Raw genomic sequence first — 69,294 nt, 5'->3', positions numbered from 1 at the left:
GGCTGTTTAGGGATCTGGGGCAAAAATTGGGGATTGGTCCTGCTTTGAGCAGGGGGTTGGACTAGATGACTTCCTGAGGTCCCTTCCAACCCTGATATTCTGTGATTGTTAATGAAAAATTAAGTGTTGCCATTTTGATTTGCTGAGGGCACTTAGTGTGCAAGCAGCATATTACTCAGATGTTTCCACCCTTCACAGTAGGTGCCTGCTACTGGCAAAAAGAACAAGTTAATGAATCCACTGGTTCATTTGTCCTAAGAGCTGCTTTTCACTGTCCACTTGGAGAGACAGGAAAAGGAGCACTGTATACAAAGAGGCTTGCACCAGGGACAGGGGAAGGGTGGCTTCGCCGTAGCATGGCCTTAGTAACCCTCACCCTGTAATATCTTGTAATGGCCTTATGCTGCTTCCCTTATGAATCAGACCCTGGGGTTCCATAAAGAAGAAACAGAGGAATGAGGAAAGGAAGAATGAAGCATAGGAAACCAGAGCAAGTATGGCCCTACAGATACTTTACTAATGTGCCTCAGCGCTCGAGTCAACCTACAGCAACCTAACCCAAACCAGCATAAGCCCCATTTTGTGCTGGTGTAGTGCATGGAGGGTAGAGGTTAGCACTGATGTAATTGAGTCAGTTTAGTTATGGGGTGCCAGCTTGGAAAAATCTGGAACTGTCTTGTGTCTCCAGCAGGAGGGAGCCCAGCCTCGTAGGGGCATGATCCTGAGGGAAGCAGGGGCTAGGTAGGGTGTTTGATTGCAGAGGAGTGATTGTGGCACAAAAATACCCAGCATCCCTGTCATTCTCTTGGTGAAATACTGCCCCATGTGTGTGCAGAGGTTACAGGGAGAAGGCAGCCAGTCTGGTGCACTGCAACGGTAACCCCGGGCACGTACGTCCCCTTCCCCTTCAGCCCAGCCACCAGGCTAGACAGCAGCTCCTGGGCCTGAATTCAGGCAATGGAGCAAAACCCCCAGGCAAAGCCTGCAGGATCCTTGACCGGTACTGCAGTAACCCTTGATCCCCAGCCACCCCTGCAAGGGTGCCTGGTGTCAGGGTGGGCCCCACACATCCTACCTCAGGGAGGGCAGGGGTAGCTGGAAGCTCGGTGCCCGCTCCCCATGGGGGGCACTGCAGGAAGGGGGTCAGCCCCAGGCTGCCTTCGCGGGGAGCCCTGCGCCTAGGGCCTGCGCTGTCCCTGCTAAGGGGCCCCAGGGGAGGGTCGCCCCTCGCTAAACCGCGCACCCCGCCCTCACCGCCGGCCCCGCGCTAATCCCCCCGCAGCCTTCCCCGCCATGAGGGCCAGCCCCGCGCTACCTTCTCCCGCCAGCCTCTCGCTACCACCCCGCTTCCCGCCATAACGGCCGGCCTCGCGCTACCCCTTCTCCCGCCCGCCTCTCGCCACCACCCCGCTTCCCGCCATAACGGCCGGCCTCGCGCTACCCCTTCTCCCGCCCTCCCCGCCCGCCTCTCGCTACCACCCCGCTTCCCGCCATGAGGGCTGGCCTCGCGCTACCACAGCCCCACCCCACCCCGCCGCCACGGCCGGCCGCACGCTACCCCTTCTCCCGCCCTCCCCGCCGTGACGGCCGGCCCCTCGCTACCCCTTCTCCCGCCGGCCCCTCGCTACCACCCCGCTTCCCGCCATAACGGCCGGCCTCGCGCTACCCCTTCTCCCGCCCTCCCCGCCGCCCGCGCGCTAATTCCCCGCAGCCCTCCCCGCCCGCCTCTCGCCACCACCCCGCTTCCCGCCATGAGGGCCGGCCCCTCGCTACCCCTTCTCCCGCCCGCCTCTCGCTACCACCCCGCTTCCCGCCGTGACGGCCGGCCCCTCGCTACCACAGCCCCACCCCACCCCGCCGTGACGGCCGGCCCCTCGCTACCACAGCCCCACCCCACCCCACCCCGCCGCCACGGCCGGCCCCGCGCTACCCCTTCTCCCGCCCTCCCCGCCGTGACGGCCGGCCCCGCGCTACCCCGGCCCCACGCCCCCTTAACGGCCGGCCCCGCGCTAACTCCCCGCGGTCAGCGCCGCTGACCCCGCCCCCGGCAGCGGCCCCGCCCCACGCGCGCCCCGTGGAGCGCAGCGGGCCGCCATGGCGCTGGACCACCGGCGCGTGCCGGGCCCGGAGGAGTCGCAGGCCCCGCTGCTGTACGCGGCGCCTGGCGAGGCGGGCACGGACGCCCCGGGCCGGGAGGCGGCGGCGCTGCGGCCGCTGCTGGCGCGGGCCGGGCTGCTGAGCCAGGCCGAGGGCTCGGCCTACGTGGAGCTGGCCGGCGGCACCAAGGTGCTGTGCGCCGTGCGCGGGCCGCGCGAGGCGGCCGAGGGCCGCGGCCGGCTGCTCTGCGAGTTCCGCCGCGCGCCCTTCTCCGTCCGCGGCGCGCGCCCGCGGCCCGGCCCGGCCACCGCCGCCCGCGAGCGCGAGCTGGGCCTGGCGCTGCAGGAGGCGCTGGCGCCGGCCGTGCGCCTGGCGCGCTACCCGCGCGCGCGGCTGGAGCTGACGGCGCTCGTGCTGCAGGACGGCGGCTCGGCGCTGGCGGCCGCGCTCTCCGCCGCCGCCCTGGCGCTGGCCGACGCGGGCGTGGAGATGTTCGACCTGGTGGTGGGCTGCGGCCTGTGCCGCGCGCCCGGGCCCGGCGGCGCCTGGCTGCTGCAGCCCAGCGAGGCCGAGGAGCGCGCGGCCGCCGCCCGCCTCACCGTGGCCCTCATGCCCGGCCTCAACCAGGTGGCCGGGCTGCTGGGCAGCGGCCAGGGCGGGCCGCCCGAGAGCTGGGCCCAGGCCGTGCGGCTCGGCCTGGAGGGCTGCCAGCGCCTCTACCCGGTGCTGCGTCGCAGCTTGCTGCGCGCCGCCGAGCGCCGGGCGGCCGAGGGCCCGCGGGCCGTGGGGGCCAGCGCCTGAGCCAAGGCGGGCGGGGCCGGGGGATCAACGGCGGCCCCCGGAACCGGCACCGACCTGGCCCCCAGCTCCCTCAAAGCGGCGCCCACCGCTCCCCCTTCCCGGGGAAACCGATCCAGCGCCCTGTCCTCCAGGATGAACAGGGGATGGGGCAGCCCCCCTCCCAGGGATCGTCTGCGGGGTCCTAGCAGCACAGCCCCCTCTGGCCAGCAAATCTGTGACTTGAGATCCCCCCCCCCCCCCCCCCCCCGCGGCTGGTGAGCAGGGCGGCCCTCCCCAACAAAGCCAGCTGGAGACCTGCCCCACTGCTGGGGGGGGGAGCTGAGCCGCAATCCCATCCTCCTGCTGCTGGACCGCTAATGGGACGGAGTAACTGATCCACGGAGCAGCGGCACCGTCGCCAAAGGGAAAGCCCCACTGGGGATCAACAAGGAGGCGGTGTGGCCACTGCCTGGGGCTGCTCCACTCAGCAAGGAAAAATGAGCCAAATTGAGGGTTGTCTTCCAAGGGGAACACATCATAGACATTTCCACTGGCGATCAAGCAGCCCCCATGCCCTGAGGAAAACTCTGCACCTGCATGATGGGAAAATTGTGGACATTTCAACCGAAATTGGGACTGAAAACAGGAAGCAGAATCTGGAGATGGAACATATGGAGGGATTTTTTTTTCTTTTCTTCTCAACTCCAGTACTGAGTGGGGTGAGCTGGAGATGTCTTGTAGAAGAGACTTAACACTGCAGAAATTACAGAAACTGTGGCAAACCTTAGGGCAAGTTCCCCACACCCAGTGGCACATTGTGCCCATGGCAGCTATCATCCGCCATACAATTGTCTACTCTTAAGTGTTTTTAAAGTGTAATAGAAATGATTTTGTACTTTATGGTTAATACAATTCAGCAGATGCCACTGAGATATTAACTGGGTTTTGCAGGTTGTTGGTTCTATGCAAAAATTTGAAGCAGTCCAATCTTTCCATTGGTAGGATTAGACTTCCTTGATATTTTGGTGTGTATAAATGTATTTGGTGTGTGCTCCAGGAAAAAAAAAACTGTCCCTCCTGCCTTAGATTTTAAAACGTTTCCGTTGACTCCTAACTGATTGCTAGGATATGGCAAGAAATACTGCTGATCACCAGAGATCTGTTTTATTAGATGGTTTGAAATGTTTTTCTATTATTTTTTGTGACATTTGTTGATTATATCTTAACTCTTCTCCTGAAAATCGAGACTGCATTTTTCCTGGTGTTCATTTCTCTTTCCCTAAAAATGGCAGGAACCATGCTAGTGTAGGCTAGTGTGATTATTTTGGTTTGATCTGGCCCTTTCTTACCACCTCTCTGGTTGCAACTCTGCTCAGGAGGGGTTCTTTATTGTCTGTCAATGCTTAATTTGCAGAGGTGCCAATTAACTCACATTCTCCATACAATGGACATGTACTAATGCAGTTTTTTTTTTCTTTCTGTGGGCTTCATGTACACTTGCATTCTTTTCATGTTGCCCGCAAGTGTTAATAATTGACCACAATAGGAAGAATTGGTAATGAGATCCTTTGTGCTGAATCTGCTGTAATAGTGTAACTCACCCAGCCCCTGGATTGTATTGACTGGGAGATGTGTTCGAGACAGAAGTGATGATGAAAGGGTTTGGGTGTCGCCTTTATGCTTTGTGACTAAACTGTGAGCAACAGTCAGAAACCACTTCCCAGTAAAATCCAGTGCATATATAAGACCTATTTGTAATTCACGACCAAAGATAACTGATTGTATGGGAAACATTTTTCTATAATAAATCATCTTACTGTGAAGTTCACTTTTTCTTGGCTTTGATCTGTGTGAGTGTCTCAATTAATCCTCTCCTCTTTAATGGGCCCTTTGATGGTAACATTTTCTAAGTGACATCTGTGTTGGTGAAAAGTGCCAGGTTCCCAGCCCTGCAGACTAAAAATCCCTACTTATCCACACATCAGATACAGTGTAGGTAGCGGCAGTGCTAGCTTTCACCTACTGCCCACTCCAGCTCTGAGCCGTAGGGGTCACCTCTAGCGTGGAGAGGGTAGCTTTGTGCATATCGGCCTCTGCTCATATGGAAAAGGGGAGTTATCTAAAACTTTGCTTTAGAAACTGGATTGACAGCAACAAATTTCACCACGGTTACTGAACAGCACATTGTAACAGCTGGGCTGGTTTGAGTCTTGTCCTAGAGGGGAAGGCATTACAGCTGTTAGTGTTTATGCAGAGGTGATGATGTTATTGGTATCCCTTAAATGGAAAAGAGGCAACTAAGGGGGGGATATGATTGAGGTCTATAAATTAATGATTGGTGTGGAGAAAGTAACTAAGGAAGTGTTATTTACTCCTTCTCATAACACAAGAACTAAAGGTCACCAATGAAATTAATGGGCAGCAGGTTTAAAACAAACACGAGGAAGTATTTTTTCACACAATGCACAGTCAGCCTGTGGAACTCCTTGCCAAAGGCCAAGATTATAACAGGGTTCAAAAAAGAACTAGATAAATTCATGGAGGACAGGTCCATCAATGGCTATTAGCCAGGATGGGCAGGGATGGTGTTCCTAGCCTTTGTTTGCCAGAAGCTGGGAATGGTTGACGGGATGGATAACTTGGTAATTACCTGTTCTGTTCATTCTCTCTGGGGCACCTGGCATTGGGCACTGTCGGAAGACAGGATACTGGGCTAGATGGATCTTGGTCTGACCCAGTATGGGGCTGTTCTTACCTATGGGCCCCCATCAGTAGTATTTGAGCACAGTGTTTAACGTTTTTATCCTCCCAACACCCCCAGGGGATAGGGAAGTGCTCTTATCACCATTGCACAGATGGGAACTGAGGCGTCAAGAGACAAGGCCTGTCTTTGCGGCAAGAAAGGTGTGTTTTTCCATCAAGATAGCTATCTTGGTGTGAAATCCTAATGCAGGCAAGGCACTGTAGCTTTACCTGGATGTAGCTAACCAAGATCAGCTGCATGGTGCAGGGGTATTGGGTTGATCTTGACTAGCTATGCTGAGGTACAAACATAGCTGTGCTTTGTCTCCTAGACTTTTGCAAGGAGGGAGTAGTGATCGCAATGAAAAAACAGTCTGTTTTTGCAGTGAAGACCTAGCCCTAGCCCTAGTGAGTCTAGTGGAGCAGGGAATTGAACCCAGGTGTGGATGACATCATAACCATTACGCCATCCTTCCTCTCTCATCTAGCAACTGTTTCTCACTGGCAGAACAGCACACTTACCCCAGGCAAAGGCTTACAAAGTAGAATGCAGAGGTCACAAGGCAACACTGACTTTTTAACTTTATAAAACCCTTTGTTTGGGCGGAGGAGGGTGACGTCAGTCCGGCTAGAGCTATGTGCTGTCACAGCTGCCTTCCAGGAAGGTTAATTATTGGTAGGACAGGGAGGCAATAGTAGAGTGGGCTTGTGCAAAACTCTTTAAGCTTATTTGCTGATCTTTAGTTATAGCCGCTATTGGTTGTAGCTCTGGGCTGAAGACAAGCCAGAAAGTACCATGGATGAACGTGGGATCAGGAGTGGAAGGAAGATGATTTAAAGTGTCTGAATTTCTCTCCTCTGTGGTGAGTTGTAACTGGTACCAGAAATCAAGCAGAGCTGCAGCAGGCAGGTTGTTTTATATAGCTCTTGATTCATTTGTCAGCTGATAGTTGCTAGGAAATATGGTGGAAGAAGGTAATAACCTGTTCGTTACCTAGCAGCTGATACGCTGATCTGGAAGCACTCTGCATCAAGGCCTCTGTACCGGTGTCAGGGCAAGAGGTGGCATGAAATGAGGAAAGAGGAACCCCTCCCTAAGGTGAGGGCCAATGTCCCTTACCAAAGTAAACTGGAGAAGCTTAGGGTTAAGTGAACTTAAGAGACATAGGCCAGCCTTGTGTGCTAGCACTTCTGACTGTGACTTCTAAAAGTCTGTCTAGACTGGGGTTAGATCCAACTGTCTCTGATCTCCATAAGGCTGGATGTAGGTAGATAGTGCTATGGAGAGTGACCAATCCTTCCCCTCAGGGTGGGGTTGGGTTCTAGGAAGTCCTTGGCCAGTCACTATGATATGGCTTTCTTGAAGCAGAAAGGTCAGTTGATAAGACAAATAATAAATAATTCTTTGCTGTGTAGCACAGTTCATTGGAGGATCTCAAAGCAGTTCACAGGCCTTGGGAAACTAAGCTTCACAACACCTCTGTGAGGGAGGTAAAGGATGTGACTAGCCAAGTTGCATCTGATAGGGATGTTGAAGGTTTGGTACAGGGACACTCTTCCTACCACAGTTCAGCAGTGGAAAGCAGTTAGCTGTGCTGTAGTGAGGGAACAGGAAGAGGACACCAAAATGACACTCTGCTCACCAGGTTTCAGAAAATGTAGCCACAGACTATGGTCTGTTCTGTCCGTAAGCTCTGGCTTCTGCATCTCTACAGTTTGTCCATAAATCTCCATAACAGAGTAGGTCCCAGCTCAATTTCTAGTCACACATGAACAAATCAAAGCGAGCCATTCACAATGTTATAGGTGGACAAGGGAGATAATGAACAGCATCTAATTAGAGTAATAAATAACTTATACACAAACTATTGGCGCACAAAAATTTCCTTCCTTGGGTCAAAAACTGTGTATGTTATTAGCTCAATTAGGTATCGCAGAGGAAGCTAGCTATTGCACTCAATATCATGCTACCCATCTTGTCTATTCTCCAGGCTCAATAAAGCTATACACATTTTTTGCCCATCAGTATATATAGCAGCACACCAGGCTACCAAGCAGCAGCCTCTGGTAGCCATATGTTTACTAGGAAACCACTGGGTGATATCCTGCCTCCACTGAAAGCAGTGGGATTCTTCTTAGAATGCTTGGTTTCAGGGTAACAGCCGTCTTATGTCAATTCCAATCAGGTGTGCGTAGGCTGCATGCATGGCAGCCGGAAAATTTTTCCCCTAGCGGTAGGAGAGAGAGCAGTGCCTCAAGTTAATCCTCATGGAGGCAGCTCTCCATTTCAAGCTGCAGTGGGGGAGGTTTAGATTGGATATTAGGAAAAACTTTTTCACTAAGAGGGTGGTGAAACACTGGAATGCGTTACCTAGGGAGGTGGTAGAATCTCCTTCCTTAGAAGTTTTTAAGGTCAGGCTTGACAAAGCCCTGGCTGGGATGATTTAACTGGGAATTGGTCCTGCTTCGAGCAGGGGGTTGGACTAGATGACCTTCTGGGGTCCCTTCCAACCCTTATATTCTATGATTCTATGATCTGCAATTGGACCCTGGCTCGGCACCTCATCGGTGCGGAGTGCTCCGGCACCGCCAGCGCACGAAGCAGCACCGAGGAAGAACTCAAGTAGAGACTCTCAGCTCCAACAGGACAGGGGCCAGCACCACTTGCATTCGCCGGTGCCTCATAAAAAGAAGAAACCCGAAAGGGGCTGCTCCCCTGCGCCCAGACCAGCTCAAAAGGAGCCAGCTACCATAAGACCTGCGTCGGGCCACGCGGCCTTGGCTTCAGGGGGCACATTGACTTCTGCCCCTACATGGGGCCAGTCGAGTCCAGGCCCCCATCTGTCACTGGTCAGTGAGGGCTGTGACCTACAGATGCCATCCACGCTGGAGGCATTCGAGGTGGTGAGAGATCTTATCACCCTCATGTCGCCGCCCTCCCCTCTGAGACGAGACAGGACACTCATGTCGGTCACAGGGGCACCCGTGAAACCTCCGGTGCTGTCCACGGGCAAACTGATAATGGTTTTGCGTTGGTCACCATCCCCTCGACTCCAGTCTCCGGTGCCACACACAGGGGAGTGCACCAGTCTCCTAGCCCTAGATGCCGCTCTCCGGCACCAAGTGGCACTGCTCCTACCTGGTCCTCCTACACGGAGTCCTTCCTCTCCAGATCGGACAGGCAGAGACCACCTTCAGTTGGCACAGTGGCCGAGACAGTGGCAGCCCCCTGCTCAGTGGCCTTTTTGGACCCCCTGGGTTTTCCAACAGAGCCAGTGGTCTTACTCAGGGTCAACTACCTTTGCTCCTTCGCCATCCCAGTGTGACCACGGTCTGATCGCACTGACCCAACTGGAACCGGCATCGACGCACTCAGCACCGCCGACATGACGCTGACACCAGCATCCACATTGATCACTCCGGCATCAAGGGCCATGGCGGAACAACGAGCACCATGAGATCCCCTCGGCACCAAGAGCAGGGAACAGGACCCGCTGGTAGCTAGGGTCTTGTCCTTGTCTTCGTCTGATGAGGCAGTGGCGGGAATGTCGACAGCCTCTGCCCTGGAGGACAGCAGAGTGCTCCAACAACTTCTTAGGAGGGTGGCACAGAACCTGGCAATCCAGGCTGAGGAGGGGGTGGAGGCATCAGACCCTATAGTTGACCTCCTCACCACTTTGGGCCCCTCCCGTGTTGCTCTGCAACTTCCTAACAAAAATTAGTGACACCACTAAAACTCTCTGGCAGACCCCTGCCTCTTAGCCGCCCACAGCAAAGAGAAATGAGAGGAAGTACTTTGTTCCCTCTAGAGGCTACGAGCACCTCTATACCCACCCCCTGCCGGACTCCCTAGTGGTGGCTGTGGCAAATGAGAGGAAGTGTCAAGGCTTCCAGGAACTGTCCCCAAAAATCGGGAAGTGAAAAATTGGATCTCAGCAGGTATAACTACAACACCTGCAGAGCGATGGCCAAGTTTACGAAGCTGTTAACAGAGAACTCCAGGGTGGAGTTTTTCTCCCTCATGGAGGAAGGGAAACTGGTTGCCCGTGCTTCACTTCAGGCAGCCCTAAATGTGGCTGACTCGGTGTCCCACAATATGGCCTTGGGGATAGTCATGAGAAGGAGCTCCTGGCTGCAGGTCTCTGGGCTCCCTTACAAGGTCCAGCAGACACTACAAAACTCCCCTTTGAGGGTTTGGCCCTGTTTTCTGAGAAAACAGATTCCCGGCTCCACAGCCTGAAGGACTCAAGGGCCACCCTCATGTACCTTGGCTTCCATACTCCGGCTAATTTAAAGGAAACACTTTAAGCTGCAGCCTCCACCTCGTTGTTACCAGCCTCAAAATAGGCAATACTTCTTTCACAGGCAGAATAGAAACAATAGGAAGAGGCCTCACCCTTTGTCAGACCAGGGCTCTGGTCAGACAAAGCAGTCCTCTGGCCAGAAACAAAACTTTTGAAGATGCACCTCGGACGACACACCAGTCCAGAGACCAGATTAATCCTGCCCTCCATCCTCTTCCCCATCCCTCTTCAGGGACCCTTTTTCATGAGCAACTCCTCACGCAGGAGGTACACTCGCTCCTAATGCTGAAGGCAGTGGAAGAGGTTCCTCAGGAGCTGAGGGGAAAAGGCTTCTATTCCCAGTATTTCCTAATACCAAAAGCCAAAGGAAGCCTCAGGCCCGTCTTAGACTTGCAACATCTCAACAGGTTCATGAAGAAACTGAAGTTCTGCATGGTCTCCTTGGCCTTCATTATCCCTTCCTTGGATCCGGGGGACTCGTATGCCAACCTCGACTTGAAGGACGTTACTTTCATATTTCAATCACGCCTCCCACAGAGGTTATCTCACATTTGTGGTGAACCACATTCATTATCAATTCTTAGTCCTCCCGTTCGGCCTCCTTGAGTGTTTACCAAGTGTATGTCAGTCATGGCTGCGTTCCTGCTCAAGCAATAGGTGCAGTTGTTTCCATAACTTGACAACTGGCTAAACAAGGGCCGCTCAAGGGTGTATGTGGAGGCACACGTCAGCTTCATAAGGGCTACTTTTGATGATCTGGGCCGCCTTCTGAATGTACAAAAGTCCATCCTATTCCCCGTGCAGCAGATAGAGTTTATAGGTTTATAGGACTCTACACAGGCCAGGGCGTACCTTCTGGAAATGTCCATGGCACCCCAATCACCTTACCACTCTTCCTGGACTTGATAACTCAAAATCACGGCCATCTTAAGCACCCGAAGCTCAAATCACTGCATCTCACGTGAACACTCCATGGTTGAATCCGATGAGCTCGCCTGTTCGGACCCAGTCAGACAAGTCCTTCTCCGTAATAGAAAACCTTCCATTAGCCCGCTACCTGGCCAAATGGAAGAGATTCTCAGTTTGGTCTTCACAACAGCTTTCGTCTCCAACTTTATGGATCTCCAATCCATACCTATTATTTTGGACTACCTTATCCACCTCAAACAGCAAGGGCTTACCCCGTCTTCTATAAAGGTCCACCTGGCTGCTATTTTGGCCTTCCATCCAGACATGCAAGGTTGGTGAAGACCAGCTGGTGAGCCTAAAGGGACTTGACAGACTTTACCCTCATGTGTAACAGCTGGTCCCGGCCTGGAACCTTAACCTAGTCCTGTCCAGATTGATGAGGCCGCCCTTTGAACCGCTGGTGACATGTTCCTTGCTGTAGCTCTCATACAAGATGGCATTCCTGGTAGCGATAACATCAGCCAGGAGTGTGTCAGAGCTCAAGGCATTAAGTTATGAGCCTCCATACACCATGTTCTATAAGGACATGGTTCAGCTCAGACTTCATCCTGCATTCCTCCCTAAGGTTGTCTCCCAGTTCCATATTAACCAAGACATCTTTCTCCCAGTTTTCTATCTTAAGCTTCACTCAAGCAGCAGAGAACAAAAATTTCACTTGTTGGATGTTCGCCAGGCGTTAACCTTTTACATTGAGCGAACAAAACCATTCCGGAAATCCATTCAGCTATTTGTCGCAGTAGCAGACAGAATGAAGGGTTTTCCAGTCTCCTCCCAAAGGATCTCGTCTTGGATCACATCCTGCATCCGGCCATGCTACGACCAGGTGAATGTACCTGCCCGTTCCCGCTTACAGCACACGCCACGAGGGAGCAGGCATCTTCAGCAGTATTCCTGGCCCATGTTCCAATGCAGGAGATCTGCAGAGCTGCACCATGGTCATCAATACATACCTTTACCTCACATTACGCTATTACCCAGCAGGCCAGAGACGATGCAGCCTTTGGTAGTGCGGTGCTACTGTCAGCGAACCTTTGAGCTCCAAGCCCACCTCCAAAACTTGGGCTTGGTGATCACCTAACTGGAACTGACATGAACAAGCCCTCGAAGAAAAAAACAGTCACCTACCTTCTCATAAATGTTGTTCTTTGAGATGTGTTGTTCATGTTCCTTCTAATACCTACCCTCCCACTTCTCTGGCGCAGCAGCCGGCAAGAAGGAACTGGGGGGACGGCAGGGCCCTATATCCATAAAGGCACAACCCCAGGGGGCGCCTGAGCCGACCCGAAGGATACTGCTAAGGGAAAAACTTTCCAGCAGCACACGGTGTGTGCCCACCTAATTGGAATAGACATGAACAACACATCTCAAAGAACAACAGTTATGAGAAGGTAGGTAACTTTTGGGGGTTTTTTTAGCATTGATATCCATGGGGTCAAGATTTCTCCTTGAAGGTAGAATAGTAGTTTATCAGCTATTGAGGAATCTGTTGATAGACTCCTGCAGTGAGCTCTGCAGTTGTTTGATGTCATGTTTGTCTGTAGGGGAATTTGCACACACCCCTTTCAGATGGGTTACAGACATTGTAGGCAGAGATGTCTTATTTATTTTTCACCTCCCAGTCCAATTCACTACCACAATTAACTAGGCTGGTAATTGAAAGAAACTCAGATACACTCTCTAACCTAAAATGAAGCAATTCTGCCATTTTATTCTTCCCCTTCGAGATCTGTTTCAGGCTCCTCCTGGATTTATTTCCATCTGCTGTATGCTAGCCTTTTGGTGACGTGGCTTCTATGCCCTCCACTCCTCCGCCCCACCTTTCCCTGTTCCAAGTCTTCTACCCTTTCACCCCTTCCTTCTGCTTATGTCACTGGAGCAGCAGTACTGAAACTGATTCAGTCCTCATCAATACCAGTATTCCCCTTTGGCCCCCCAGAAGCCAGAGGTAAACTGCCCAGAGAGTGCTGCTGCCCCTGCAGAAGGTCTGGGTGGAGGAGGGGCAGTGTCCAAGTGGTGTCCTTCCTTCCATGACTGCTGCCAAGAGGAATTTTTAAAATCCTGAGGCCAGCTTCCAGGTGGAGGTAGATTCCCACTCCCAATTTACACCCCTGCTCCCAAACAGCTCCATTCATTGAGATCAGGTCTCCCTTGTACTAGGCCCTATACAAACCCATAAGACAGCCATGATCTGCTTCTAGTGCAGAAAGGAGCAGTCCACGCACCGTGTAATGACCTTCCCAGCATCCCATCAGTCAGCCATTTAAAATGAAACTGCAAAATGCACAAAATACTATAGCACAGGGACAATCCTATGTTAGCAGGAGGTTGGTCTAAATGACCTAGCCTAATAAGTCTTTTCAATCTCTTAGTTGGTGTGATTCTGCCTGTCTACTAGTGCATTCATTTTATTCCCACTGGCTGCCTCTGGGAGGCAAAGATTAAGATTTTAGTTTTAATCAAACATCTGAAATGGGCTGTGTCCAAGTTACCTTTCTCTCTCTAGCCAAACAATCCTGCCTTCCTGAGGCCTTAGGGGATGCAGCCATAGAAGACTGGAGCTTTGTGGCCACAAAATTTCCTCCCTGTAAGAGGCAGCTAGTTCCATGGTCCCCTTTTTACAGCAAGTTTATTCCCAGAGGTCTGTGGCGTGGGGCATGTGGATTTTAATTGCAGCTGGCATTAGTCATTACTCGCATTGTTAGGCATCTAGAACACTTGGCTAGCTGGATGCTATAGAAACCACATCTAGCATCTCCCTGCAGACCAGAACCAGGACATTGTCTCACTGCAGTTTGACAAAGGCTGTTCTCTCTCCGATGTGAAAATCAAATCATCAGACTCCCGAATAACCGGAGAAAAGAAATACAAATTTATTATTTTTCCTTCCAACACAAATACACTCTTTTTCCAGAGCAAATTAGAAATACAGACACAATTTCCTACCAGCGTGAGAGAGACTACCTAGAAATGAGGGACATGGAAATGAGCTACAATTGTTCCAAAACACAGTAGTATGAGGACAGAGGAAGAATGCAGGTTCTTTGGGTGAAGGTGAAACAACCCAAAGCACAGGCATGTCATTGTTCACATAGCAGGAATTAGCCTGCTGGGAAAATAATCACACTCCTTTTTTATTTCTGGTAAAGCTGCTCATGGAATTCCTGGTAAGTGACTATGAACCATATCACATAGCATGGTATACAGAAGCCATGTGAGACTAAAGGAAAAACCTTTTCTGAGCCAGCGGAAAATCACAGCTATCCAGTTTGCAAACAGCTACAGCTTCACAGAGGAGCACTGGCTTGATGGCGGTTTCTCAGCCACACTGCCTGGGCAAGCAGGACCTGGGCTGTTACCAGCATCCACGTGGTAAAGCTGTACCTAGTGCTTGAAGCCCTTTCCATTTGTGGGTCTCAAGGGCTGTGGCTTCACGAGGAATCAAGCTGTATTTTTAACCTGTGTTAAAATCCGAGTGTAGACAAGGCAAGTTGTAGCGGGCCAATGTGAACTGCTGGCTTCCCCCTCATGTTTGCTATGGCCAGCCTCCCTTTCTATCGCATCAAATGGAAGTCTTTGTGTTAACTTGTGGGGCTCTTCACATCCTGTCCCCACCCAATCTACCATCTCTTGTTCACTATTGAGATGCTGGCTCCTGCCTCTGACTAGACCATGAGGCTACTCTCCATCACCCACTTGTTACATCTTCAAACAAGCCCCTTTGTGCTTCCCCAGGCTGCCTCTCCCACTTGGTAGGTGTGCCCCGTAAGCATCCCTGGAGCTGCCTCCTTATCCACCTTCCAAACCTTCCTTAAAACTTTCCTTTACTGCAATGCGGACAAAAATCAATGAGGCTGCTGGAGTGCTGAGCCCTCTGCCTGTCCTGCTGACCAGTGTGGTCTCATGGGTTCCATGTGCCCCCCGTTTGCCTGGCTCCAGCTCGTGGCTGGTGAGCTCTGTGGGGCACGGGTCATCTTTATGTTCTATGTTTGTACAGCACTTCGCACATTGGTGTCCTGGAGCTAGAGCACCTGGCTGCTCTTATAAAACAAATACCCCTCCTAATAAGACAGGTTAAAAACAACTGCCGTGTTTACATTAGGATTGTTACGTAGGTTAATACACCTTTCTCCTGCTGAAGGCCAGGTCCAAATGTTTCATGTACAGGTCAACAGATGAAGTCTCCCAATGAACCTGTGCAGTGGTTTGTATATTGTCCCTCTTTCGCAGATGGGGAAACTGAGGCGGAAGTGACTTGGCCAAGGTTATCTAGCAGGCCAGTGTCAGAGCTGGGAGTAGAGCTCAAACCTGCCTCCCAGTGCTGTCCTCTAACCTTGAGGTTTAGATGTAAAATCTCCAGGCCAGAGAGTCTGTCTCTGCCTGCCTCTAAAAGGCCGGCACATAGAAATGATATTTCTCTCTCTGTGGCTTCCTAGTGACTCCACAGAAGGGGGAACGTCTGTTACTCTAGCAGCCCTGCTGGGAAGGGATCCCCCTTGGTTAACAGCTATGCTTCTGCAGAGTGAGCAGCAATTCTGACAGATGCTGCAGCCTTGGCTGGGGGGCTGAACGCTGGGGATGTGGATGGACCCCAGGGTATGAGCTGTAGCTGACCATCTAATTCTGTCCCATCAGAGCTCTGCATCTGTGAGATTTCCATGAGCACCACAAGGTCGCAGCAAGTCTAGTCCTGGAGCGTTTTGTCTGAAAAGCTCCTCTGCAGGTCAGCACCCTGCAGCCTGTGCTAGGCATTGACTGAGGCAGGAATAAATGCCTGCTGCTTCCCTGCTTGCTCTTCAGTACTGCCAGAAACTGACCATCCCGCTCAAGGCATGGAAATCCTGCTCTGAACGACATGGTGCAGAGAACATGGGGCCTTAAATGTTGACTTGGGCAAGAGTGTCGGCCTGCTGTGCCCGTTAGCGGATGGCATTTTTGGCTCTTTCTAGGCATGCTTCATTGCAAGGTTCACTGAGGGCTCAGGGACGTGGGGCATGCAGAGAGGCGATGGAAAGGGTCCCCAGGAGGTCCCTGTTCGGTGCCGGATGAAGCCAGCATTCAAGCAGAGTGGCCAAAACTGTGGTGTTTTTCCTGTCGCGCCATGCGTCTCTCAACCAATCAAGGCCCAGAAGCAGGGCAAGAATCCACAATGAGGCACACAGGAAAAACGGATGACAGGAGCTCCGTCCTGCACCCATGCTGCACATGGCCTTAGCTAGACAGCTAGTCCTCTCAGTAGGAGAGGGGTACCGTGGGTCTGGGAGCGGGAAGCCTTGCAGTGGGAGACAGCAGTCCTTTGCGTGGTCCATGGCTGCGTACAGCAATGGCATGGCCTGGGAGCCAACAGAACAACAAACCCTCTTGTTCCAACAGTGCAGTTTGCGGACAAAGCGAGGGCTGCCGGGATTTCTACATGGTTCTTAAATACACCACCAGGGTCCAGACAGTCTAGCTCCTCAGGGGCTTTCTACCTGCCCTTCCCCTACATTTTTTTCCTCCACTGCTAAAAGGAACAATCGTAACACAGAGATTTCCCTCAGCAAGGTGGGGGTCTCGTGCTGGTGGAAATGATGAGGCGCTAGTTCAGGTGGCGTGGGACACGGCTTTGTTGCACTAGCGCTGAGACCAGGTACACTCATGTCATGGGTGGCACCAGCTGGCGGCCTTGAAAGAAATACAAACACAGGAAAGGAAATGCTAGCCAACCTGGGGAAGGCTGTGGTGTCCCAGTCCGTTTACTGGCTGCCCTCCGGGTCTGACGTGTGGTTTTTCATCTGCAAAGAGATTTCATTACTACATTACATTACTCATCCTTGTGGGCCACATTTCCAGAACAGGAGGACGTGTGGCACCTTAGAGACTAACCAATTTATTTGAGCATGAGCTTTCGTGAGCTACAGCCCACTTCATCGGATGCATCCAGAACAGCCAGCATCAGCCACATGTACCAAAACACGTGGCCCCGCTCGTGTGTGCCCATGGCTACCTGTGGGTCCCTGTGCACAGTCCCTGCTCATGTGTGCACAAGGCTACCTGTGGGTCAGTGAAGGCAGGGAGATGGCAGGGCTCTGACGTTGCCCTGCTCCACCTGTATGGGACAATGTTAGTCAAAGCGTACCCAGTATCAATCGCTGACAAAGTTGCCCTGATTCATTAAGTTAGTAGTAATTTGTCTTATGAATTAAAGTAGTAAATGAGACGGAGTTGTTTCAAAATCATGATGCTCTGTTACAAGCCTGCTTGTCAGAAAACTGTTTAACAGCCCCTGTGCTGTTCCCTTGAATTGCTTAGTCATGCCATGAGTGTCCTGTGGGGGCTGCCACTTTGACTGGCTCACCTGCATCACTGGAGAGGCTACCAACACACCCAGCTATGATGCAGCCGGGTGAGGCACCTTGGCAGGGTTGTGTGCATCAGGCAGTGCCTGCTCCCTGGGCATCTCCTCGCTCCAGGAGTGTTTACAGTGTCGGTGTCCTGGGCATGCCATTTCTGGCCTGAAGGGGGACTGGCTGGCTAGGGATACAGCCCAGGGGCACTCCTGTCCTGCAAGGAGCCCAAGCCTCTCACAAAACTCCATTCTAGCAGCACTCAGCTCAGATGGCCCCCAGCTCACAAACCAGCGACTAATTCATGGCACTAAACACACACAATCCCATGCCCCCGGCCTCGGTGCCCGTCTCTCCGGACGCCCACACCAGCAGCATTCCACTCCAATGGCTACATGCACTCAGCAGCCCTCCCCCTCCCATAGTGCAGCTCCCGCGAACGGCAGCTGGAGGCGTGCAGGGGAGCCTGGCGTGACGACTGGGTAGTGGGGGGACGCAGGCCGAGTCACATGGGCTGGCAGATGAGCATTCCTGTGGCTCATGGGAACACCCAGTACATTTCCCCACGCAGGCAAGTGAGGACCATTTGGCTAAAGCCCAGAGAAAGCTAGCAGCCAAAAGCTCTCTCCCCTGCCTAGGCGCTGGGCTCCGCCCTCCACCATGCAGGGCCCACAACTAGGGTTGCCTACCCTCCCAGTTTCGCCAGGAATCTCCCGGAATGGGCGCTATCTGCCAGAAGCTACTGAAGCCAAACTGGGAGATTTTAGGCACTAAAAGTCCGGCAGCACAGCAGGGCTAAGGCAGGCTCCCTGCCTACCTAAGGCAGGCCCCCTGTGCCCCCCTGGGGCCGCAGGGATGTGCCGGCCATGGCTAAGAATGGTGCGCAGAGGGGGTGGTGTGTGGAGCCCCCTGGCGCCCTCACTTTGGGCGGCTCCCGGTGAGCTGTGCAGCGGTGCTAAGGCTGGCTCTGCCCCCGTAACTCCGATTGGCAGCAGTTTCCGGGCAATGGGAGCATGCCGAGACCCTTCCCCCCCGAGGAGATGCAGGGACGTGCCCGCCGCTTCTGGGAGTGGTGCGGGGCCAGGGCCTGCCTTAGCCCCACTGCACCGCCGCCCGGGAGCCGCCTGAGGTGAGCGCTGCCCGGCCGGAGCCCACAACCCTCACCCCCTCCTACACCCCAACCCCTTCCCCAGCCCTAAGCCTCCTCCTGCACCCGAACTCCCTCCCAGAGCCCACATCCCTTTCCCCCAGCCCCCTCCAGCCCCCAAACTCCCTCCCAGAGCTTGCACCCCACACTCCTCCCGAACCCCAACCTGCTGCCCCAGCCTAGTGAAAGTGAGAGAGGGAGGGGGAGAGCCAGCGACGGAGAGGGGCGGATGGGGTGAGCAGGGTGGGGCCTCAGCAAAGGGGCGGGATTTGTGTTTGTGTGATTAGACAGTTGGCAATCCTACCCTCGACAGAGCCGCTCTGCTGGGACCTACCGTCTCCTCGGTGTCTGTGCTCTCCTCCTCACTGTCGATGTCCCTCAGGTCGCTCTGCGCGTCAGCAGCTGGGGTCTCCTTCCCTTGTGGCTCCCGCAGTGAGTCCCCCACTGGGTACGAGGGCTCTTCGCTTGCTTGAGCCTTCTTCTTCTTCTCACCCTCCTTGGAGCCTGCAAGATCAGAGCAGCCCCTAGACAGCAGAGGCCTTCGGCAGCTCCAGGACTCTGGCTGCTCTCTGCTCTGCCTGGGAGGGATGTGCTCACAAGTCACTAGGGAAATGCCCCAGCCCAAAGGACTGTTAGTCTGTGACGGCCAAACCAGGACCATGCGGCAGCCAGCCAGGAGCCCGATAGTCACCCCCTAATCCTTCCACGAAGCAGGCTGCAGTGTCCTGCTAGCGAGCACAGCGGGGGAGGTTCCTAGGAGGCAACAGACCAGCCGGCTTAGCCGGGGGAGCATGGCACCTATCCTCTCTGCACAGTGCACCTTGTGCCACACTGCAGCCCCCCGGCCAGCTCTGGAAAACCAGTTCAGGGCAGCCCTGCCGACAGTCTCATGGGCGGGGGGGTGTTCCTGCCCAGCTGCTGGGCCCTCACATCTGTGTGGTGTGTGTGTGGGTAACAGCCTCCCCCACCCATCCCTCCTCCTCTTACCTCTCTCCCCAGGCAGCCGCTCCCGCCGCTGGTCCATCCGATCCAGACTCTCCAGCAAACTGTCCACCTGGGCTTTGATCTGGCTCAGCTCTCCCTTGATGGAATGCAGCTCTTCAGCACGCACTGCACAAGGGAGGAGGAGAGGCCATTAGGCTCCATGGACACGTACCTAGCCTGGAAGCAATGGGGAGGGTGATCCCGGCGGGGTTGGCAGCCTGGCTGGGCGGCCCACCTCAGAGCCATTCTGCACACTCTGGCTCTTGGTGGTTAAGCATCAGTTAAGTGCTGGGTGCTGCTGTCTGAACCTCCAAGCTGCGGGCAGGTCTCTGTCTCCCTTTGCACCTGCTGTGTATTTCCTCTTCTAAATGCACAGCAATTGGGCCAAGCTTTTCCCCCCTGGAGGCACCTGGAAGGGGCCTGGATTTTGGAACATCAGGCCCCTTTAAGGGCCCCTCCACAAGGCTCCCTAAATCCCTTGGCACGTTGGAAGGTCCCAGTTTCAGGGGCACCTATGTTTGAAAACGCTGTGCCTGTCAAACTCACACGTGGGGGCATGCGCCAGGCAGCTGCACGGGCACAGGCCAGTTAGCAGTTTTTGGGAGTCCCCTTGGAGACAGCAGCCTGTAAAATCTATTTAAAGGCCGAGTTCTTTCATTGCTCGGGCTGGGAGCTCTCAGCAGCAGGCTCCTTCCTATGGAGAACATGCTTCCCGCAAGCAGTGCGGAGTAGCCCCCGCCCTGAGTAGCCACCTGAGCCACACTCTGCCCAAGCCACGCTGTCCTTGTGCCTCACCCTCCCCGGGACACTCTCCACGACCTAGAGCAGTGACCCGCTCAGTGCCCCTAGCATCCCCTCCAGTCACCGCCCGCCCCCCCGCGATCTGTGACGCTTACGCTTAGTCCGACCCAGTGCTGCGTTGCCGCTGCCTCTTGGCCCCGGGTGGGGGATCAGGCTGCTCTTGCCACCTGCCCCCACGTGGGCTCGTCTGGTCTTGACTGGAATGCGATTGATAAGGGGCGGGATCTTCTGGTACTCGTACACCCTGCAAGGGGGAGACAGAGCCGTGTGAGGAGCGGGGCGGGGGCCCTAGCAGGATCCCCTGCGCCAAGTGTCACCAGCACTGCACTGTCCTCGGGGGAAGAAGGGGTCTCCAGGATGAGCAGGGAGAATGGAGAGGGGGGCCGAGCCCCACTCATGCCAGCAGGGAGCAGGAGTTGGGGACAGGGAGCTGGGGGGGGCTGCTATCCCTGGAAATCATAAGGCCTGAATGCCCAAGAACTGGATGCAGCATGCTACAGAGGGGAGCAGGGGCCAGTGGTCTGGCACAAGCCCTCCAGCCTCAGGGCAGCGCATGCTCTCAGGTGCAGTTGGGACACCCTGCTCAATTCCTCCCTCCCCATGGCGTTCAGTGAGGGGGTGGCCTAGAGGCACATGGCTCCAAACATGCTGAGCCCCGAATGAAGGAAGCAGAGCTGGAGCTGTGCACGAATGCACGGGGCAGCCCCAGCCCCAGCATGCCTCCTGCACAGCACCCACTGGGCTCCAGACGGCGTACGGCCTGCTGGGACATGAAGCCCTGCTCTATTACTGATAGTGCTGCTGCCTCACGGGGGTCCTGGCAAGCTGCCCTTGTGGCTCTGCGATGGGTGAAATGTGGTGCCCACAGGCTAGTGTCCAAAACGCCTGGCACCACATATCTCACCAGGGGATTTCAGCTCCTTTGAACGGGCAACCGCTTCCTCTTTAACCTCCTTGAGAGTTACCAGGAGTCGTGCAGCTGAGACGGACAGGTGCCTCAAACCATCCCCTCCCAGCCCCCAGTGCACTTCGCTGCCTACTGACTGTCAGCGCAGAGGGATGGGGCCCCATCGCCGATGCAGCAAAACCTGTTTGATACTGACGGAAGAAACAATCTGGTTTCGTGGATATTAATCGCCAGGGACTCTCTCTCTGCTAATCAGCTGCTATTAAATAAAGGCATAATGATGAGATCTGAGCCAGATCCTCAGCCGGTGCAAATCAGCACAGCGCGGATTGACTTCAAAGGAGCTGCCTCACCCGACACCAGCTGTTCCAGAACAGAGCCTGACTGCAAAGGCTCCTGGGATAGTGGGTACCAGTAGCAGATCTTCTACTCCACGTTTGCACAGCTGAACCCCAGGGCCCTCCTGCAGCTCCCAGGCACTGGCTGACAGTTCGTGTCTAGGGTATCTCTATCCTAACAAGTGAAGGTGTCATGGCAGCAGACAGGCAAGCTCAGGCTAGTTCGATCTAGCTAGCAGGGGTAGCAATAATAGTGACCATGCGGCAGCCTGGGCATCAGTGTGGGCTAGCAACCCCAGGGCGCAGCCAGGCTCCCCCGCAGGTTTGTGCTCAGGTTATTAGCCTGTGCTGCCATGTCTACACTATCCACGCTAGCTAGCTTAAAGCTGGCATGGGTATGCCTAGCCCATGCTACAACCAGCTCTTCCTCTGCAGTGGGGACATACCCTTAGGTAAATGAAACTTGGCCCCCTCTGTTCTGGGGCACTCAGAGCTGGGATACAGGGCGGGAAAGGAATTCGAACAGTGCTTCTTCAGTCCTCCTCCTCTAAACACCAAAGGGGGAAGAGCTGGCAGGTGCCCAGGGACCAGACATCGCTCACCTGTACGGGAAATCGTCCCTGTAGAGCTCATAGTCCAGGTCACAGTTACTGCTGCAGAAGGAGAGAGAAGGTAGCAAAGGAGGTGAGAGTGAGTCACTCACAGTGATGAGCATGATGGTAGCCATGCCTCCCCTGTGCCCCTGTCCCAGCACTGCCACTCAGCCACGGAGCCTGGGAACTCCCAGGAGGATGCAGCCATGCTTACTTTGTGAGATTTCTCTGCTTGCACAGTGTGGGGATCACCATGAGGTGTAGGGGGCACATCTGCATCACAGGGAGGGATCAGCAGTGAGCAGCATCTGCAAGGTCACTGTGACATTTGTAATTGTGGGTGCCTCTGGATTAGCTCAGAGGAACAGTACAGAGGGGCTGGCTGGGTTATAAGGCCCTTTGTTGTGTGTGTGTGTGGGGTTGTTTTATTTAAAATTTCCTGGGAATCTATTAATTTTTATAATATAAATTACAAAGAATGGGGGATAATTGGTGCAAGAAATGAATGTTGCCATTTTCTGGATAAATATCAGGGTAAGGATCACTGTCTTCTGCTGCTTTTGGTTTTGTAAGCTGTCAGAAAAACCCTTATGTTTGGAAACAGTCAGCTACAGTTTTTCATTTTCAACCCACTTCAGTATGAAAAGCAGTTGCCCAACTTTTATTTGTTTTGAATGTTGACAACTCTTGTAAGAGGGCATAACCGGGCCCTTTTTGGGCCTGCCTCTGCTCCAAAACCACTCCCAGACCTTCAGGTTCAGCAATCACCGGTGCAGATTAATTAAAAGGTGCAATCCCACCACCATCTCACTATATACAGAATGGAGGTTTCGGGCTGAAGGACTTCCCAGCCTCTGCCACCTGGAGAGAGAAGCTCCCACTCTCCAGCTTCCCCTCTTCGGACTGGCTTTTATGTAGCCCCAGGCTAATCAGGCTGGCACCTGTTTCCCCTTTGCCAATCAGGCACAGGTCACTCTAGGCAGCTCCAATTTACCTCCCTTAATGGGAGCTGGAGTGACAGAGGGCTGGCTCAGCAGTTCGTGCCCAGCACCCTGTCACACACCTCCCCCCGTTACCTAACCGCCAGATTCATCCTTCCCCGTCCTCTCTTCCCTCTACTGGATTGGGCACTACAGGGGAGTTCTCCTTCCACCTTCGGGTGACCCCCAGGTCCTCCTTGTGGGATTCATTTACCCCCCACCCACAGAAATTACACTGTGTGGGGGGTGGATAGCCCCATAGGTCCACTGCAACATATACGCCTGGGTGTGTTCCCTGTCCTTTTCCCCCATTCCCTTCCGGCAGGAGTTCGGGATTGGTCCCTACTTCCCCCTGGACACCCAGGGCCTCAGGTTTCTCAAACCCACCGAGCAGGGCCTGGGCCTCTTTTCCTGGGGGTCACCCTTGTAGGGAGCGCCGGTGGGCCTTTCTCCTCTGCTCAGGGCCTTGGGCAGGATGTCTCCCCATCTTCCTTCCTGACAGGCTTTTCATTGCAATTTCCTAAGGGGATTGGTCTCCCTCTCTACTGGGGCTTTGTGATTTAGGTGGTTCTACCTCCGTCATTGGGAGGCCTCCCCTTTTCCCCATGGTGGCTTCCTCCCACTGCCTCCTTTCCCTCCTGGGAAGGGGTCCCAGTCCATGCCCAACACCACCGGAAAAGGCAGCCCCTCTGCTACCCCAACCCATTTCCACTGGAATCTGCCCTGGACCTTGAGGGGCCCCTGGGCTATAGGCCACTGTCTCTTATCCCCAAGGACACATTCGAGGTTCATTTTGGCTCCGGGAATCGTCCAGTGCGGCTTTACCAGCCACCTCTGGATAAGAAACCAGGCTGAGGCTGTATCTATTAGGACCCTCTGTGGTTTCCTCCCCACCATCACCAGAACGGTGGACAGTCTCTGCCCCTTCCCTCCAGCATTAGTCCAGCCACAAAACTCGGCAAATCCACACTCCATGTACGAGCAGTCCCCCTTTTTATGTCCCGGTCGCCCGCACTGTCAGCGAATGATCAGTTGGGCCCCAGGTGGAGCTCCCCGGGTGTCTTCCCTTTTCCTCTCTGGGCCCTTTCTGGGTGGGGGTTCTTGGGCTTTCTCCCAGACTCCAAGTCTTTGTATGGTCGTCCCTTTTTCCTGGGGAAATTGGCCTCCGCATACTCCTTGGTCAGTTTCACGGCCCCTGCCACCATACTCGGTTGATGCCGCCTAACCCACACTCATATGTTGTCGGAGAGGTCCTGTAGGAGCTGTTCTAGGACCAATGTGTCCATAATCCCCTCACTGTCTGGGTGCTGGGTCTCAGCCAGTGGGTGGCCCAGTCCACCAAGCTTTGGGCAAACGCCTGGGGCTGTAACCCCCCCCCCCCCAACTCCCTTGTTGACCGTAACTTCTGGCAGTATTTCTCAGAGGACAGCCACCTTTACTGCCTCGTACCTCCTGGCCTGCTCCTCACTCAGGAGCATTTAGGCCGCTTGGGCTTTGCCTGCTAGATAGGGTGCGAGCCACAGGGCCCAGATTGCTCTATCCCATCCAGTCCCCGTGGCTAGCTGCTCGAAAGTGGGGAGGAATGCAACTGGGTCACTTGCCGGGCCCATATCACATCGTCCTGTGCCCGGATGCCATCCCCCACCATGGGACTCGCCATCCTCTGCAGGAGCTGCTGTACGCTGGCCTGCTCCTGCAGGCTTTTCTGCAGCTCGGCCTGCCAGGTAAGCAAACCCTGCCTCTTCACCTGGGGGGATTGCTGCAAGCTTTGCATAGCCTTCTGCGTGTCCTCCTGCTGCCTTACCAGCCACTGCAGCATCTCTTTCAACTCTGGGCCACCAAACTTGGCACTGGCTCAGGATCCCGGACAGGCCCCCATGTGTAACAGAGCATAACAGGGCTCCCCTGGGTCCTGCCCCTGCTCTGCTCTCTCCAAAAACCACTCACAGACCCTCAAGTTCAGCAACCACCACTGCAGTTTATTTACAGGGTGCAATCTCACCACCGTGTCACCATATACAGTATGGGGGTTTCAGTCTGAAGGACTTCCCAGCCTCTACAGGCAGGACAGAAGAGTTGCCACACTCCTTCCAGTCTCTGGCTTCCCCTCTTGTGTCTGCCGCCCCTTATCGTCCCCTGAGGCTTTTATGAAGCCCCAGGCTAATCAGGCTGGCACCTGTTTCCCCTTTGCCCATCAGACGCAGGTTTCTCTAGCCAGGTCCAATTTATCTCCCTGAATAGGAGCTGGTGTGACAGAGGGCTGGCTCAGCAGTTTATGCCCAGCACCCTGTCACAACTCTCCATGCTGTCTGTAAAGCTGGTACTTGTATGTGGCAGACGTGAAACTGATGACATGACGATTACCAGCACTCGAGTGCTTCCGGTATTTCTGACCCAGCTCCCCACTCAGGAAGGGGAGATGATGGCTAGGTCACCTGGGACACCCAGCTCTCCTTCCGGAGCAGGGAGCTGGATCTAGCGTGTTCCAGCACTTCCAAAATTAGGGGGGAAATCAGTAAAAATGGAATTATGGCTTTTGTAAAACCCAAGAATGTTTCAGTAAAAATTGAAAAGGAAAGGCCTTATGGGGGAGACCGGCATCGAGGGTCACTCTGGATTCTCAGGGTATTCCGATGCTCCCTCCAGGAAGTTTATTACTGAGCATGTCTGTGTCTCAGCAGGGAGTTTAGACAGAGATGAGCCCCCTTTCGAGCAGTCTAAGCAGGACCTGTTATCTGGGAATCGGCAGTTATAGGTTTCTGATGTTAAATTTCATGGTTTCTGGTTTCGTGCTCACACTATCTGGTCTTTCAGCTCCAAATTAAGAAGCAATCTGTTAGGGAGAGCATCTCCAAGGCAAGAAGCCAGCATGCCTGTAATAAATCATGCACAGTGAACCAGAAGTTTGGGGTCTGTGTGAAGGATGTAATAAAATATTCTGTAAAAGCTCATTCTGCTGCTTGAGCTCTTGCAGAGTCAGTAGCTGCTAGATTAACACTAATATGAAGCTTTACTTTGAAGTGTCACCACTCTGTGAGGGTGCCAGGGGTGGGGGAAGAATGCAAAAGTCCATGACAAGTTTCCCTTGGGTCCAGTGTTTCTATTACATCAGCAGAAACATCTGAGACGAAGGAAGGGCTTGTGATTAAGACATATGGCTGGGAATCAGGAGATTTGAATTCAGTTCTCCTATAGCTCCGCTTTATGATTTTAGAGGAGTCAGTTCCCATCTCATTGCCTCAGTTTCCCTCTCTGTATAACAGGGATAATGATCCTTACCTCACCCAGAAAAATGGTTTTGAGTTTTAGTTCATTCCTGTTTGGAAAGTGCTTTGGAGACCCTTGGCTGGAAGGGGCTGGTGAAGGGCAAAGGATGAGAGGTGATACCATGGTTTAAAAGTTTGGGGGACCAGAAGTGAGAATGCAGGAGGCTTCCGGCTGGGCACAGATGTTACCTGTTAGCTCTGTGTTCTTGGGGAACCAGGGTGCAGTACCCAGCCTGTCTGGCTCACGAAAGACCATCCCTTCCCCCAGCCTTTGCTTGAACCAAAGTCGATCAGAAGAAAGACTTACAAAAAGCAATGAAAAGGCAGTGGGAGACACACCTAAACCCCTCCAGACAAGGGTGACAGGATTAAGGAAACTCCCCTAGCCTCATTTGCATCAAAGATGGGACAGGGAGGCATCTCTATTAGCATACAGAATGGACAACAGAGATTCCAAGGCAAGAACCGCATGGACCTCTGGGACCAGAAAAGCAGGGAAGCACTGCATGATGGGGGGGCTCTGCTCCAGCTGTTAATGAACCTACGCCTGCACATACCCAGCTCAGTAGTTATCAGCCCAATACTAGTAATAAATCCTTTATTGGTATGCAAAATACTGAAGCTGCCTAATTGCATTGTGAGCTCCCTCGAAGGAACACCGCCCATAGCCAGGGACGATCAGTTCCTATTGTCCCGCCTGAACAAAACAACTCTGGTATACTCCCTTGAGCCATCAGTTTACCCATAAACAAATCTAGTGTTCTCCCTTGAACATTGTTCTTTCCCTACAAAAACCCCTACCCACGTGCAAGTGTTCTGATGCCAGCATCCAAAATCTGAATCAGTTCTATTGGGACTTCATCGTCTCCTGACTGATTGTGCTGGGGGCTGTGCCTGTCCCAGCACTCCGGACCCTCAGCTAACACCACCACCTGGGACCCCTGATCGATTCCAGCTTCACAGAGTGGTAAGAACCCAGCTCTCTCTCGGTACAGCCGCCTGACCCCGACTTGTGTGATCAGTTTTAGTTTTCTAAACCTGACCTTTATAATAAAATTTAAGTTAGATTTAATATTATAACTGTTTTGTTTGTTTGGCTCCCCTATGGTTATTACCTGGCAATAAATAATTTTCATGGTTAAGCTGGTTGCTTCTCTCCTCCCCCAACCCCGTGGATGTTTTTTGGCTTCCTCATTTGCTCTGCAGCAACGCTCCTCGAACCTAAGCTAAAGATCCCTGCAGCACCCAAAAATCCTGTGGGGTTTGCTCATTAACTGGGTTACTACCAGAACAATTGTAACATGAAAATGGGGATAGGGACGTGCTGAACCTGGGGCATATGAGGCTGGCAGCTTGGAAATGCTGCTTGACCCAGACTACTGTGTCCAGGGACATATAAGGGGTCAGCTTGGGAGTGCTGATTAACCCGGTCCTCTCAAATGTGCTCTGTTAATGTGTGTGTTCGACTGATTCTCGGGCTGGAAGAACCCAGCCCTGGAACCTCGGTCCTGCAGGACAGCTCCATTGGGAGGGGACTTGCAGAAGTAGAGCTCCGTGTGAGAACATAAGTGACACAAGCAGTACATTGATAGAATTACAGAACATGCCCCCCACCCCCCCACACACACAGAAGAGTAACCCTAATAAATAAGCGAACCCCAAAGTAACGGGCAAATCTGGTGACATAGGGGACACATCCTCGAGAGTTGGGAGAGAACATGTTCCACTCCTGCACCAACCACCACCCAACAGCTGGCTGCAACCAGGCAAAGCATTCACAGGAGTGCATATTTTTGTTGACTCATTATTCAGTTCAATAACCACAGAACCAAATCTGAGCTGATCTTTTCAGAATGCATTTCCCCCATTAGCAAGAGGAAGTTACTCACCTTGAGCAGTAATGAGGGTTCTTCGAGATGTGTCCCCATTATGGGTGCTCCACTGTCAGAGTGCGTGTGCCCCACGCTGCTGATTGGAGAATTTCAATAGCAGCCTGTCCCGCATGTGCATTGCCTCACTCACCACAAGGCTTGCCAGCGTGCACGGGCATTTCCCTCCTCAGTTCTTCTCTACCACAGAGTCAACCAGAGGGAACCCTGAAGTAGAGGGAAGGAGGGTGGGTCGTGGAGCATCCATATGGTCACACATCTCCAAGAACCATCGTTAGGATACAAGGGGAGTATCTTCTTCTTTGAGTAGTGTCCCTATGGGTGCTCCAAAGTAGGTGACTCCTGAGCAGTATCCACCACGGGAGGCTGGGACTTCGGAGTCAAGTATGATATAGAGAACAGTCCTGTGGCACCTAATTGGGCATTTGTAGCCAAATCCCCCATACTGCTATGCAAATGTATGCACAGATATCCAGCTAGCTGCTCTGCAGATCTCTGATATGGGGACCTTGGAGAAGGTGATTGAAGAGGAGACTGACCTCATGGAATATGTGCATATTGAAGATGGGGGTGTTACCCCACACAGCTGGTAGCAGAGTTTAATACAGCCAGAGACTCACTTGGAGAGTGGCTGAGCTGAGATCAATCCACCTTTCGATTTATCCGCAACGGAGAGAAAGACTTTCAGAGATTTTCTAAAGGTTTTTGTTCTGTCCAAATAAAAGGCCAAGGCTCTTTTCACATCAAGCATATGGAGGATGGCTTCCCTGTTGTCCTCAGGATGTTTGGGATAAAATGTTGGAAGCTGCAGAAGTCACTTTAGGGGTGAACTTTGAATGGGGTCTGAGTGTAACTTTGCCAGGGAAGAACACAGTACAAGGGGATGCGCCATCCAAGCTCGTATTTCCCCTATCCTGGCCGAAATGATGGCAATGAGGAACACCTTCTGAGTCAGTGAACAACAGGCCATGGTCTCAAATGGCCGTCGAGCCAGTCATTTTCACATTAGGTTGAGGTTCTGTTGGGGAATGGGGGCCTGGGTTGTGGGAAGAGGTTTGCTTTGCCTTTAAGAAACATCTTAGTAGTTGGATGGGAGAGGACTGAGTAGTCTTCTGCCTAGTGGAAGGTTGCTACTGATACTAAATGAACCTTCAGCGAGCTAACAGAGACCCGATTTCTTTAAGGTTAATAGGTGGTCTAGGACCACCGGTAGGGTGGCTGAATTTGGGGTGACCACCTTGGGCTGGCACCTCTTCCATTTCTGAAGGTACGTATGACAAGCGGTGCCCTTTCTACTGTGTAATAGCACCTCCTGTTCCTCCTCAGAGCAAGATGTTTCTATGTGCTGGAACCATGAAGGAGCCAGGCTTTGAGTCGCAGGATCTGCAGATTGGGGTGGAGGCTGTGACCCTCGTTCTGCGACAGGTGGTAGAGTCATCGGCAGACATAATGCCAGCTGTGACAGGTAAGGGTACTGTGTCTGCCTGGACCAGGTGGGGACGATCAGAATGATGTTTGCTTTTTCCCTTTTTATCTTCAACAGGACTTTCAGTAATACAGGGAATAGGGGAAAGGCATAAAGAAGGCCTTTGTTCCAAGGAAGGAGAGCATTTACCATGGAGTGTCGTCCAATCCCCCCCAGAGCAGTACTGTTGACATTTCTTGTTTTGGTGAGCAGCAAACAAGTTTATTACCAGCATCCCCTATTGTTGGAATATGTCATGTAGAATCGCTGACTCTATCTCCCATTCACAGTCACACAGGAATTTGCGGTTGAGATTGTTGGCCCTCATGTTGTGTATTCCCGATAGGTAGGTGTGACAAAGTGGGGATTTCCCCTGGTTATGTTGTATGTGAGCCTATGTGAGTCTTACTGTTTTGCATGAATGCTGTGTGTGCCTCAGTTTCCCTGTGTATTGCACCAATGACTAGGTAGTAGGATTAAGGGGGTGTGAGTTTTGTGGGGGCTACTCCAGCTGCCTGCATGGATGCTATGGCTGCCCCTTCGTAACCTGAGACCCAGGAGGGGGATGTGACCAGGTGACTCTTGGCGCTGGAAGCGAGACACAGGCCGGAGGAGAAGCAACGGTCAGGGCAGGGGGCAGCAGGTGGAAACGGGTCAGTCTCAGATGGCTTGGGGCGCAGGGCGAGGGCCGGAGCCCTGGCTCTGGGCTCCCCTCCTCCCAAGATGCACTTGGCTGAAAATCAGTGATTTCTGTGATAGCAAACTCTGTTCTACGTTGTGTTCCTGTCGACTTCTGTTTTACCAGCTGGCTGAGAGTGACGTCTGACTGCGGAGTTGGGGTGCAGGGCCCTCTGGCTTCCCCAGGAGCCCCGCCCAGGTGGACTTGCTGTGGGAAGCACATGGTGTGGAAGGGGATGCTGAATGCTCCGAGGTCAGACCTAGGAAGGTGGAAGCTGTGGAAGCTTCTTGCCCTGGCAACAGTCTGCTCAGAGAGAGGAGGCTCCCCCAGAGTCCTGCCTGGCTTCGTAGTGAGCAGTTCCAGAGCAGCGCCCCGGTGACTGTGACAGTAGGTCACTGACGTTAGGGTGTTATGCGAGATGCACTGGTTCCCAGCTTCAGTGCTTCTACACACAGGAAATGAGACCTGGTGCCTCCCTACCAGTTTATCTGCCAGGTTGTCTGTCATGACCTTCGTGTGCGTTTCCCTGATCAGCAGGAGGAAGTGAGCGCACACATTTCTGATTGCTCTGAGCTCGAGCAGGTTGATATGGAGGCCTGTCTCCGCTACAGACCATTTGCCCTGTATTGTGCGACCATTGAGATGCACTCCCCATCCTATGAAGGATGCGTGGGTGGTCAGGGGAAGGGATCTGGAAGACTGAGAAAACAGGATTCCCGTACACACATTTATCAGGTCCTTCCACCAGTCTAAGGATTGCTTGACCCTGGTGGGCAGTGATAGAAGCTTGCCTATGTTGCCTTTGTTCAGCTTGTAAACTGAACCAAACCAAGCTTGAAGGCATCTCATGTGTAGTCTGGCATGAGCACTAACTGATGTGCCCACGGCCATGTGGCCCAGAAGCTGAAGGCAGTGCCTGGCCAAGATTTGGGGGCTGGATTGCACTGTCTCTATCAACGAGGAGAGACTGAGAAATCTGTGATGTGGGAGGAGCGCCCACGCCTGAGTGGAGTCAAGGTCAGCTCCTATGAATTCTAGCCTCTGTACCGGTGTAAAGGTTGATTTTTGTTCGTTGATTTGTAGGCCAAGATTCAGAAACAGGTCCCGTGTGGTCTGAGTGACTCATTGGGCCTCTGTGCAGGACTGTGCCCTGAGAAGGCAATCATCCAGGTAGGGATAAATCATTACTTCCTGAGAGCATAAGTGGGCCGCTACTACCAAGAGGACCTTGGAGAACACCTTGGGGGTCAATGAGAGGCCAAAAGGGAGTACTCTGTACTGGTAGTGGTCTTAGCCCAGCATGAATCTAAGGTAACACCTGTGACGTGGTATGATAGAAATGTATGCATCTTGAAGGTCAAGGGCCGAGAGCCAATCTCCTTCCTCAAATGCTGAATGATCACAGATGGGTGACCATCCTGAATTTCTGCACTTTGACGTATCTGTTGAGTGCTCTGAGGTCCAGTATGGGTCTCCAGCCTCCCTTTTATTTTGGTATCAGGAAGCAGCAAGAGTAGAAACCTTTGGCTCTGAGGTGCATGGTCACAGGTTCTATAGCTCCTACTCTGAGGAGATGGTTTACCTCTTAACGTAGCAAACTCTTGTGAGAAGGGTCCTTGAAGCAGGATGGGGAAAGGAGAAGTGGATGGCATATCTATTCTGAATGATCTCCAGCACCCACTTGTCAGAAGTTACCCGTTCCCAGATGCTGCAGAATGGGGTAAGGTGGTCTCCAAAAGGAGGAGTGGGGTTTCCCATCGTAAGGTGGTGAGAAGAGTGTTCTACAAGTGCCTCGACCAACCCATCAAAACTGCCAATTGGAGGTTGCAGGGTGAGAGGATGACAGCTGTGGCCCCGATTGTTTTCACTTGGGGAACCTTGATTTCTTTCTCTGTGGCTCACAAGATCCCTGTGACAAGCACTGAGGCACGTACTGTGATGACCGGGACTTAAAACAGCGGCTGAGGGCTGTATTTTCTCTTGTAGGCCGGCGTGTATCCCTAGGGAACAAAGGGTCGCCCAAGAATCCTTCAGCATGTGAAAGGACACATCTGTCTTTTCAGTGAACAGCTTCAATCCCTCAAAGGGAAGGCCCTCCACCGTGGTTTGGACCTTTTTAGGGAAGCAGACAACTGCAGCCACGAGGCTCTTCTCATAATCATGGGCGTGGAACTTGAACATGCCGCCATGTGTGCCGCATCTAATGCAGACTGGAGAGACATTTTCGCCACCAGCTGGCCCTTGTTAATTATGGCCATAAATTGGTCTTTGTGGGAGTCCAGGAGCTGATCAATAAAAGAACCTAGTTTCACATAATTCTAGTAGTCATATTTGGCCAACAAGACCTGGTAATTAGCCACCAGGCATTGAAGAGTGGCTGATGAATACGTCTCTCTGCCAAACAGATCCAAGCATTTCCCGTCTTGGCCATAAGGGGTGGATTTAAACTGGTACTGGCAGCTCCTAGAATTAACTGCATCCACAATGACGGAATTGGGAGGCAGGTGGGAGAACAGAAATTCCGTGCCCTTTGCCAGCACATAATACTTTTTGTCTGCTTGCTTGCATGTCAATGGGATGGACACAGAGGTCTGCCACATAACTCTGGCAGGACCCAGGAGCACCTCTTAACTGGGAGGGCCACTCTGGCAGAAGTGGAAGAGTGTAGAATGTCCACCAGTTTGTGGTGAGGCTCAGTCACTTGGTGTAGCTGTACTTGCAGGCTTGTACTTCTTGTACTTCTGCCACGCCCTGAGCTAAGTCCTGGAATGATTTAAAATCATCCATCATGGATGGCGGAGGGGGCATCACTGCCTCGTCAGGTGAGGACCATGAGAGACGAGCTTGAAGGGTATCTTCCCTTTCTGCCTCAGCTGCAACTTCCTCCCCTAGGTGCTCAGGAGGTTCTGAACCCTTTGAGTTGGTTCTTGCCCGCTGGTATACCACACTAGGGGCATGGGAGGCTTGTTGCCTCGGGGCCTGCCAGGGGTCCCAGTACGGCCCTTGAGGGTAAGGGGCTAGTGGCTGGTACCATGCCTGCCCAAACCATGGAGGCTGAGCGTCGGGCGGGTGGTACACTTGGTGTCCCTGATGAAATTGGGACTCCTATGGCGGGTAGGATGAGCAGTGGGAACCCAAGTGCTCTTGCTCACTATCTGACTCTGATGTGGAGAAAGGTGGTGCATAGCATGGAGCTGTCATTTAGTCCAGTGCTCTGGGAGAACTCGGCAGCGGAGCCCTGGTACTGAGGAGGAGCCCTGGTGCTGTGCCAGACACTGAGAGATCCATGGCGCAACAGAAATCCGCCAGCGTGGATGGCATCGGTACCGATAGTTGTCAGTGCCAAGAGGTTTGTACCGACGGAATTGGAGACACGGACCTAATCGTACGGTCCATCAGTGCCACGTTCACCAGGACTGGTGCCAGTGTCAATGACCACATCGACATAGCCTTCCCCAGGGTGGATCTTCCATGCTTTCACGTCCCCGCGGTACCAGCACTTCTTTGTCCGTGCCCATCGGGCCTTTGTGCAGCCCAACTTGCTCTGTCGGCTCGGTACCGCACAGGCCCTGGCCACCAGCTCTACACAGCTTCGGTGCTGTTAGTAGCGATGCTACTGACAGAGCTCGCGGTCATTTGCTGCTCGATTGCGGCTTGCTATGGGGACTCATAGATCTTTTCTTAGCAGTCTTGAGTGAGTGGCGCATCTCCTTGGGATCGCCTGCCTGCAGCGTAGAAGGTTGAAGTGATAGCTCTCGCCAGGACTCCAGTGGTTGAAGGGCTGACTCCACGAGCAGGAGTTTGAGATTTTGTCTATATTGGAACTTTGCCGGCAAAACTTTTGTCATTCAGGGGTATTAACCCCCCCCCCCCATGACAAAAAAGTTTTACCGACGTAAAGCGTGGATATGAACAGCGCTCTCCTGCTGACAAAGCCACTGGCACTGGTGGGGGGTGGAAGTTTTTTGCCATTAGGAGAGCTCTCTCCTGCCGACAAACAGCAGCTACACTGCGCAGCTTTTAGCAGCACAGCTGTCGCTAAAAGCGAGGTAGTGTAGACAAAGCCTAAGCCTGAACTCTCTGCCCTTCCTGGACATGGGTTTTAGCTGCTGGCACCAAGCACACTTGTGTGGATTGTGCTGTTCCCCCAGGCAGTGAACACACTGTGAGGCCTGGTTTACACTACAGGTTTGTTGGATTTAGCAGCGTTACATCGAATTAACCCTGCACCCATCCACACAACGAAGCCATTTTTTTCAACATAAAGGGCTCTTAAAACTGATTTCTGTACTCCTCCCCAACGAGGGGATTAGCGTTGAAATCGACATCGCCGTTTCAAATTAGGGTTAGTGTGGACGCAATTCGAAGGTATTGGCCTCCGGGAGCTACCCCACAGTGCACCATTGTGACTGCTCTGGACAGCACTCTGAACTCAGATGCACTGGCCAGGTGCACAGGAAAAGCCCCGGGAACTTTTGAATCTCATTTCCTGTTTGGCCAAGCAAGCTCATCAGCACAGGTGACCATGCAGTCCCAGAATCGACAAAGAGCTCCAGCATGGACCGAACGGGAGGTACTGGATCTGATCGCTGTATGGGGAGAGGAATCCGTGCTATCAGAACTACGTTCCAAAAGACAAAATGTCAAAACATTTCAAAAAATCTCCGAGGCCATGAGGAACAGAGGCTATAGCAGGGACGCAACACAGTGCCGCGTAAAACTTAAGGAGCTCAGACAAGCGTACCAGAAAACCAAAGAATCAAACAGATGCTCCGAGACAGAGCCCTAGACATGCCGCTTCTACGCTGAGCTGCATGCAATTCTAGGGGGGGCCGCCACCACTACCCAACCCCTGTCTGTGGACTCTGATGATAAGGTACTCTCCGCCATGCCTGATGGTTTTGTGGATGGGGAAGATGATGAGGAGGAGGATGAGCTTGAGGAGAGCACACAGCACACCATTCTCCCCGACAGCCAGGATCTTTTTATCACCCTGACTGAAATACCCTACCAACCCAACGAAGCTGGAGAAGGGACCTCTGGTGAGCGTACCTTTTTAAATATAATACACATTATACAAGCAAGCGTTTTTTTAATGATTAAGTAGCCCTGAGGACTTGGGATGCATTCGTGGCCAGTACAGCTACTGGAAAAGTCTGTTAATGTGTCTGGGGATGGAGCGGAAATCCTCCAGGGAAATCTCCATGAAGCTCTCCTGGAGGTACTCTAAAAGCCTTTGCAGGTTTCTGGGGAGAGCAGCCTTATTCCGTCCTCCATGGTAGGACACTTTACCATGCCATGCTAGTAGCAAGTTTCAGAGTAACAACCGTGTTAGTCTGTATTCGCAAAAAGAAAAGGAGTACTTGTGGCACCTTAGAGACTAACCAATTTATTTGAGCATGAGCTTTTGTGAGCTACAGCTCACTTCATCGGATGCATACTGTGGAAACTGCAGAAGACATTATATATACACAGAGACCATGAAACAATACCTCCTTCCACCCCACTCTCCTGCTGGTAATAGCTTATCTAAAGTGATCATCAAGTTGGGCCATTTCCAGCACAAATCCAGGTTTTCTCACCCTCCGCCCCCCCCCCCCCCCCGCACACAAACTCACTCTCCTGTGGGGGGGGGGGTGGAGGGTGAGAAAACCTGGATTTGTGCTGGAAATGGCCCAACTTGATGATCACTTTAGATAAGCTATTACCAGCAGGAGAGTGGGTTTGTGTGTGTGTGGGGGGGGGGGTCAGAAAACCTGGATTTGTGCTGGAAATGGCCCAACTTGATTATCGTACACATTGTAAGGAGAGTGATCACTTTAGATAAGCTATTACCAGCAGGACAGTGGGGTGGGAGGAGGTATTTTTTCATGCTTTGTGTGTATATACAAAGATCTTCTACACTTTCCACAGTATGCATCCGATGAAGTGAGCTGTAGCTCACAAAAGCTTATGCTCAAATAAATTGGTTAGTCTCTAAGGTGCCACAAGTACTTTCTTTTTGCGAATACAGACTAACACGGCTGTTACTCTGAAACCTATCTCTCTGTGTTATCCTCAGGAGAGTGATATTGTTCATGGTAACCTGGTTGAAATAGGGGAATTTAATTAAGGGGACATTCAGAGGTGGCCGTTCCTACTGGGCTGTTTGCCTGTGGCTGAAAAGAAATCCTCACCACAGTCAGCCATGCGGTGGGGGCAGGGGGAGGCGCATTGGCGCTAAGCTGTTCGCATTTGGCTAGCAGGGATCTTCCCTGATACCAGCCAGATGGTGGGGGGGAGGGGAAAAGCGACCATCCCAGAGAATTGGATTGGGGAGGGGGGGGTTAGTTTGGTTTCTGCTGCTGCACGTTAACAGGAAAACGGCAGCACTAAATGGCCAATGCAACGTGCTTTGCTTGGTATGGGAGAGGAGGGCGCTGCTGTTATGAAGGCTGCAGAAGCCGAAAGACTATGGATTACCGTGGCCGCCTGCAAGCCGAATTCTGTTGCCTGGCACTGCGTGTGTGATCTCTAACACCAAAGCCGCAGGCACTCAATATAAGATGCAAAAATGCGACCTTGTACCAAAATCACATGTGCTATGTAATGTGAATAGTGTTGTTCACCGTGAAAGAGTATAGCCATTGTTCTGTAAAATGTATCTTTTAAAATACTTCACTCTCTTTTTTTCCTCCAGCAGCTGCAAATGTTTCAAGCCTCCCTCCTCCGTCCCAAAGGCTATCTCAGATAAGGCAGCAAAAAAAAACGCACGCTTGATGACATGTTCTCTGAGCTCATGCAGTCGTCCGGCACTGACAGAGCTCAGCAGAATGCATGGAGGGACACAATAGCAGAGTACAGGAAAGTGGCTGAGGAACGTGAAGAGAGGTGGCGGCAGGAAGATCAGAGGAGGCAGGATGCAATGCTGGGGCTACTGCAGGATCAAACGGACATGCTCTGGCATCTGGTGGAGGTTCATGAATGGCAGCAGGATCACAGACTACCACTGCAGCCCCTGTTTAACCGCCCTCCCTCCTCCCCAGGTTCCATTGCCTCCTCACCCAGACGCCCAAGAACGCTGGGGGGGAGGCTCCGGGCACCCAGCCACTCCACCCCAGGGGACAGCCCAAACAACAGAAGGCTGGCATTCAACAAGTTTTGAAGTGGCCTTTTCCTTCCCTCCTACCACACTCCACCCGGGCTACCTTGTGAGTTATCTCCCAATTTTTTATAATCAATTAATAAAGAATACATGGTTTTTAAAACGATAGTGACTTTATTGCCTTTGCAAGCAAGCTGTGATCAAAGGGGGGAGGGCGGGTGGCTTACAGGGAATTTAGAGGCAACCAAGGGGGTGGGTTTTCATCAAGGAGAAACAAACAGAAGTGTCACACGGCACCCTGGCCAGTCATGAAACTGGTTTTCAAAGCTTCTCTGATGCGCAGCGCTTCCTGCTGTGCTATTCTAACCGCCCTGGTGTCTGGCTGCGTGTATTCAGCGGCCAGGCGATTTGCATCAACCTCCCACCCCGCCATAAACGTCTCCCCCTTACTCTCACAGAGATTGTGAAGCACACAGCAAGCAGCAATAACAATGGGAATATTGCTTTTGCTGAGGTCTGAGCGAGTCAGTAAACTGCGCCAGCGACCCTTTTAAACGTCCAGATGCACACTCTACCACCATTCTGCACTTGCTCAGCCTATAGTTGAACAGCTCCTGACTACTGTCCAGGGTGCCTGTGTATGGCTTCATGAGCCATGGCATTAAGGGGTAGGCTTGGTCCCCAAAGATAACTATAGGCATTTCAACATCCCCAACAGTTATTTTCTGGTCTGGGAAGTAAATCCCTTCCTGCAGCTGTTTAAACAGACCAGAGTTCCTGAAGACGCGAGCGTCATGAACCTTTCCCAGCCATTCCATGTCGATGTTGGTGAAACGTCCCTTGTGATCCACCAGCGCTTGCAGCACCATTGAAAAGTACACCTTGCGGTTTATGTACTGGCTGGCCTGGTGGTCCGGTCCCAAGATAGGGATATGTGTTCCGTCTATAGCCCCACGACAGTTAGGGAATCCCATTGCAGCAAAGCCATCTAGTATGACCTGCACATTTCCCAGAGTCACTACCTTTGATAGCAGCAGCTCAATGATTGCGTTGGCTACTTGCATCACAGCAATCCCCACAGTAGATTTACCCACTCCAAATTGATTACCGACTGACCGGTAGCTGTCTGGCGTTGCAAGCTTGCACAGGGCTATTGCCACTCACTTCTCAACTGTGAGGGCTGCTCTCATCTTGGTATTCTTGCGCTTCAGGGCAGGGGAAAGCAAGTCACAAAGTTCCATAAAAGTACCCTTACGCATGTGAAAGTTTCGGAGCCACTGGGAATCATCCCAAACCTGCAACACTATGCGGTCCCACCACTCTGTGCTTTTTTCTTGGGCCCAAAATTGGCGTTCCAAAGCATGATCCTGCCCCAGTAACACCATGATCTCCAAATTGCTGGGGACCGCGCTTTTAAAGAAATCTGTGTTCATGTCCTCATGAACTGCCATCGCCTCCTCACCTGGCTTCTCAGGTGTTGGTTCTGCATAAACTGCATGATAATGCGCTAGGTGTTTACAATGGTCATAACTGCTGCGGTGAGCTGAAAGGGCTCCATGCTTGCCGGGCTATGGTGTCTGCTCGGGCAATCCAGGGGAAAAGGGCATGAAACGATTGTCTGCCGTTGCTCTGACAGAGGGAGGGGCGACTGACAACATGGCTTACAAGGTTGGCTAACAGGGAATTAAAATCAACAAAGGGGGTGGCTTTGAATCCAGGAGAAACAGAATGGACAGAATTCAAAACCCTGGGTTTAGCAGGCCGTTGATTTCACAGAGGGAGGGCGGAGAAAATGAATACAAAACAAATCTGGTCTATTTCTTGTTTTGATCCACTTCATCTATCTCTATACATCTTGCTGACAGCAGACTGCTAGCCATTGTCATCTCCTGGATGCTCGGCAGAAGATGGTGCAGTATGACTCCTAGTCATCGTCATCTCCTGGCTGCTCATTAAAAGACGGTGCAGTATGACTGAATTGCCATGAGACGAAACTTAAAAGGGAAATGACCTGGCTGAGTCACTCCCATGTTTGCCCAGGCGCCCCTGACCTCACCTAGGTCGGTTAAAAGAGCACCCTGGCGTATGTCGACGATGGCTACCAGTCATACTGCACTGTCTGCTGCCAAAAGGCAATGAGCGGCTGCCGTGTAGCAATGCAGTACCACGTCTGCCAGCACCCAGGAGACATACGGTGACGGTGAGCTGAGCAGGCTCCATGCTTGCCATGGTATGGCGTCTGCACGGGTAACCCAGGAAAAAAGGCGCGAAACAATTGTCTGCCATTGCTTTCACGGAGGGAGGGTGGGAAGGGGGGGGGCCTGACGATATGTACCAGAACCACCCACGACAATGTTTTTGCCCCATCAGGCATTGGGATTTCTACCCAGAAATCAAATGGGTGGCAGAGACTGCGGGAACTGTGGGATAGCTACCCACAGTGCACCGCTCCGGAAGTTGACAGTTGCCTCTGTACGGTTGCCTCGGTGGACGCACTCCGCCAACTAAATGCACTTAGAGCATTTGTGTGGGGGGACACACAATCGACTGTATAAAAACGCTTTCTACAAAACCGAATTCTAGAAATTTGACCTAATTTCATAATGTAGACATGGCCTGAGTGTCCCTCAGTCACTGGGATGGATTCTTTGCAGCTAAAGCACGTTTTGAAGCCTGGAGAGACAGGCATACTTTTGTCCTAGGGTTCCCCACACACGGTGGGTTGTCTTGGGCAGGAGAATGTGCTTCTAGATTGAAAGGCCACCCACTCCTCCGCTGCCCCTACTGTGTATCTCTGCCATCCTGGGGAGCCGTGAGTAACGCTGCGTATCTGTCACGGAGATCACAGATTCCCTGACTTTCCGTGACTTCTGCAGCGGCCAGTGCTGGCTCAGGGGCTGCCCAAGAGCCGGACAGCCCCTCGGCCAGCAGTAGCGTAGGTGTGTGGGAGGGGGCTTAGGGCTGGGGAGGCGCTTACCTTGTGCGGGGCTCCTAGGCGGAGGAGTCCGGGGGCTCCGTGTGCTGCCCGCGCCCACAGGCTCCACCCCCGCAGCTCCCATTGGTTGTGGTTCCCGGCCAACGGGAGCTCTGGAGCCAACGCTTATGGAGGGAGTAGCATGCAGAGCCCCCCTGGGTTGCCCCTCCCCCTATGAGCTGCAGGGCCATGCCAGTCAGAGCCAGGCAGGGAGCCTGCCAACCCCGCCAACTCCCCCCCACCCAGCACCAGCAGAGGTCCTGGGTCGCGCGCCACCACCCGGCCTCCCTCCCCCAGCACCAGTGGGGATCCCAGGCCAGACACTGCTGCTTGACCCCCCTCCTCCAGCAGCATCAGGGGTCCCAGGCCACGCGCCGCTGCCCAACCCTCCTCCCCCAGCACAAGTGGGGGTCCCAGGCCACCGCCCGCCACCCCTTCAGCACCCACGGCGAGCACAAAGTTTTAGTCAGAGGTATATAATAAAAGTCAAGGACAGGTTATGGGCTGTGAATTTTTTGTTTACTACCCGTGACCTGTCCATGACTTTACTAAAAATACGCGGGACTAAAACATAGCCTTAGCCGTGAGTTACCACCATCAGAACACACATGCTGCAGGGAAGGACACAGGGACCCGAGTGCTACTCCACCCTTCTGCCAGAATTAGCCTTGTGGGCCCCTGGAACTCAGGAGAGTGGGTTCAACTCCTGTCTGTGCCACAGAATCCCTGTGTGACCTTGGGCGAGTCACTTAACGGCACCGTGGCTAGTTCCGAATCTGTAAAATGGGGGACGTTATCCTCCTGTTGTCTATTTAGATTATTTCCTTTCTATCACAGCATCACACCATATAAACACAGTGCAAGAGCCAAAGAGCTGACAAACTAGACAAGACAGAAAGGAGGGGAAAACAAAGGCACAGAGAGAGGAAGTAACCCACCAGGTCGGGGAAGACTGGGATTGAGCCCCACCTCTTTCTCCCTATCTACTAGGCCCGAGGTGGGCAAACTATGGCCCATGGACCACATCAGGCCCACGGGCCTGTCCTGCCCAGTCCCTGAGGCTTGCCCCCGGCCCCTCACCCGCTGTTCCCCCTCCCCTGCAGCCTCAGCCCGCTGCACCGCCAGCGCTCTGGCCCACTGCTCCTGCCGGGCAGTGCAGCTGGCTCCGGACGGGCAGCAGGGCTGCAAGCTCCTAATGCTCTGAGCAGCATGGTAAGGGGGAGGGAGCGGGGGAGTTGGATAAGGGGCAGGGGGTCCCAGGGGCAGTCAGAGGACAGGGAATGGTTGGATGGGGGCAGAGGTTGGGGGGGGGGTGCGGTCAGGGTATGGGGAGCAAGGGGGATTAGATAGGCGTGGGAGTCCCTGAGGCACTGTCGGGGGGCAGGGATGTGGATAGGGGTCGGGGCAGTCAGGGGACAGGGAGCAGGAGGAGGCTGGATGGGGCGGAGGTTCTGTGCGGGGGGGATCGGGGGGGTTGGATAGGCATGGGAGTCCTGGGGGGCCTGTCTGGGGGCGGGGGGTGCAGTTAGGGGTCAGGGCAGTCAGGGGACGGGTTTGATAGGGGGTGGGGTCCTGGGGTCAGTTGGGGCGAGGGTCCCAGGAGGGGGCAGTGAGCAGGGCGGGTTGGATGGGTCAGGGGTTCTGAGGGGGGCAGTCAGAGGGTGCAAAGTGGGAGGGGGGGGGGATAGGGGGCAGGGGCCAGGCTGTTTGTGGAGGCACAGCCTTCCCTACCCAGCCCTCCATACAGTTTTGCAACACCGATGTTGCCCTCAGGCCAAAATGTTTGCACGCCCCTGTACTAGGCCATGAGAGGCAGGAAGGTTAGTCCTACGTCTGCCACGGACGCAATAGGTGATCTTGGAAAAGTCACTGTGCCTCAGTTTCCCCACCTTTAAAACAGGCATTAGCCGCAGCCAGGAGGCACCGGTGACTTAAGAGAATTTTTCCATCTCTAATTTCTCTGAGTCTATTAGAAGTCAAAGGGCCTGCAAGCCGGTTTTAGGAGCTGTAAACAAGGAACTATTTTTATGGCTGAAATCCCAACTGGATATCCGGGATCCCTGATCCTTCATGGGCCGTGTCACCCACTGACGGCTTCCAGTGACAGACTGTCACAGAGTCCCTGGGGCGATGCTCTGGAACTACTCCATACGAAGCCAGTCAGGACTCTGGGGGAGCCTCCTCTCTGTGAGCAGACTGTTGCCATGGCAGAAGCTTCCACAGCTTCCACCTTCCTGGGTCTGACCTTGGAGCCTTCAGCATCCCCTGCCCCACCATGCACTTCCCGCAGTGAGTCCACCTGGGCTGGGCTCCTGGGGGAGCCAGAGAGCCCTGCACCCCAACTCCACAGTCAGCAGTGACTCTCAGCCAGAATGCAGAACAGACGGGTTTATTAGTTGACAGGAACACAGCATAGAACAGAGCTTGTTAGAACAGAAATCAGTGACTTTCAGCCAAGTCCATCTTGGAGAATCCTGGGCCAGACACTCTGCACTCTCCCTCTTCTAGTGCCCCACAGCAGACTGTCCACTTCCAGTGACCCGACCTATGACACCCCGCCCCACCCTTCTGCCCCGTTGCTCCTCCTCCTGGTCTTTGTCTCACTTCCCAGGTAAAGAGTCACCTGGTCGTCACCTGGTTGCATCCCCCTCCTGGGTCTCAGGTTACGAAGGGCACTGGTCATAGCATACATGCAGGCAGCTGAAGCAGCCTCACCTGCCCCAGAGATCTCAGCTGAAGTCACACATCCTTATTCCCACCACTGATGTATTGATGCAGCACAGGGGGAAACTGAGGCACACACAGTATTCATGTGAAACAGTAAAACTCACATAGGCTCACATACAACGTAACAAGGGAAAATCCTCACTTGGTCACACAGGCACTGGCCCCGTAGGGCAGGAGAGGCAGCCTCTGCACTACAGTGCTGCTGAAGCGCTCGCACCCAACCACAATGCATTAGGGGAAGCTTGAGAAGCCAGGACACGGTGTTCCAAGTTCAGAGCAGGACAGTGCCAGGGGCTTCTCTCTCCTTCTCCTAGACGTTATGCCTCCAACTGCCTCCAACGGCTATTTCAGGGTGCGGGAAGGACTCTAATCCACATGCTACAGGAAGCCAATGAGAGCTGGAATTCCCCAGCCAGCAAGGAATCTTGGAACATGTGAGCGCACACACAGCAAAACAAGACACCTGCCATTTCATTTCCAGTACACCCCCGAGTGTAGCTGGGAATTCAAGCAATGGCGACAAAACACAGCCAGGAATCCGAGGAGGCTTCCTCTTTAGTTTCTGCAAACCATGTGCCTCAGGCCTATGGGTCAAGGGCATTCTGTGCCTGGTCTCCATTAGACTGAGCTGTTCTCTCCTCATGCCTATGGGCCAGGATGTTCTGTCTCTGGGCCCGATTAGACTGAGCTGTTCTCACCTCAGGCCCTGTGGCCCCTTCTTGAGAATTTAATTCCAAATCACATTTCAAAACACTTCCAGCAGGGGGAGGGGAAACGCCCTCCCAGGCCCCACCCCTGCAATCTGTGTACGTCGGGAGGGAAACATTTGAACCAGGATGGGGTCAGAGCCAGATTACGCTGCACCCAGCGGAAGAGTGATTCTAGATCCAAACTCCCCACAGACCAAGCCCAAGCGCCCAAGGTGAACAACCCCAAATTCTGGGATGTTCAGCTCAGGATCTTGAATTCTAGCATTCAGGATGTGGCTCTGTAGCTCATTCATTCTTCACATACCTTTGTAAGAGACAGATCCCCTCCCCACACTGACCCGTCCCCTCTCCCCACCCCTGCTCTGCTGCTTGGCTCTCCAGTGGCTCTCCTGGCCACAGGCGCTGCAAAGGCATCCTCTCCCCAGCATCCAAAAATATCGCTTGAAACAAGCACCTTGGGCTGCTGATGAAAATCAAGGTGAAGGAGTTGGGGCGAGCCCTATGAGCTGCACAGCCATATTTCAGCAGGAAAATTTGACATTTGACCCCCCCAAGGATCCCGCTGTAGTGGCATCCAGTTGGGAAAGGAGAGTCCATCAAGGCCACAGAGAGAGTTGTGAGATTCCACTACAAAGCGACAGGTTTCAGAGTGGTAGCTGTATTAGTCTGTATCAGCAAAAACAACAAGGAGTCCTTGTGGCACTTTAGAGACTAACAGATTTATTTGGGCATAAGCTTCTGTGGGCTAAAACCCACTTCATCAGATGCATGGAGTTGAAAATACAGTAGGGAGGTATAAATACGCAGCACATGAAAAGATGAGAGTTGCCTTACCAAGTGGGGGGTCAGTACTAACAAGCCAATTCAGTTAAGGTGGAAGTGCGCTATTTTCAACAGTTGACAAGAAGGGGTGAATACCAAGGGAGGAAAAAAATCACTTTTGTAGTGCTAAAGAGGCCAGTGTAAACAAGGTGGCTCATTTCAAACAGTTAACAAGAAGGTGAGTATCAGCAGGGGGAAATTAGTTTTTGTAGTGACCCATCCACTCCGTCTTTATTCAGTCCTAATTTGATGGTGTCCAGTTTCCAAATTAATTCCAGTTCTGCAGTTTCTCGTTGAAGTCCGTTTTTGAAGTTTTTTGGTTGAAGAATGGCTACTTTTAAGTCTGTTACTGAGTGTCCAGGGCGACTGAAGTGTTCTCCTACTGGTTTTTGAATGTTATAATACTTGATGTCTGATTTGTGTCCATTTATTCTTTTGCGTAGAGACTGTTCGGTTTGGCCAATGTACTTGGCAGACTGGCCATAGAGGAGTGTGCTCTGAAGTGGCATCCAACCCATGGGACCCTTTCTTCACTACCTTGCTGAGCTGCAGCCCCATCAGACAAAATGGGGATTGAGGTCCAGGTTGTGCATAGGGTTCATGGCATGAAAAGAGGTAGGAGTCTGGGGCCAGATCTTCGCCTGATACCATGAACAGATGCAATGAGATGGGTGAGCACTGAGAGAGGGAGAACAGACAAAATCTTAGGAGTGACAGATACAGCTCGGTGCCAGGTGCCGTGATCCCTGCAGGGTGGGATGTGAAGATGAGAACATTCTACTGACGCTGCCAAGGTGGCAGAATTGTCTGGTCCAGGGATGGGAACCCTGAAGAGAGCCACAAACTCCACTCACACCTTTGGTGGGCTGTCGCGGTCGAGGAGGAAGCAGGCTGTGCTGTCCCAGGGCAATGCGCCAGAGCAGCAAGTCCCGCAGCCACATCACATACACTAGCCAGCCTGTGTTCAGCTCCCTGATTTTGGGAAGGGAGACGAATCCATGCCCCTGACCTGCCCCTGTTCGGTAGCCCCTGGGCACTGTCCACCCGGGGCATCCCGGAGGGAGCCTGCTGGGACCTGCCTCACTCTCTTGCTCCAGCAGGTACAGGCTCAGGGCAGTGGGAAAAGTCACTTCTTGTCTCCTTTCACTGTCTTCCGCTTGGTGCTGGCAGAGCCTCTCACCCCTTCCCTCCCTCCAGGCAGATATGGTAGTGCTGCCTCCTCTCTTAGCTAGTGGGCCAAACAACATGTCTAGGGGCCAACTGCAGCCCTTTGGCCACCCGTTGCCCATTCCTGGTCTCATGGTTAAATGACAGAACTAGGCAGCCAGGGGGCTGGGTTCTGCTCTTTGCTTTGTCCCAGACTTGCTGTGTGACCTGGGCAGGCGCGTCCTGGCCTCACTCTGTGCCTCAGTTTCCCCACTTGTAAAATGAGGAATAATGATATTCCTCCTTGTCAAACGCTTTGAGACGTTGGGTGACAACAGCAATGTAAGTGCCAGGTGTTATTACCTTGGCATTTGACCTGGACCCTGAGACTTCTAGGAAAAGTGTCAAGGGGACCTCTGATCACCACAAGCGGGGACGACCTTGCCCAGAAGACAGTGTCTCCAACAGTCATAGAATCATAGAATATCAGGGTTGGAAGGGACCTCAGGAGGTCATCTAGTCCAACCCCCTGCTCAAAGCAGGACCAATCCCCATTTAAATCATCCCAGCCAGGGCTTTCTCAAGCCTGACCTTAAAAACTTCTAAGGAAGGAGATTCTACCACCTCCCTAGGGAACGCATTCCAGTGTTTCACCACCCTCCTAGTGAAAAAGTTTTTCTTAATATCCAACCTAAACCTCCCCCACTGCAACTTGAGACCATTACTCCTTGTCCTGTCCTCTTCTACCACTGAGAATAGTCTAGAACCATCCTTTCTGGAACCACCTCTCAGGTATTTGAAAGAAGCTATCAAATCCCCTCTCATTCTTCTCTTCTGAAGACTAAACAATCCCAGTTCCCTCAGCCTCTCCTCATAAGTCATGTGTTCCAGACCCCTAATCATTTTTGTTGCCCTTCGCTGGACTCTCTTCAATTTATCCACATCCTTCTTGTAGTGTGGGGCCCAAAACTGGACACAGTACTGCAGACGAGGCCTCACCAATGCTGAATAGAGGGGCAAGATCACATCCCTCGATCTGCTGGCTATGCCCGTACTTATACATCCCAAAATGCCATTGGCCTTCTTGGCAACAAGGGCACACTGCTGACTCATATCCAGCTTCTCGTCCACTGTCACCCCTAGGTCCTTTTCCGCAGAACTGCTGCCTAGCCATTCGGTCCCTAGTCTGTAGCTGTGCATTGGGTTCTTCCGTCCTAAGTGCAGGACCCTGCACTTATCCTTATTGAACCTCATCAGATTTCTTTTGGCCCAATCCTCCAATTTGTCTAGGTCCCTCTGTATCCTATCCCTGCCCTCCAGCGTATCTACCACTCCTCCCAGTTTAGTATCATCCGCAAATTTGCTGAGAGTGCAATCCACACCATCCTCCAGATCATTTATGAAGATATTGAACAAAACCGGCCCCAGGACCGACCCCTGGGGCACTCCACTTGATACCGGCTGCCAACTAGACATGGAGCCATTGATCACTACCCGTTGAGCCCGACAATCTAGCCAGCTTTCTACCCACCTTATAGTGCATTCATCCAGCCCATACTTCCTTAACTTGCTGACAAGAATACTGTGGGAGACCGTGTCAAAAGCTTTGCTAAAGTCAAGAAACAATACATCCACTGCTTTCCCTTCATCCACAGAACCAGTAATCTCATCATAGAAGGCGATTAGATTAGTCAGGCATGACCTTCCCTTGGTGAATCCATGCTGACTTTCCTGATCACTTTCCTCTCATGTAAGTGCTTCAGGATTGATTCTTTGAGGACCTGCTCCACGATTTTTCTGGGATCTGAGGTGAGGCTGACTGGCCTGTAGTTCCCAGGATCCTCCTTCTTCCCTTTTTTAAAGATTGGCACTACATTAGCCTTTTTCCAGTCATCCGGGACTTCCCCCATTCGCCACGAGTTTTCAAAGATAATGGCCAATGGCTCTGCAATCACAGCCACCAATTCCTTTAGCACTCTCGGATGCAACTCATCCGGCCCCATGGGCTTGTGCACGTCCAGCTTTTCTAAATAGTCCCTAACCACCTCTTTCTCCACAAAGGGCTGGCCATCTACTCCCCATGCTGTGATGCCCAGCGCAGCAGTCTGGGAGCTGACCTCGTTAGTGAAGACAGAGGCAAAAAAAGCATTGAGTACATTAGCTTTTTCCACATCCTCTGTCACTAGGTTGCCTCCCTCATTCAGTAAGGGGCCCACACTTTCCTTGGCTTTCTTCTTGTTGCCAACATACCTGAAGAAACCCTTCTTGTTACTCTTGACATCTCTTGCTGGCTGCAGCTCCAGGTGCGATTTGGCCCCCCGATTTCATTCCTATATGCCCGAGCAATATTTTTATACTCTTCCCTGGTTCTCAGTCCCTAGCGACCTGGGGTGGGGGCAGCGGGTTTGGCTCTGACTCCAAAGGGAGAATCATCAACCCCACTCCCTGAGAACCGTCACCCAAAGCCCTAGAGCCCAGCCTGGAGTACGTACAGCAGCCCTGGAGAACTGATCAGCTTGCTCTGTAGCTGAAGAGCACTGTGCATCGACCAAATGCACCCTGTGGTGGAGGGAGCGGTTGGCTACCCTTCCTGCCTTGCTCAGAGGACGTGGTTGGTTCTGGATTTCAGGTCGCAGGAGGCTGTGGTATTTTAGAGGGTTTCAGGAATGGTTCATGCTGGTCCAACAGACAACAATAGCAACAGCCCTCCTTTTAAAGGCACAGTGCAGCAACTCTTTGGCAGCAGAGGGGAGAGCAGCTGCCAGGAATGCAGGAAACACTGCCACTGCTGCTATTGTTTGCACCTGGAGTTATTTCAGGACTCTTTGTTCAGGCCCTTTTGTTTTCCAAGTTTCCATCAGGGGGATCTGCTGCTCCCTTCTCTCTCTGGCCTGTTCTTATAGGGATAGTTAGTCCTTCAGATCCACGCCTACAGCATCCAGTTCTACCAAAAAGTCATGTCCCACCTCCCGGCAATGTTCTCCCAACAGGCTGAAGGAAAGGGAAAGCGTGCGCATGGTCAGGGAGCAGCCTGGGATTTAGAATTCTGGCCACAGTTTATTGCACTTTATTTGGAAGCTAGAGTCACACAGGAGGGGACCGAGAAGCCAGGAGCTCCCATGCACTCCCTCTGGCTACTCCGTTCTCTACAGCACCTCATGCTAGCACTTAGGCAACAGGCTCCATTAGTTTGATCTGCTATAACATCTCCTACTTTGCCTCGGGCTGAGTGACTGTAGAGCCAGACCCACATCAGCATTCTCTCCAGCGGCTGCTGCTGAGAGAGGCTGGGACTGAAGTGGCTGGATTCCCTCCCAGCCAGCACTCTGAAACCACTCTCTGCAGAGCCTCCTGTTGGAGCAGCCCAGAAGCAAAGCAGTTGCTCGAGGGCTCCATCCATGTGCATGTGCTTAAACCCTCTGCAGGATCGGGGCCCGACCACTAGGCGCTTTGTAGGATAGAGCCCAGAAAGCCCATCTGTAGCTACACAGTGCAACCAACATGTTACAGTGAACAAACACTGCTAAAGGGAAGTGGGAACCATTGTCTCTCCCAGCTCTGCAATGGAGTTTGGCAATGGGTTGGCTTACGCAGCAGCCAGAGTGATTTCACTCCCAGCTGGAAGGGTGGCCAGTGAGGAGACACTGCTGATAGCTGGGCCGCTCTGTCCTAATGCCAGCAATCTAAGGCACCGACTACTGCAGACTATGTGGCTCTGGGAAGAAGGATCAGAGAGTTTGGGGTGCCAGTGGGGTTCTCATCCATCCTCCCCATTGAAGGAAAAGGCCTGGGCAGGGCCCATCGAATCGTGGAGGTAAGAGCGTGGCTATACAGGTGATGTCAGGGCTTTGAGTTCTTTGACAACGAGCTGATGTTCCCGGAAAGAGGATTTCTGTACTGGGATGGGCTCCATCTGTCAAATGCTGGGAAGAGCATCTTTGGACATTGTCTGGCTAACCTAATAAGGAGAGCTTTTAACGTGGCCCTGTGGGGGATGGTGACAAAACCCCGGCAATGAGCATCCAGGCTCAAGTAATGACGACGAGGGGAAGGAGCTAATTTCTGGAGAAAGAACTAGATATAATAACTGCATTAAAAAAGCAAAAAGAAAAGCAACAGGGAATATCTGCAGAACATCTTCGATATCTGCACACAAATGTGAGGCATAAGGGAAACAAGCAGAATGAACTGGAAGTCATGGTATATGAAGAAAATTATGACTTAATCGGCACTGCAGAGACTTGGCGGGACAACTCCCATGATTGGAGTACCAACATTGAGGGACATTGCTTGCTCCAAAAGGATAGGTATGGGGGGGAAAGGAGGAGGTGTTGCGCTGTACATCAAGAATGTATCCACTTACTCCAAGGTCCAAGGGAAAGTGAGCAACACACCTACTGAGAGTCTCTGGGTGAGGATAACAAGGGAAAAGAACAGTAGTGATGTGGTGGGCGGGGGGGTCTATTATAGACCACCCAGTCAGGAAAAGGAAGTGGATGAGTCATTCTACAAACAGGTGACAAGATTAACTAACACACAATGAGCTAGCAACAATGGAGGATTTTAACTTCCTGGATATCTGTTGGAAGACTATTACAGAAAAACATAGTATGTCTTGCAAGTTCTTAGCCTGTGCAGGAGACAGCTTTCTGACTCAGAAAGTTGAGGAAACAACTACAGGGTCCATCCATTTTGGATCTAGTTTTGACCTACAGGGATGAATTAGTTGTGAAGGTGGTCAGGAACTTGGGAGGAAGTGATCATGCTCTGATAGAATTCAAGATCCTATGGAAAGGAAGACATGAGACCAGCAAAACAAGGACACTGGATTTCAGAAAGGTGCATTTCAACCAACTCAGAGAAATAGTAGGCAAGGGCCCATGGAAAGACCAATTAGGAAGAAAAAGAGTCAAAGGGGGCTGGCAATTCTTAAAAGATGTAATACTAGAGGCTCACCATCAAGCAATTCCGACGCAGAGGAAAGATAAGAAAAGCCACAGGAGGCCAATGTGGCTGCACAAGAAGCTTTTTAGCGATCTAAAAACCAAAAGGGACACATACAGGAAATGGAAGGAGGGGCATGTCACCAAGGAAGTATACATGGGAATAGCACAAGCGAGAAGGGACAAAATCAGGAAAGCCAAGGTGAGGAATGAATTACAGCTAGCAAGGAATGTTAGAGACAACAAGGGGTTCTTCAAATATGTCAGACAAAAAAGATCAGGGACGGTGTGGGTCCGCTGCTCAGTGGAGAAGGTGACCTGGTAAGGGAAGATGATAAGATGCAGATCAACAACATATGAACATAAGAAAGTCCATACTGGGTCAGACCAAAGGTCCATCTAGCCCAGTATCATGTCTTCTGACAGTGGCCAATGCCTGGTGCCCCAGAGGGAACGAACAGAACAGGTAATCATCAAGAGATCCCTCACCAAGTGATAAGTAAAGAACACATCAGACATCTTCTGACCAATTTGAATGAATTCAAGTCAGCAGGGCCTGATGCTATTCTCCCGAGGGTACTGAAAGAATTAGCTAAAGAAATCTCGGAGCCACTGGCAAAAATATTTGCAAATTCTTGGATGACAGGAGAGGTCCCGGAAGACTGGAGAAGGGCTAACATGGTGCCCAACTTTAAAAAGGGGCAAAAGGAGGAGCTAGGGAACTATAGACCAGTCAGTCTGACCTCGATACCTATGAAGCTATTAGAGCAATGTATAAAACATTCCATTTGCCAATAGCGGAGGGACGAAGGGGTGATCACTAGCAGCCAGCACAGATTTACCAAGAACAAATCATGCCAAACCAGCATGGATTTCCTTCTTTGACAGGGTAACTGGTTTGGTGGATAGGAGGAATGCGGTGGACATAATATACCTGGACTTCAGCAAGGCTTTTGACACAGTCCCACATGACATTCTGATAAGTTAGCTGGAGAAATGCGGGTTTAGCAGAACTCACATTAAGTGGATACATAATTGGTTAAACAACTGCAAACAAAGAGTAACTATTAATGGAATGATGTCAGGTGGAGGGAGGTCTCAAGTGGGGTTCCACAGGGATCTGTTCTGGGTTCGGTGTTGTTTAACATCTGTATTAAATGACCAGGATGTGGGAATAGAGAGCATACTGATCAAACGTGCAGATGACACAGAGCTGTGGGTGGAACTGCCAACACTTTGGAGGATAAAACAAAATTCAGAGAGATCTTGATAAACTGGAGAACTGGGCTATAGACAACAACATGAAATTCAACAAATACAAATGTAAGGTGCTACACTTAGGGAAGAAAAACCAAATGCACAAATACAGAAAGGGAGAATAATTGGCTTGGCAACAGCACTGCTGAGAAACATCTGGAAGTTGTGGTGGATCACAACCTCAACATGAGTCAGCAATGTGATGCTGTGGCAAAAAAAGCAAATGCAATTTTAGGTTGCATTAACAGAGGCATAGCATGGGAGATGATAGTACCACACTATTCAGCACTGGTTAGGCCTCAGCTGGAGTGCTGTGTTTAGTTTTGGTCACCAATGTATAGAAAGGATGTGGAGAAACTGAAAAGGATCCAGAGGTAAGCGACAAAGATGTTCAAAGAGAAGGAATGCAAGTCCTATGAGCAAAGACTGAAGGAACAGGGTATGTTTAGTTTGGAAAAGAGGAGATTGAGAGGGGACATGATAGTAGTCTTCAAATACTTGAAAGGCTGCCATAAAAAGATGGAGAAACATTGTACTCTCTTGCCCCAGAGGGCAGGACTAGAGTCAATGGGTTCAAACTACAGCACAGCAGATTTAGATTGAATCTCAGGAAAAAATTTGTATCTGTAAGAGCAGTAGGACAATGGAACAGATGCCTAAGGAGGTTGTGGAAGCTCCTTCACTGGAGGTTTTCAAAAGGATGGTTTGGACACAACAAATCCTGCATCTTGACAGAGGGTTAGATTACATGATCCTTGGGGTCCCTTCTAACCCTGTGGTTCTATGATTCTACCACACTGGCCAGGAAAGCTGGGCAGGCCCCTTACAGCACCATGCTGAAACACAAGTCTGGCAGCAAAGATAACAATGTAGCTTCCCATGCCAGAGCCTGGCAGCAATTCCATTTGCTGCGTGATTAGATCACAGCTGGCTGGAGATAGCACAAGCTTGAAGTGTACAGAAAACCCACCCTGTTGCCCCTGCTTAGTCCTCCCAGACCAGCCACCCAGTAAAGCAACAGCAGCCAAATCATTTTTGTAAATAAATAAATAAATAAATTAAGAACTCCACCCCCTCTAATCTGCTCCCCAGAAAATGGAGCTCTTTGTAATCCCAATGCTGCTTTGTCAAACGGCAGTAAAACAGGGCAGAACCCGCAAGTAACTGCCTCTCCTCAGGCACCCCTCCAGGCCATTTCTTACAGGGCTCACTGTACCATGAGCCACTTCCCAAGCAGCCTGTGTCCTTGAGAATGAACAAGCACAAGCAAAACAGGATACTTTAAATGGAATGATACGTTTTCTCCCTCCCCGCACAAAGAACCCAGCTCCTAGCCCTGCTGCTGGAATGGCAGCATCACTGCAGCTGAGCTGGACAAAAATTGTGGACACACAAATCCTCACGGCTAAGCCCTGGGGTTGCGGTCAGCCCGCTCCGGCAGTGATAGAATTCTCACCTGCCCTGCAGAAGGCCTGGGTTTGACTCCCAGCCAAGGCCTGCGCTGATTTTTTTCCACCCTATTTTAATTTTTTAAAAGTGCAGGAACAAAAGGTGGCTGCATTTTGTGACAGCATCTAAAGAGGATTTCAGCTGGATAACGGGTTTGTAAATCTGTAATTCTGACAGACACAACAAGGCCTGTCAAAAGGGAGAAGTGGGCAAGGAACCCGAAGAAAGAAAGAGAAAATGTGAGACTCAGGGCAGAGGGTGAGGTTGTGGGTGATTATTCCTTTAGCTCAGGGCTTCTCAAACCCCTCAAGTGGGTCGTGAGCTGTCAACCCCAAACCCAGCTTTGCCTCTAGCATTTATAAAGGTGTTAAATATATTAAAAAGTGTTTTTAATTTATAAGGGGGGGTCAAATTAGAGGCCTGCTATGTGAAAGGGTCACCAGGACAAAAGTTTGAGAACCACTGCTTTAGCTCATAAAAACAGCAACCAGAAACATGGGGCATTTTGCAGGGAGTACTGGGGATTTGGTAGTGCATTCCTTGCCTGACACATAAGGGAGTGATGTATGGAGTGGTGATTACCACTGCAATTTGGAATAGCTCTGCATGCTAAAATTCCCCATCACTTTGTGGATGTCATTTCAGTGGCACTGGACTGATTGCAGTCACTCACACTCCTGAAATGGAGGGGGCAGGGGAGAGACACTCTCAAACCAGGAGCATGCTAGAGCTGTATTACTCCAGTCTCACTGGCTCAGCACCTCTTCTGGCCATCCTTTCTCCCCCATCTGCTCCAACACCCCCACTCCCTCTGCTACTGAAACGGACACCCACATGGTAGTGGACTGACGTGAAAAGCTGCAAACAGACTGGTACTACACAAGAGAAAGAATGGCTGGGCGAGGTGGGAGCAGTGGGAGCTTCTCAGCATTGTTGGCTCAGCAGTAGAAGTCTGCCGTGTGGGAGGCCTGGGTTCGATTCCTGGTTAATGCAACAGTGATTCCCCCTGCGCAGAGTATTTTGCTTCATTCAGCTTCATGCTGTCAACAGCATTAACCCCCAGAGGGAAGTAAGACAATCACATGCTTCACAACATGCACAACGGGCAAACTATACTGTCTGCCTGACTTAGCTAGGGAGCCCCAGGGGCAGGCCTGTGTCTCCTTGTAGGTACGGTGGCAAGCATCCTTGGCAACTCTCGATACATAATAATGAATCAGTGAGAGGCCTGGAAGTGTAGGCAGTGTGCGTAGGCCCCTAAAAGGCCGGATGTTTCTGCAGGCTCCCTAAGAGCTGCAGAGAGGTAACATGCACAGGCTAGTGGCTATGTCAGGAGAGCTGCAAGGTTTGGAGTGTCCTTCCATACAAACTGGGGTGCTCTGTGCATTACTGTAGCCAGCGATAGGATTCACGTACTGAATAATAATGGCATCTAGAGGCCCTGTGCCAGATTGGGGCCCCATCACGCTAGGTACTGTACAAACTCAATGAGAGAGAGGCCTGGCTCCAAAGAGCTTGCCATCTGCAGAGACGAGCTCTGCATAGGTGGGAGAGGAAACAGAGGCAATTACTCAGCCACAGTTACACAGCAGCAGAGCCAGCACCTAGACCTGGGTCCCAAACACTCAACCACACAACTTGCCCCACTGAAATGCAGCATATGGAGCCAGTATGAGCCACTGGATGGGGCATGAGCCTGGGTACCTGGATTCTACCCTTGGCTCTGCCACTGACTTGACTTGTGCTCTTGGCCAAGTCCCTTGGCCCCTCTCTGACTCAGTTTCCTCATCTGTACAAGGCACTGCTGAGCGTTACCTGCCACTGTATTGCACTATATGAGCAATGTTGTGAGCAGGATGTTGTGAGCCATGTTGTGAGCTCCTCAAAGTGGGGTGACCCAGATGCAGCCTGCTGAGCAATAAGCTGCGGATGGGGGGCAAGCAGCAGCAATGGATCTCATGTGGCCAGGGAGGTCCCCCTCCTTGCCTTCATCCCAGCAGGCTGCGGCACCATCCCCATGGCAACTGACAGAACAATTAGCAAGACAGAGCTCTGGCCAGCTGGCAATGTCCCTCCCGCTCCACACGCTACATTCCCTGGATCCCAGCTCTGCTCCTTAGGGAGAGTGCTGACTTGTTGCAATTTAATCGGCAAGGTCAGTGGCTGCCCAACTTGCCTGTCTCCTTGCAGGGGAGTCGAGCCAGGCTCTTGGTGTCGGGCCCTCTGCTCTCCCATGAGGGAGTAATTGTTACAGTCAATTTGGTGCTGCAGTAGGAGTTACCCCTTCAGCAAAAGGCCTAACGACATGGGAGGGAAAGGTAGATGCTTTGCTATGATTTCCACCATATGGTGCTGGCCACCTTGGGAGGCAGGGTATTGAACTAGATGGCAGGTGCGAAAGCTGCAGATCTCTCGAGATATCTAGACAGACTTATGTATAGTGCTGGGGAAGAGCCAGTGGTCGTGGTACATGTAGATATCAATGACATAGGGAAGGACAGGAGAGAGGTCCTGGAGGCCAACTTTAGGCTGCAAGGTAATATAAATATAAAATCAAGACTAGTGTGGAGAAAGTAAATAAGGAAGTGTTATTTACTCCTTCTTATAACACAAGAACTAGGGGGTCACCAAATGACATTAATAGGCAGCAGATTTAAAACAAACAAAAGGAAGTATTTTTTTCACACAACACACAGTCAACCTGTGGAACTTTTTGCCCTAGGATGTTGTGAAGGCCAAGACTATTACAGGGTTTAAAAAAAAAAAAAAATCTAGGTAAGTTCATGGAGGACAGGTCCATTGATGGCTATTAGCCAGGATGGGCAGGGATGGTGTCCCTAGCCTCTGTTTGCCAGAAGCTGGGAATGGGCGATGAGAGATGGATCACTTGATGATGACCTGTTCTGTTCATTCCCTCTGGGGCACCTGGCATTGGCCACTGTCAGAAGACAGGATACTGGGCTAGATGGACCTTTGATCTGACCCAGTATGGCCATTCTTATGACTCTGGGTCTGAGCAAGTCTGGCAACACCTGTGTTCCTCAGTTCAATTCCCTGCAGTTTCCTCAGAGGGACCAATGTCTCCAGAAAATCATTTGCAAGGCTGGGATGGTGAATTTCAGCGTAATATTTCTAAAGCAGATTAACCTTTAGAGCTTCTAATTTCCATTGAGACACAGCCTTCTGACAGCCATGGAGAGGGGCGTGAGGAAACCGCCCCTGCCCCACCCCCCGGGAAAGCGGCGCAAGGAATCTGCCCCCTGACCGCCCCCAGGGAGAGCGGCGCAAGGAATCTGCCCCAACTGGGACATGAAGGTGCCCAAAGCACCAGCTCCCCTGTGAGCTCACAGAGAGTCTCTGTCACTCAGCTCCCCGGCCACTAGAGAGCAAGGCTGATACTGTGGGTGTAGTAGAGGATCATGGGTAATTAGGACACTTTATCTGAGGTGTGAAAACATGAGTCTGAGTGACTGTGACAGCAGGCCTCCTGCCATCATGGCATTTCAGCAGGTCAGCAGATCTCCCCATCTCAGCTGGTACACCTGCCACCCCACCCCTTCCAGCCCCCCAGTGGGACGCAATGCATTCTGGGAGTCACCTGTGGTGCGACTAGAGACGTCATCCAGAGCCCAGCAGACAGACAGAGTTGAATGCCCTGCCAGGGGGCCTTCTGGGCTATGGAAGGAGAACCTGGAGCTCAAGGGAGGGAGCAGGGTCTGGCTGAGTGAAGAGCAGAAGAAGATGGGATATGGGGAGGAGTGCTGGCGGGAGAAGAGAGACCATCGGGGCAGAGGTCTTGTCCCACGAGAGACACTCCGACGCTCTCCCAACACTACTGAGGATAATCCCCAGGCCCAAAAGCAAGCACCATTTAGCACAACACCCCCACGCCCACCAGAACACAATGTGCCACGCAGACTCACTGGTACAGGGTGCCGCCATGCTGCCGCTTCTGTCCAGGCCTGGCTCGGCTCGGCTTGGGTTCTCTGGCCATGTCCAAATCTAGGGGAAGAGACAGCAGGGGAGTGAGACAGGGCTAGGAGAGGGGATGAAACAGTCAACAGAAAGGAAGGGGAATATGAGAAGAAACAGCTGCATATTTCCGTAGGGTGGGGTTTCCAAAAACACCTCAGGGAGCTGGCAGCCAACACCCATTGGCTCTCAGGAATCACCTAGGCGCCTAACTTCCACTGATTTCAATGGGACTCGGGTGCCTTCAAGGCCCCCCACCCCACTCCTTTCTGAATGTGAACCACAAGCAGCAAGAGCCAGAGGAGTGATTATAGGGACCGAATGAATGACCTCCAGGGCGGCTCTCACACGTCACACTTCCAAGAACTTCACAGTGACTCCCTCATCCCCCCGCAGCAGGTCAGTCAGTGTCATGATCCCTATTTTACTGACGGGATCCAAGGCACAGAGATATTAGAGGCCACATTTTGAAAAACAGCTTCTGACTAGGGAAGGGAAGAGTTTTTGGTGCCTGACTTGAGATCAGGTGGGCCAACTGTCAGAGATGCCGGGGACGCTCAGTACCCATGACTTCAACTGGAGCTCGGGGTGCCTGAACTGTCAGAAAACCACGCTCATATTAAGCACCCAAAATCAGAGGCCACTTTTGAACACATTAGCCTAAAAGGAAACTAGCATCAGAGCCATGAGTTGAATGCAGGAGTCCTAACTCCTAGTCATCGGTTGCAACCATTATGCAACACTCCACACACAATACTTCCACATGCTGAAGGTACAAAGGCACCATAACCACCATTAACCTACACCACCTAAGCAACCTCCTTTCCAGATTCTCCAACGACTGCCACAACCTCCTAGGACGCCTGATGACATTCTGAATGAGCAGGGCTTTAACCCAGTGACAAAACATGGCTGATGGACTATGTACAGACAGGGCCTCTTGGTCAGGCCTGGGGTACTGTAAGGGGACAGGTTCCTGGACAGAGATGCAAATGGCCTGGGAGAGACCCTAGGAGAGCACAACAGCACTATTATTAGAGGTAGTCTGTATATTATGGTAGTAACTAGGAACCCCAGTCCAGGAACTGGACCCCGTGGTGCTAGGTGCTGTATAACTACACAAGCAGTAAAGACATGATGTGAAGAGGAAACTGACAGCCAATTGCAACGACAGGGGGCTGGAGGAGGCAGAATGAGATTATCCACAGTAGAGTTTGGCCAGAGTAATATCACTCACATCCCAGCGGCAGGAGATATTTGATGACCACAAGTGGTCAGGACCTTGCTTTTGGGTCTCATCAAAAAGCTAGTCACAGCGCCCCCTGTCAAGGGTGATCATATTTCCCAAAGGGAAAAAGGGACACTGTGGGTCTAGCACAAGCCTTCCACACACACACCCCCCGCAAGTACAGGGCTAGCCTGAGCCACTCGGGTGAGCCCCCCATGCAGGGCTGGCATCGCTGTTTGGGCAAGGCTGGGGGTGGCATCACTACTGGCCCGAGCCCTGCCTTCCCCCTGCCCAAGACCAGCATGCCTTCACCCGAGCCCTGCCTTCCCCCCGTGCAGGGCTGGCATCGCTGCTTACCCCAGCACATTCCTCCGCACCCCAACTTTTTTTAAAAAGTGGGCATTTGTTCGGTTTGCTCTGGCCAACTGATCAAGCTGACGAGAGCAAACAGGACAAATGCCCACTTTTGCCAAAAAAGTCAGGACCGCTGGGACAGGGCTTAAAAAAGGGACTGTCCCGGCCAAAATGGGACGTATGGTTACCCTACCTGTCACCAAGCTGTCACCTGAGTCCTACTCACTGACAAACCAGCACTTCTTCATGCAGGGTGCTGGGCTTCTTTGAAGGTCTCTTGACCAAAGAGGCAGCCCAGTTTCCCCCTGGGCTTAAGGGTAGGAACCTGGGTCTTATAAAGAGGGCAACAGCAGCAGGGGAAGGCTAGTTACCCATTGATCTCTCTCACCCAATAGAGTCAGGGAGCTGCTGGGGAAGTAAGGGCAGGAGGTCCTGAAGGAGACTAACCAACAGTGGTCAGGAGAGCAGCAGAGGGGCTTTGCCTGTTGACCACTGTAGGCCAAAGAGAGGGAGAATTGAAGCAGGCGGAGTTCTGGCCGGGGTGGCTGCTTGGTGCAGAGCAGATTGGGACAAAAGAAGAGCTCCAAGCCTGGCTGAAGATGTCAGAGCAGAAGCTTTGTGTTGTGTTGATGGACTCTATTCTGGGACTTTGAGGACTGTTTGTTATTAAGCCATCTCCAGGCCGGGGTGCTGTTACCCACACGAAAGCCCTGCTACGATGGTAAAGTATTTACCCTCTAAGGAGCTGCCCGCTCCTTCACCTCTGCTTCAGAGCAGGGGGTGCAGCTAGGGCAAGCTGTGACTGGTCTGCAGTCTGGCTGAGCCAGTGCCCCCTGCTGGTGTTGTCTCTGTAACCTCCCAGGGTAGAGGCACCAGCATGTACAGCATGGTCACTGACACAGCTAGGGGGAGAGAGAGTTAGCAGGTTGCTAAACTTTAGCACACTGGGCTTCCAGCTGCTGTGTTTCTGGAGTCTCCAAAGGATTTATAAAAAGCCTGGTGGGTGAACAGCAAAACACAAGGCAATCTGACCATCAGAAATGTTGCCCCTGGGGAATCAATTACTCACGTCTCAATCTCAGTGTACTCGAGGGCCATATGTTCCCATTGGCACAAATGCACTTTCTTTGCACTTACTCTGTTTGAGAGCTTCATTTCAATCCTTTCTTCTTACCCCAGGAGGTACCCTGGCTGCTGCCAGACATGGCCCAGACTGGTGGCCTGCTTTAGAAGGGCTTTCAACAGACTGGGGCACCTTAGGAGACTCCTGTGTGAGGCAGCCTCTCTGCAGACACTATCAGCAGATGGTGATTCCCAGCTTCCAATGGCAGAAGTTACATAGTCCCAGCACCACAGTTCAGGTTCCTCTATTGCTGCAGGCAAACAGCCATGTGAGGGGCTGAGCTTGGCCTTGTAGCCCACTGACATCCAGTTCTGGTTCTTCTCACAGCAGGAGCTGTATCCAAAGTCCATTCCAGGTGGGCACAGGAATCCTGCCCAGGCTCTTCTCTTTGCTCCTAGTGAACGAACATAGGGGAGGCGCCCATCCCTAGCTGCTCCTCTAGAAGCAGTGCTGCTGGGCCCACTGCCAGGGCAGCAAATGATTTCCTGCGACTGATGCCATCCTTGCTTGGTGGCTTCACTGGGTGAGCATGAAACTCAATCTCAGGGTCATGGATTCAACCCTCATATTTATTAGTAACAGCATGTATCAGTAGATAAGGCATTAGTGTGAGACTTAGGAGGCCTCCACCACTGACCTACTGTGTGACCTTCAGCAAGCTGCTTCCCCTCCTCCGTCTATTTAGCCTGTAAGCTCTTTGGGGCAGGGACAGTCTCTTTGTTCGTATATGTACAAAGGCCAGCACAATGGGGACCAGATCTCGGCTGGAGATTCTAGATGCTGCTGCAGTACCAATAATAATGTGGCCCCAACCTCACAGAGCTTGAGCCCAGGTTCAGTGAAGTTGGGCTGGATCAGGACAGAGAATGTTTTGACCTGGCTTAAGAACTGCACGGGTCAATCCAGGTGGAGAACACGGTGCACTAACCCTGTCTACATCCAGTGTCGCTGCCTGGTGTGCCTACAGCTGAGTGTGAACTGTGCTGACTGGGTCCAGAAGACTGTCTGGAAACAAGATTTGCAGAAGAATACAAGGCCAAGCCAGTCTGGCAAGATGTCACTCAGCTAGATGTCACAGATGGCTGATACCTAGTGCCTTTCAGTGTGGGACACTAATGTCTTCCAGCCCAGTAGAAGGAAAGCCTCTCTAGTGATGGTCCTGCCAAAGGAGGCACTAGGGTCCTATGCAGCTTGGGGAGGATACAACAACCTTTCAAGCAAGACCATTACCCACTGATCCCACCATCACAGTCAAAGCTGCCATTGACCATCACTGTCCACCTACCCCATGTGCCAGCCCCAGTCAGTGCTGGGGAGTCTCAGAGCTCAGTATCAGGGGTGCAGAGGCTTAGAGCTGGCAGGAAATAGCATGGAAGTGAAATCTCCTCTGCCTTCCCACGATGGAGAAAATGAGTGACAGAGCCTCCCCATGGGCACGCTTTGTGCATACAGACCTACGGGGGTTACATGCAGTAGGAGCAAAAGCCCAGACTAAGAGCTCACCATTCCCATCAGCGCAGCTTCTGCTTTCCATCCACATTTGCACATCCCAGCACCCTGACTGGAAATCTATCTTGGTACCGACTGCACTCATCACCTGAGTATCTTTGCTGCTGCATCCAAAGAGTAGTGACAGTACACCATGCAACTGCAGATCATGCTGGCTCCACCATTACTCTGTCCCCCTGCAGAGTCCATGTGTAATGCCTTGCAGAGATCCAGAGCAAGATTCAGGAACAGCTAAGATGGGCCCACACAACACCCAGTATGTGCTGAGATAGGACATAGAGAGCTGTGGAATTCCAGGCAGGGCCCCAGCCAAGCAGATGTGCTTCCTGTAGTTGCCAGTTCTTTATCTCGACAGGGAGTCTTTAGTAACCTTTAGGACTCCACTAGTATGCTAGCTGCCAGTGCCTCGGAGGGGTCTGGGCTGCTCCGACAGTCCCTACTCTCTCCATGGCCCCCCATTTGCACCTGTTACACGTCTGCACATCATCACCTGTGCAATGAACACTGTCTCCTCTTGTTTGCAGTAATCCCTGGAGCCCCATCTTCTGGAACGCTTCTCCCGGAGCCCAAGTACCAGCTGAATTAGTATTCATGAAATGCTGATAGGTGTTCCCAGGCAAACAACAGATCCCTCAGCCACAACAGACTCAGCAGAGAGGGCCTGCCACGGCTAAGAAGGAACGGGGTGGGGGAAGGAAACCATGCAAAGATACCCCCACTCATGTGCTTGCGTACTTGGGAGACCTTTCACATTGCCACTGCCTTGCAGTGCTGCTGCTCCCAGACTCTCACTCCAGCAAGGTCATGCTGGCAGGCAGTGTGGTCTAATGGGTAGAGCACTGGATTGGGATCAGGAGAATTAGGTTCTATTCTCTGATCTTTGTCACCTTTGGCAAGTCATGGCCCCTCTACCTTGTCTATTTAGAATAATAAGAAACATGGATGGCCCAAAATACGAGATTCACAGCCAAAGTTTCATGCCCTAGGCTCAGCACATGAGAGAGGAAGGGCCAGATGTGAAAACAGGGATCTGGATCCAAGGTTTGGAGTGTTTGGTTCAGGCCATTTCCTGGGTCATCTAGCTCCTTTCCCTGCCACGGCAGGATTGTCCCCTAGAGTCTATCTTCCAGGGCTTTGTCCCATCTAATTTGAATTGTCCCCCAAGCAACAGGTTCCTTCCAGCACTATGAAAGCTGCACTACACCGTTATCACTCCAACCCACTGCTCCTAACTACGCCGCTCTGTACCAGCCAATAATTCTTCCTCCTTCTTGGTGTTTACAGGCTCCATATTTGCAGGCTGTTGTCATGTCCCCACCTTAGCCATGCTATATATTCAGCTCTTTTACGACCAGTCTGTCTCATCATTCTGCTGCTCTTCTCTGAATCCCTTCCAGTTTCACTCTCTCTTCTGGGAACGAGGTGTCCAGAACTAAACACACTATTCCAGGTGCGTCACGCAGATCGGGACTATTCATTCCTTGTCCGTGATGTGATGCCTCTGTCCAAAAGAACATTGTTGCCACATCACACTTCACATTCGTGTCTAATTTGCCCTCTACTGTCATCTGTCAGTCTCTTTCAGCATCTCGGCCCTCCAGGTTTCAGTCTTCCCTTGAAAATCTGTAAATCGGATGATATTGTCCCCAAACCACTGTGCATTTTATTCCAAGAGGAATCTCATTTTATTTTCTGCCCATATTTCCAGTTTCTTTCAATTCACCAGTATTATTTCTATCCTCTCTGCTGTAGGCAACTATCCCAATTTAGTGTCATCTGCAAATTTAAGGCCAGATTCAACCACTCTTTATGTTGAATAGCAACTCACTCTATCCCATTGACTGGCAGACTCTGGCACATTTAACTAACATGAGGTTTACCTTCTTCCAACCCCTATCCACTTGGATCCCCACCTCTCCACCTGCAATTTCAACTCCTCCTTTTCAGTGCCCTTTGGTTAGGGTTTAATAATCAATTTTTAGCCCATGTAATGTCCATATCAAAGCCAATCTGAATCTATTTTAAGGGTATGATTTTCATGAGTCACTGTGGTAAATACTTTACTAACCTCTAAATATATCTAATTTTGTCAAAAAGCATGAGCAAGATTTTTTTGGCTAGAACTTGTCTTTTTAAACCTGTTCTCATTATTGCTCATAGTGCCTTTATCCTCCAAAGAATTAGTGCTTTCTTTTTGCTTTTAATATTTGTTCCATTATTTTACTAAGGTTAAAAATTAGACTTCCAGGGCAGGAATTGCAAGGATCAGTCCCGCTTCCTTTTTTAAAGGATAGTACAGCTTTTACAATATATACCCTGTCAACCAGATAATGCTCTAGTTGTATAGGACTTCCAAAAACTGTCGTTGCCTATTTGAACTGCAGCACAGCTTGGTGGAGACCAAACCGCTGATGCTACTCACTGCATCTCGTTCACAGTGGGGAAGTGTCCATATCACACACACACAAATAAAAATCTCACCAACATAACAGTCGACTAGTGGAGAAACCAAGTACTCTTTGGTGTGACTTCTGCTGGCACTGGGGTGGACAATGGGGAGTGATTTGGGATTTCAGAGTAACGCTTCCATGAAGGCACATTAGTAACACTAAGGCCCTGTCTACACTAGACTTTTGTCAACGAAAGTCAGATTTCATCAACAAAACCGCACACACTACAATGCTCATTCTGCCGACAGCGTCTGACAGTGGCCAGCATCACATGCTTCAGAAGGATGTGCAAGAAACCCCCTAGCGGACAATAATGGAATAACCTGTCCCAACAGGAAGGGTCTTCCCAAAATCCTTTCATACTTGGCTTGTGCCCTGAAGGAGTGTCCACATTCCATCTAAAAATATTGGTGTTAATATCCTTTCTGAAGAAGCTGTAGATGTCCTCATTATCAATATAAATGTCCATTCTGTCTTAGGACCCTTGGCTTCATCAATATATTGTGGCAGTGAGTTCCACAGCCAAATTATGCTTTGTATAATGAATTTCCTTTTTACAGTTTTACATTTGCAGTCTTCCAATTTGACCATCCCTTTGTTCTAGTAATCTGAGAGAAGGTGAACAGGAGTTCCCAATCTCCCTTCTCTAGACCACTCATTATTTTGTATTCTTCTATGTTTTGTATACTTCCTCACAGCCCCTCCCTAAACTAAACAGACCCCATCTCTTCAATCTTGCCACACACAGACGTCTTCCCTCACCAATTATTTTTGTCACCCATCTTTGAAATCCATCAATTATTGCTATATCCTTCTGGCGATGAAGTGGCCAGAACTGAATACTGTATTGCCGTTGAAGCCAGACCACTGATTTATAAATTGGCATTATAATATTTTTATTATTACCAACTCAGTTCTTTAAGCACCCTAACATTTTGGTTTTTTGACTTTTGTTGCCAACTTTCACTGAGTGACATCCAGGACCTTTTTCTTGAGTCGTTACAGTTAATTTAGAACAAAATAAGGTATAAGAGTAGTTCAAATTATTTCTTCCTGTGTGCATTGCCTTGCACTTCTCAACATGGAATATCACCTCCCACCATGCTGCCCATTCACCTAGCTTAACTGGGTTCCTCTGAAGTTCCTCATGGTCTTCTCTAGTCTTAACTAACCTAAATGGTCCTGTGTCACCTGCAAAATTTTGCTACCTCACCTCCTTTTCCATTGATAAATATATTAAAAACAGTGGTCATAGTACACAACCTTGTTAACCTTTTGCCAGGTTAAAAATATTCCTGTTCATCATTTTTCTGTCACTTAGCCAGTTTTTGATCCATGCCAATTCTTTATTTCAGACTCCAGTTTCCTTAGTAGCCTGTCACGAAGGACTTTGTCAAAAGCTTTTTGAAACTCCAAATAAACCATGTCAGCTGTTCTCCTTTTTGTTGAATAGGTTGCAGAGGCACGCTATTCCTTTGCGGAAGCCATGCAGATTTATCCCTATCAGAGCATGTTAATTTAGGTGCTTTACCATTCTATTTTAATTATTATTTCAACCAGTTACAGAAGTGAGGCTCACTGCTTTGCAATTCCCAAAATCGCCCCACCTTTTACTTCCAGGTACATTTTCTTCCCGTCAGTCCTCCAGTCCAGTAACTGGTATTCATAAGAGATGGCACATTTTATCAGCAGTTCAGCCACTTTATTCCTCCAGAACTCTTGGGGATACCACCCCGTCCTGGGGACTCGTTGCTCCTTAACTTCCCAGTTCCTTCCAGCACCTCCTTTCTTGGTGTCTCCATCTCCGACGCTGTTTCCTCCGGTTCCTTTGGGGGCATTTTGCCCCGGGGACGTCAACCGCTAAGGACATACCTGGAGGCGAAGGGGCCAAGGCGCCTACTGCGGCTGCCCCAGACAGGACGGCAGGGCCCCAGATGAATGGCAGCAAAGGCTCCTTTTGAGCCCAAATACGAGACCAATGCCGAGAGTGGGTTTCCTCAGCTCAGGCCGACTCTACGTTCCCAGGAAGCTCGACCCACTGCGCCTATGGAAGCTTTCCTGCTGCAGGGAAGAAAGCAGAGCCCACCAGAGGCCCAGGGGGCTACCAGCGGCTCCTCTCACCTCCTCACGGCCCAGCCGCCACCTTCCACACCCAGAGACTTGGGGGGAGCCCGCACGGGAGGGGGAAGCGGGGCGCCCCGCCCGGCCTGGCTGCCTGCCGCCCCTCCGCGCTCGCCGCCACGCAGGCCCGTGGGCAGCCCGGCCACCTGCGTCAGAAGCCACCGGCTCCCCCAAACCCGGCCCGGGCCGCTCCCTTCAGCCCGCGCGGCCGAGCCGGCGCCAGGCGGGGCAGCGGAGGAGACGGAGACGGGCCCCGGCCCCGGCCCCGGCCCGCCTGGGCCACCGTGTGAGGGGAGCGGGCCGCATCCCGCGCAGGCGCAGGCGCGGGCAGGGGCAGGGGCGCGGGCCGTACTTACACCTCCAGCACCCGTCCTCGCTGCCGAACAGAGTCATGCCCCCGGGCAGGGCCCGCGGCAGCTGGGGGGTCTGGGCGCGCGGCACCCGCACGCGCTCGGCTCGCCGCCGCTCCTGCCCCGGCCGCCAACGGACGTCGGGACTGAGGGCTGCGCCCGCGGAATGTACCATCGCCTCTCGCGGTGGCGGGGGGGGAGCGCGGCGCGCGAAGCAAACCATCTCCGAGGCGGCGGCGGGGGAGAGGGGGCGTATTTCTGCAGCACGGGCCCGGCTCCGCGCAGCGCCGGAGCCGGGGGCCGGAGCGCGGCGCTGCCCGGCCGGCTGCTGTCTGAGGGCCCGATCCTGCTCCCACCGGAGCGAGTGGCAAAGCGCCCGCCCCGGGCGACGGGCCTGGGGCCTGCAGCCGAAGGGGCGGCGGGGAGCTGCGCACCCAGAGAGGCCGCCGGGCCGGCCTGGGGCCCCGCGCAGTGTTAGCGGGGGCGGGGGGGCGAGGCCCGAGGGCGGCCCGGCCCCGCAGCCCGGCGGGGGACGGGGCTGCAGAGGCGCAGGAGGCGCCCGGCGCTGCCGGTGGCGGAGAGTCACCGCTCAGACCCCCGACCCGCTCCCTCCCGCGGAAGGGACCCAAGTAAAAGCACTGAACGGGGGAATAAAAAATGTCGGCCACGGGGTCTTTGCTCTGCCCTGACGTTTGTCAGACATTTATTTGCAAAACCGTCCTAGGAAGGGGGAGTCAGCTGCCCGGCTGAACACGACATGAAACACTGTGGCGTCCAGGCCGCCGCTCGCCTCTCTCTTACATCTTCTTCATCCCTATTTCTGAGCTGATTTTGTATTTTACATGTACGCTTAAGCCTTCATGAGGGAATCATTCCAGATTACTACCTATTTAACTCACTGAACCAAAAGACATTATTTGAAATTAATCAGTCACAGAGGTTTAAAAAGGTTCATAACAATGTTCACTGCTTGTGGAAAGAGGGAACACTAATTTACCCCGGGTGCTCTCCATAACAGTAGACATGTTTATGAAATTTCACCTACTTTGAAAAATGTTTCCGGAGATTTTAGGCATAACAAAGGGTTTTATATCTTATGAAGGTACTGATTTTGCTGGAGGGTTCTCTTAAAACTAGTTCATCAGATAGAATTAAGGGAAACTCTTTGTCCAGCTATCTGGAAGGAAAGGGACCTCTTCAGCTGGAGGGTGGGGCGGAAAGGGATGGACAGAAAGGACAGGAAGACTTTGGAAGCAAGTTTTTTTACTATAGTAATTCAAGTGTGTATTTTAGATAAGGGTGGTCTTTTGAAGGATTTATTTTAAAAAACTGTATGTCTGAAGATCCAAGCATTTAAGGCTAAAGATGACTGTGCATCTAAAAATCTATGCAAGGATTTTTTAGAGATGTGATTTTATAATCTTCACCAACACACTAATAAAACATTTTTAAAGCAAATTTTAAACTAAGGTCCTGTAGACTGATATGTTCTGAGTAAATATTACAGTAATGCACAACTGTTTTTGTCAGTAAATTCAGAAACTGACAGTATATACCTGGGGTTTGGCAAATGCCTGTTAAATGGTTTCATTACCCATTGAATGGCTCTTTAACAGTTTCAATGTTGTGTTAATCGGTCTGGCAGGCTGGAGGCTTTTTCACTGTTAACTACTAGATCCCCTCCCGAGGAAGACTCTGAGCTTGCAGGAAGGGTCAGAACAGGGATAGGATCTGGATGGGTGGACACTAAGACCCAGTGGTGCCCCAAATTTTCAGGTGCCCTATTCAGCTGCCTATGTTGCCTATGCCTAAGGATGGCCCTGCCCCGCGGGCTCCCCACAGCCGGTTGGGGTGCGGGGTAGGGCGGGGCGTGTGTCAGCATGGAAGGAAGAGGAGGAGGCTGAGAGGGTGGAGTTGGGGAGATTGATGGGCTTTGCAGGGGCCTAGGGAAGGAAGGGGCCTGACTGGGCAAGCCCCAGTGGCCGATGTGCTCGAAGGGGGACGCAGAGGGTTGGGGTGCGGGGGGGTGAGGGCTGCAGGGTGGGACCAGGAATGAGAGGTTCAGGGTGTGGGAGGGCATTGGGGTATGGGAGGGGGTCAGGGTTCTGGGCTGGGGATGAGGGGGTTTGGGTGCAGGAAGGAGTTCTGGGTTGGGGGGGGCTGGGGCGCGGACTTACCTCCAGCAGCTTCCGGTCAGTGGCACAGCCGGGGAGCAGAGGCAGGCTTCCCGCCTATCCTGGCACCACGGACCGGACCGTGCTGTGCTCTGGAAGCAGCCAGCAGCAGGTCCAGCTCCTAGGCGGAGGTGTGCAAGCCACTGGGAGTGCAGAGCCGGTGCTTGGGGCGGGGGCAGCGTATGGAGCCCTGTGGCTCCCCTGCCTAGAAGCCAGACCTGGGGCTGACTGCTTCCGGGGCACAGGTCTCTGGGGGTGGAAGGACTCATGAGACATGGCCTGCCCACTAGGCCTGCTGGCCTCCGAGTGCAACCTGCTACAGATGCAGAAAAATTGCTCTTCAGTTGGCCTAAAAAGTTCCTGCAGCTAGTGAAACCTGCCATGCCCAGACACAGACACTCACACATATCCCAAAACATCTGCAGACACCAACCCACGCACAAAACACCAACAGCCACTCACACACCAGCTCTGGCAGACACACAGCCCTTGGCAGATAAGCTGAGGTACAAGTGGGCCATGGAGACAGAGCTCCCCTCTGGTTCTGGAGGGGCTGATTCTGGCTGGGGCAGATTGTCAGACTGGGCAAGGAACCTTGCCCTGTCCCTGCCCATGCTGTACCTCTCCTGTGTTAATG

General features: G+C 52.2%; 2 protein-coding genes across 2 annotated transcripts; one reads left to right on the top strand and one right to left on the bottom strand.

Moving 5' to 3' along the window:
* The first annotated feature begins 1,920 nt into the window (after positions 1 to 1,920).
* EXOSC6 (exosome component 6) lies at positions 1,921 to 4,700 on the top strand. Its single transcript, XM_075118273.1, has one exon. The coding sequence runs from the start codon at positions 2,095 to 2,097 to the stop codon at positions 2,896 to 2,898; it is 804 nt and encodes a 267-aa protein (XP_074974374.1). The 5' UTR covers positions 1,921 to 2,094; the 3' UTR covers positions 2,899 to 4,700.
* Positions 4,701 to 13,738: 9,038 nt separating this feature from the next.
* Positions 13,739 to 66,721, bottom strand: LOC125620750 (uncharacterized). Its single transcript, XM_048816859.2, has 7 exons — positions 66,490 to 66,721; positions 57,300 to 57,378; positions 21,995 to 22,045; positions 20,243 to 20,391; positions 19,350 to 19,472; positions 18,697 to 18,866; positions 13,739 to 16,663 (listed from the first exon to the last, which is right to left on the bottom strand). The coding sequence occupies exons 1-7, from the start codon at positions 66,704 to 66,706 to the stop codon at positions 16,625 to 16,627; spliced, it is 828 nt and encodes a 275-aa protein (XP_048672816.2). The 5' UTR covers positions 66,707 to 66,721; the 3' UTR covers positions 13,739 to 16,624.
* Between the last annotated feature and the right edge of the window lie 2,573 nt (positions 66,722 to 69,294).

This window comes from Caretta caretta, chromosome 12 (genome assembly GCF_965140235.1).
Source record: "Caretta caretta isolate rCarCar2 chromosome 12, rCarCar1.hap1, whole genome shotgun sequence".
Lineage (NCBI taxonomy): Eukaryota > Metazoa > Chordata > Testudines > Cheloniidae > Caretta > Caretta caretta.
Note: the sequence above shows the minus strand (reverse complement) of the source record. Positions and strands in the feature narration are given on the sequence as shown.

Excerpts from the sequence above, each read along its gene's own strand:
- EXOSC6 (XM_075118273.1), top strand. The coding sequence starts at position 2,095 with ATGGCGCTGGACCACCGGCGCGTGCCGGGCCCGGAGGAGTCGCAGGCC.
- LOC125620750 (XM_048816859.2), bottom strand. The coding sequence starts at position 66,706 with ATGGTTTGCTTCGCGCGCCGCGCTCCCCCCCCGCCACCGCGAGAGGCG. Across the intron at positions 20,392-21,994 it reads AGGGACGATTTCCCGTACAG|GGTGTACGAGTACCAGAAGA; the intron begins GTGAGCGATGTC and ends TCCCCCTTGCAG. Across the intron at positions 18,867-19,349 it reads GCGGCTGCCTGGGGAGAGAG|GCTCCAAGGAGGGTGAGAAG; the intron begins GTAAGAGGAGGA and ends CTGATCTTGCAG.